At 37.6% G+C, this 66,125-nt stretch overlaps 3 pseudogenes; all 3 read right to left on the bottom strand.

Annotated features, from left to right (window-relative positions):
- Positions 1-34,195: 34,195 nt before the first annotated feature.
- Positions 34,196-45,063, bottom strand: LOC134477486 (olfactory receptor 8G50-like; annotated as a pseudogene).
- Positions 45,064-48,478: 3,415 nt separating this feature from the next.
- Positions 48,479-49,417, bottom strand: LOC100727872 (olfactory receptor 8G50-like; annotated as a pseudogene).
- Positions 49,418-57,093: 7,676 nt separating this feature from the next.
- Positions 57,094-58,014, bottom strand: LOC100728154 (olfactory receptor 8B3-like; annotated as a pseudogene).
- Between the last annotated feature and the right edge of the window lie 8,111 nt (positions 58,015-66,125).

Raw genomic sequence — 66,125 nt, 5'->3', positions numbered from 1 at the left:
CCATGTGAAAAACAGATACTTCACAGAAGTACAAATGACCAATAGCTAGATGAATATATATATTCAAGATTACAGTCCATTAGACAAATGCAAATTGAAGCAGCAAGGAGATTTCATCCTATTCTACAAGTAAGTCTGTCTTGCAGAAATCAAATAATTAGCACGGGTGATGATGTGGGAGGAAAAATAAAACTACATTACTGGTGGGAATATAATCTAAGACAATCTCTATTGAAATCTGCAAAGGAGATTTCTCAAAAATCTAAACTAAAAACTCAATCTGACCCAGCTATTTTTCTATCTTCTGCAAAGAGTTAAAGACCACCTATGACAGAGGTCCATGCATAGCCACAGTTCTAGAAGTACAATTCATAACACCTAATACTGGAAGCAGCTCATGTATCTACCAACAGATGAATAAAGAACATGTGGGGCTCCCGATAGGTGGGCTGGCACACACTACCAGCCTAGCCCAGCCTGTTTAGCTGCCGCGCCTGGCCACAGGTCTACAGAGGAGGAGCTGGGCAGATCTGGGGTGCCCTCACTGGCCTCTCTGCGTGTCTGGAGGACTCTGGATTTCTGCGCCCAGACTGCTGGAGTTCCCTCAGGCTTCCAGGTGCAGTGAAGGAGAGAGGTGGGTTTAAGGCTTCCACATCAGCCTCCCCATTCCCGGCTTCATTTGGAGACCTGCTGAGCTCCCGATAGGTGGGCTGGCCCACACTACCAGCCCAGCCCAGCCTGTTTAGCTGCCGCGCCTGGCCACAGGTCTGCAGAGGAGGAGCTGGGCAGATCTGGGGTGCCCTCACTGGCCTCTCTGCGTGTCTGGAGGACTCTGGATTTCTGCGCCCAGACTGCTGGAGTTCCCTCAGGCTTCCAGGTGCAGTGAAGGCGAGAGGTGGGTTTGAGGCTTCCACATTAGCCTCCCCATTCCAGGCTTCATTTGGAGACCTGCTGAGCTCCTGATAGGTGGGCTGGCCCACACAACCAGCCTAGCCCAGCCTGTTTAGCAGCCGCGCCTGGCCATAGGTCTGCAGAGGAGGAGCTGGGCAGATCTGGGGTGCCCTCACTGGCCTCTCTGCGTGTCTGGAGGACTCTGGATTTCTGCGCCCAGACTGCTGGAGTTCCCTCAGGCTTCCAGGTGCAGTGAAGGAGAGAGGTGGGTTTAAGGCTTCCACATCAGCCTCCCCATTCCCGGCTTCATTTGGAGACCTGCTGAGCTCCCGATAGGTGGGCTGGCCCACACTACCAGCCTAGCCCAGCCTGTTTAGCTGCCGCGCCTGGCCACAGGTCTGCAGAGGAGGAGCTGGGCAGATCTGGGGTGCCCTCACTGGCCTCTCTGCGTGTCTGGAGGACTCTGGATTTCTGCGCCCAGACTGCTGGAGTTCCCTCAGGCTTCCAGGTGCAGTGAAGGCGAGAGGTGGGTTTGAGGCTTCCACATTAGCCTCCCCATTCCAGGCTTCATTTGGAGACCTGCTGAGCTCCCGATAGGTGGGCTGGCCCACACAACCAGCCTAGCCCAGCCTGTTTAGCAGCCGCGCCTGGCCATAGGTCTGCAGAGGAGGAGCTGGGCAGATCTGGGGTGCCCTCACTGGCCTCTCTGCGTGTCTGGAGGACTCTGGATTTCTGCGCCCAGACTGCTGGAGTTCCCTCAGGCTTCCAGGTGCAGTGAAGGAGAGAGGTGGGTTTAAGGCTTCCACATCAGCCTCCCCATTCCCGGCTTCATTTGGAGACCTGCTGAGCTCCCGATAGGTGGGCTGGCCCACACTACCAGCCCAGCCCAGCCTGTTTAGCTGCCGCGCCTGGCCACAGGTCTGCAGAGGAGGAGCTGGGCAGATCTGGGGTGCCCTCACTGGCCTCTCTGCGTGTCTGGAGGACTCTGGATTTCTGCGCCCAGACTGCTGGAGTTCCCTCAGGCTTCCAGGTGCAGTGAAGGCGAGAGGTGGGTTTGAGGCTTCCACATTAGCCTCCCCATTCCAGGCTTCATTTGGAGACCTGCTGAGCTCCCGATAGGTGGGCTGGCCCACACTACCAGCCTAGCCCAGCCTGTTTAGCTGCCGCGCCTGGCCACAGGTCTGCAGAGGAGGAGCTGGGCAGATCTGGGGTGCCCTCACTGGCCTCTCTGCGTGTCTGGAGGACTGTGGATATCTCTGCAACCAGGGAGGGTCCACAGGTTCCTGAAGCACTGTGGCCTGTGGTGAGTACCCTAACCCGGCTGCGATTGAAGAACTGTGGAGCTTCCAAGGGGCAGGTGGGCGCACAGTGTCCCTGAGGCCCAGCTTGTCTGGAACTGCGGAGTTCTGAGCAGGCAGAGGAGGGCCACTGGTTCTGTAGGCCTAATGGCTTGGAGTAGCGCGGCGCCAGAGTCCCAGTAGCTCCAAACATAGAAGGGGATTTTCAACAGATCCTGAGGAAGCTTTCAAGTAACACTTGAAACACAGAAATATAGGAAAATGACAAAACGAAAGACCAAATTACAACCTCAAACCTCCAGCCCATCTCAAGAAACCCTAGGAGCGATGTATATAGAAGAAAATATATCCCATCCACCTCATATATCGGACACAATAGCCACTGAAATTGACAAGCAACTCCAGGAAGCTTTAAAGAAATTCAAACTCGAAATAATCTCCCAGATAAAAGAAGAAATGATAAAAGAAATGAAAGAGATTCTAAATATATCTAAAGAAAACACAGATAAAAAATTGGAGGAACTAAACAAAAAGATAGAATCCCTAGACGAGCAATATAAGAAACAAACAGAATACATAATGCAGATGCACAGAGATATACAGGAAATAAAAAACTCCACTGAAAGTTGTAAAAACCGCCTTAATGAAAGTGAAGATAGAATTTCAGACCTTGAAGACAGGATTGCAGCTAGTGAACAGGAAAGGAAAGATCTTTTGAAAATAACAAGGAACCAGGAAACAACAATTCAACAACTGCAAGACGATGCAAAGAAGAATAACATAAGAATGATAGGGATTAATGAAAGAGAGGGAGACAACATGAAGGATGTCAGGAGGATATTTAGAGAAGTAATAGCTGAAAATTTCCCAAGCATGAGATCAGAAACTGACATCAGGATCAGTGAAGCATATAGAACTCCAAACAGTCATAACCAAAATAAAACTACACCCAGACATATAATAGTCACCATCCCAGAAATCCAACACAAGAATAGATTATTAAAAGCTGTCAGAGAGAAAAGACAAATCACTTATAAAGGAAAACCTATCAGAATCACAGCAGACTTCTCAGCACAAACGATAAAGTCAAGAAGAGCATGGAGTGAAGTATTCCAGATCCTAAAGCAAAATGATTTCCAACCAAGACTGATATATCCTGCAAAACTATCATTCAAAATAGATGGTGCAATACGATACTTCCATGACAAAGAACAGCTGAAGAACTTCATGAACACCAAACCAACCCTGCAAAAAATATTGAAAGACAGTTTAGATACACAAAGGAAAAAACCACTAAGCAAAGCAAATAATTAAACAGAACTGAAAGATAAAGATGCAACAGCAGAGAGATAACATTCCTACAATTAACCAGCATTTAACAGTAATAACCATTAATGTAAATGGTCTCAATGCACCAATCAAAAGAAACAGACTAGCAGAATGGATCAAGAAACAAAATCCAACCATATGCTGTTTACAGGAAACCCATCTAACCCAGAAAGATACTCACAGACTGAAAGTCAAAGGATGGAAAACAATTCTTCATGCAGCAGGAATCCAAAAAAAGGCAGGAGTAGCCATTCTGTTTGCAGACAACGTGAACTTTAAACCAACAATGACCATAAAGGACAAAGAAGGTCACTACATACTCGTAAGGGGAAAACTCCAAGAGGAAGAGATAACTATCTTAAATATATACGCACCAAACTCCAGAGCACCCAGTTATATAAAACAATTATTAACAGAAATGAAAACTCAAATTATCAGTAACACAATTGTAACAGGAGACCTTAATACACCACTGACACCAAGGGACAGATCAACCAGACAGAAAATGAGCAAAGAAATAACAGAACTGAATCACACCTGTGAACAAATGGGTTTGATAGACATATACAGAATGTTCCACCCAACAACATCAGAATACACATTCTTCTCAGCAGTACATGGATCATTTTCTAAAATAGACCATATATTAGCTCACAGAACATATTTAAGCAAATGCAAAAGAGTTGAAATCATCCCTTGCATATTATCGGATCATAGCGCTCTGAAATTAGAAATTAATGACAAAGGATACTGCAAAAATTCCGCAAACACATGGAAACTAAATAACACACTCTTGAGTAATCAGTGGGTCACAGAAGAAATTAAAGAAGAAATTAAACAATACCTAAAAGAAAATGAAAATGCAGATACAACTTACCGGAATCTGTGGGATGCAATGAAAGCCGTTCTGAGAGGAAAATTTATTGCACTGAGTTCCCACATCAGGAAAACAGAACGAATACAAGTAAATAACTTGATGCTACACCTCAAACAGCTAGAAAAAGAAGAGCAAGTCAAGCCCAAAGCCAAAAGAAGAGAGGAAATTATAAGAATCAGAGCAGAAATCAATGCAATAGAGACTAAGAAAACAATCCAAAGAATCAACGAATCAAAGAGTTGGTTCTTTGAAAGAATAAGTAAAATCGATAAGCCCCTAGCCAACCTTATTAAAAAAAGGAAAGAAAAAGCTCAAATTCATGCAATAAGAAATGAAAAAGGAGAAATCACTACAGACCCAATAGAAATACAGAGGATCATCAACACCTATTTCGAAAACCTCTACTCTCAAAAGTTTGATAACACAGAAGAAATAGACAGATTCTTAGAAGCATATGAAGTACCAAAGCTAGATCAAGAGGATATAAAACTGTTGAATAACCCAATCTCTGCTAATGAAATTGAGAATGTAATTGGGTCCTTGCCCACCAAGAAGAGCCCAGGCCCAGATGGATTCACTGCAGAATTCTACAAGAAATATAAAGAAGACCTAATGCCGACACTCCTCAAACTATTCAATGAAATTGAAAGGGAAGCAATCCTTCCTAAGTCATTCCTGGAAGCAAATATTACTCTAGTACCAAAACCTGAGAAAGACCCAACTATAAAAGAGAACTATAGACCGATCTCCCTAATGAACACAGATGCAAAAATCCTCAATAAAATATTGGCAAATAGGATCCAGCAAATCATCAAGAAGATTATACACCATGACCAGGTGGGATTCATCCCAGGAATGCAAGGATGGTTCAACATACGCAAATCAATAAATGTAATCCACCATATCAATAAAGCCAAAAATAAGAATCACATGATCATCTCTATAGATGCAGAAAAAGCCTTCGATAAGGTCCAACACTTATTCATGATAAGAACTTTACAGAAAATTGGAATAAATGGTCTTTACCTCAATATAATAAAGGCCATTTATGACAAACCAACAGCCAGCATCATACTAAATGGCCAAAAATTGAAAGCCTTTACTTTAAAATTGGGTACAAGACAAGGATGTCCTTTATCACCACTCCTATTTAATATAGTACTGGAAGTACTAGCCAGAGCAATTAGGCAAGAAGGAGAAATAAAAGGGGTAAAGATAGGAAAAGAAGAAGTTAAATTATCATTGTTTGCAGATGACATGATACTCTACATAGAAGACCCCCTAAACTCCATTGAAATACTCTTAGATACAATAAATAAATTCAGTAATGTGGCTGGATACAAAATCAATACTCAGAAATCAATAGCATTCCTATACACGAACAACAAAATTACAGAGAGGGAAATAAGAGAAACTGGACTATTCACATTAGCAAGCAAAAAAATGAAATATTTAGGAATTACTCTTACGAAAGAAGTGAAAGACTTATACAGTGAAAATTATAATACACTGAAAAAAGAAATTGAAGATGATCTCAGAAAATGGAAAGACATCCCTTGCTCATGGATAGGAAGAACAAACATTGTGAAAATGGCCATTCTCCCAAAACTGTTATACAGATTCAATGCAATCCCAATAGAAATACCATCAACATACCTTATAGATCTAGAGAAATCACTCCTAAATTTCATCTGGAACCAGAAGAGACCTAGAATCGCAAAGGCAATTCTAAGCAGCAAAGACAAAGCAGGAGGCATCACAATCCCTGACTTGAAGTTATACTACAAAGCAACAGTAGTAAAATCAACATGGTATTGGAATCAAAACAGAGCTGAAGATCAGTGGAATAGATTAGAAGATACAACCACAACTACGAACACACTCAACCACCTTATTTTTGATAAAGGAGCCAAGCAGGTTCACTGGAAGAACGACAGTCTCTTTAATAAATGGTGCTGGAAAAACTGGCTCTCCATTTGCCGAAAACTAAAGCTAGACCCATGTCTATCACCATGTACTAAATTAAAATGTAAATGGGTCAAAGATCTGAATATTAAAACAGAAACACTAAATCTATTGGAAGACAAAATAGGTAGAAACCTTGGAGACATAGGAGTAGGTAAAGAATTCATGAACAGGACTCAAACCGCACGGGAAATACTTCCCAGAATCAATAACTGGGACCACTTCTTATTAAAAAGTTTCTGCATGTCAAAAGAAATCTCCAGCATAGTGAAAAGAAAACCCACAAACTGGGAAAAGATTTTAGTGAACTCTCTCTCAGACAAGGGCCTCTTGTCTAAAACATATAAAGAATTAAAGAAACTCAGACCTCCGAAATTCAAAGATCCAATCCAAAAATGGGATCTGAGATGAATATGCAACTCTCAGATGAAGAAATGCAAATGGCAAATAAATACATGAAAAAATGCTCATCATCATTGGTCATTAGAGAAATGCAAATTAAAACCACACTGAGATACCATCTCACTCCTGAAAGAATGGCCAGGATCAAGAAAACCGACAACAAATGCTGGAGAGGCTGTGGGGAAAAAGGAACTCTCCTGCACTGCTGGTGGGAGTGTAGACTGGTACAGCCTTTGTGGAGATCTGTCTGGAGATTTCTCAAAAAGTTGGGACTGGAAATCCCATTTATTCCAGCTATTCCACTTCTAGGCATATTCCCAGAAGAACTGAAAGCATCATACCACAGTGATATATGTGCACCTATGTTTATAGCAGCACAATTTGTAATCGCCAGATCTTGGAAACAACCCAAGTGCCCATCAACTGAGGAATGGATAAAAAGTTGTGGTATTTCTATACAATGGAGTATTATTCAGCTATAAAGAAGGATCACATTGAGATATTTATCAATAAATGGGCACAGCTTGAGACCATACTCATAAGTGAAATAAATCAATCTCGCATGTGTGAATACCGAATAGTTTCCCTAATGTAAGTAATGATTCAAATATATAAAAATATGTGGTAATCATGATTCCCCATTAGGTGGCCTTGAAGCCTTATAAAGTTTTCACTCATTAATTAGAAAGGCTTTATTCTGGGCTTCTTGATATGAAAATATTTGAAGCTAGAGTATATGAAGTTTTACCCAAATATTTCAAGGAAAAAGACACTATGGTAACTACTATTAAGTCAGGTTATAAGGTGGTGAAGTACTAGGTTATTGAAACAGTCATGCTGTGACCTGTATTGTTATATTGTTATGTCCTGTTTTATCTCAATCTCCTCCTTATTGTTTCAAAAAAATTATTTAGTCATTTCTTATGTTTGTCTTAATTAAAGAAAAAATTCAAAAAAATTAGGATATATAAATAGTAACTCTTCGATTTCCTATTAACTTGTTTTGAAGTCCTGTAGTACTCCCACGATCTTGTTTTGACTGATTAGACTCTGTTCCATTCTATATGATAGTATCAAGTTTGAAGACATAGGCAACTACTTTGAAGACAATAAGATTCACTAAGATACCCATTCTGGTTTGACTATTGTCTTCTTTGGAAGTCCTGTAATGTTTACAATGCCTAAGTTTTATTGGTCTTGTTCTCTACTGTTTTGTCCAACTTTATAATATCTAATAAGATAGACAATTCTTTTTAAGGAAACAAGGGACAACGTTGATAACCATTGTTGATAAACTTGTACTCTGTTCTACACCATGTGCTACGTCTATCCTTGGTATTGACTGACAGCTTTGTTTTGCCATATTTGACTGTATTCTTCCCCCCCCCCCAAGGAAAGTAATAAGCACTAAGGAGTAATAAAATCCAAGATGTGTAAATTTTGTTGTAAAAAAGAGAGGGGAAAAAAAAAAGAAAAGGAGCTCTAACGGATATAACAGCAAGTGTGTTTGGGGGTGTTAAATAGCTGACTTTATCAATGTTTTTGGAACATTGAACACAGCTGTTTGCAGTCTCCCTGTTTGAATGTCCACCTTGTGTTCTTTGATACTGTGATTTGAGGAACTATTTTCAAGAAAATAGTGTGTAATCTACTAGCAGGTAATTTCTTACTGTTATGGTTTTTTGTTTTGTTTTGTTTTGTTTTGTTTTGTTTTGTTTTGTAGTTCTGTATTGCGTGTACCCTTACGCCGCTTTGGTTTGTTTTGTGTTTTTCTCTTTTTCCTCTTAAATAAAAAAAAAAAAAAAAAAAAAAAAAAAAAAGAACATGTGGCACTTACACACAGTGGCATGCTACGCTCCAAGAAAGAAAGAGTTCTATTCTGTCAAATACGAGTCATTTAGAAAATGAATGCACTTTGTGACATAATGTTCATTGAAATACATCACACACACAAGCTCAAATGTAGCATGATGTCACTTATGCGAGAGATTCATAACATAAGTAAAGAGCAAAACTAAAATTGGGCAGTAAGATGTAGAAAGACAGGTATTTCTCAAGTGGAAAGTGCATCTGGGGTGGAAAGATCAAGAGCAGTGAGGAAAGGGCATGGGAAAAGAACTTGAGATGTGTTAGGTACACGTGTCTACTCTGCACCAAAATTGTACACATTATGTACTATGAATGTGTGCTCACTAAGAAAAGAAATGCATAACATCACACTTAAAATTGAAAACACTGTGGAATGGTGCTACAGTCCCGCATATAAGGAAATGCATCCCATGATGAAAAATAAAAATACAGCAATGTGAAAATGGCAAGAGTTTCCAAATTGATCTCTTCAATGATTCTATTAAAATCTCTCTTATTTAGAGTTATAGTCAGGTAACTGCCAACATCCCTAAAAAAACATAAGACAGCTAAAGCAATCAGAGCAATAATGAAAGATAAATCTCATGTTTGAGGGGTCATATTTCCTCATTTGAAAACATTACAGGAGTGACCAATATGCTGTGACACTATTAAATAGAGATATACAGATATCAGACCAGAAGTAAATTCACGTTTATGATAAACTGAATTCTTGGAAGGGATTTATGATAATGCAGAGAAAAAATAGTATTTTTTAAACAAATGGTTCTAGAACCATTAGATAGGTGCACATAAAAGAATTAATTTGGGACTTTTTCATACCATCCACAATAATTTCCTCAAAATGTGTCAGAGCACCAAAGAAAGAGCTACTGCTATAATAACAGCAGGAAAAAGTACCATGCCCTAACAGTTGGTGACCTTGAATTTCATAACTGTTTCTCAGATGAGATATCAAAACTAAAGTTACTATAGAAAAGATAATAAATTGTACACCATAACTTTTTCAATTAAGTTTTAAAGAGCACAGTCCCCAAAGTTAAAATACAGCATACACAATGCCAAACACATTTCAAGTCATATATATGAAAAACACTTGTATTGACTAGATTAAATTAAAAATGTAAACAATATGCCTATTTAAATATGATCAGAAAACCTGAATAAACGTCTCCATGTTTGAGATACATAAATTACCATTACACCTGATAATATGTTCATACAAAAACACTCTAGGGCTGTACTTGTTTGTTGGATAAAAAAACAATATTTAAATGTATAAAATAGATTAAAATATATGTAGACAATATATTACAACAAATTTAAGCATGATAACATCAGCAAATACATTTACTATGAGCATGGTAGATAGTGAAGCATTAATACAGAATTCCTACTTTTTAGAGGATTACCATCCAGAAACGATTAGGAGGCAGACAGTGAAAGGAGAGATAAAAACCATAGTGATGCAAATCCTACACAAAAGAAATGCTGCTGGGGTACCAGTGAGGAATGGGAGTCAATAAAACCTGTGGCAAAGCAGGAATATTTAATGTTTATTTTTAAATTTATTTTACAACATACATCATATGACATGCTTGTTCTACAAAAGTGTTAGTCTTTTTTTGTTTGTTTGTTTGTATGGATTGAATTTAAGTCCTTGCTCTTGCCAGGCAGAGTTTAGGATACTAGGCTAAATTCCAGGCTCTTCACATTCATTTTAACTCATGATATTCCTTTAATTTCTCTTTTCTATTATCTTACTGTATAATTCCTCTATAATAAAGTCCCTTAAGATTTCTCTAACAGCGAAATTCTGTTAATGAGATCGTTTTCTATCTGCATATAAACATGTTCCTTAAATTTACATGAAGCACATACTTAGTCCTGTAACTTACGAGCCATATGTGGCACGTACTTCACTCCATAACTAGGAGTCATTACCAGTTTTTCTATTGCACTAATCTGTAAACTCAGCACAATGCTCAACACGTTATTGTGCATATAGCAAGTCTCTATATTACATTTGACAAAAAAATTTGCAAGAAATTTACAGGTAAGTGAATGTGGATTCTAAATAACTGAAACCTTCACAAGTTCTGAGAAGAACCAGGTAAACAAAGAGGTGTTTGCTATACTTTCACACTGTAGAGGACAGAAAGATGAATCTGTACTCATCAGTGAACATGGTTCTTAGAATGAGAAGCAGCAGAGACAGATCAATTGCCATCTGCATTTAAGGAATCTAGAAATCAGAGTCAGTGACAGAAATCTAGACATAGCCATTCTGCTTTCCCAAGAGTTCAGTGCTCTTCATTTTTCTTTTTTACTCCTCTGAAAGGAAGAGAAAAAGAGAGGAACCGACAGTGTAAGGCCCTGATAGTCTCAAGATATGTTTGAGTCACTAATCTAACATTCGATGAAGCACATTCCCAAAGACATCCAGTGTTCTACAAAGGCTGGCTCAGAAAACAACTTTATACACTGGGTGCAAGAGTCTGGTTAGCAGCAAACAATGATAATGACCTCCCACCAAAATCTTATTCCACAACTATCAGCTCTGGGGAAAGAAACATTTATACTTTCCCTTATCCCCAGTGCTTCCCAAATGTTTAATATTGCCACGCATATGTGTAACTCCATGTTCTCGTTAAGACTCAGGGCTAACAGACAGTTGTGAGAAATATTGTTGGAGATCGAATGAGTTTCATGCTCAGAAATTTGAAAATACAAAATTTCAGCAAAAAGATTAGGACAGGCAGTACAGGAATATTTAAAGTGATTTCTCAGAATGAAAAAAATACCAAACCAGAGGAAGTCGCCAAAATATTTAAAATTTTAAATGTATTTTATCAATTCTAATTTTATTTAAATTAATACAATATACTTATGAAGCAATATTACTAGGAATATTTAAATTTGGGCATTGAATAAAGGAACATTACTAAGCTCTCAAATGATCCGCATTTAGATATTACCAAAGACCTGAGAACAGTACCTAAAAGGACTAAAGGAGAAAAAAGAGGATTCATTGCTTAGTATCAATAAAAAGGAAATGTTGAAGAATGAAAACATATATATCATAAAAATTATTTTCATATCAAACTGGTGAGTAAAATTTTTGCTCAATATTCATAAAATATTGTATAAGTTCTGGGAGAATATTTGCAATTCTGTGTTTTGGAACTGATTGCATTGAAATTTTTGTCAAATGTAATGTAGAGACTTGCTATATGCACAATATTGATTACATAGAAATTACTTGGTATGTGGCCATTTTAACAGTCTTAATTTTTCCAATCCAAGAAAATGGTAGGTCTGTCCATATCCTAGTGTCTTCTTCAATGCTTATTTGTTATATTCATTGCACTTTTTATATGTATATTTAAAATTATTCCTTAGTATTTTGTTTATGATTATGATCAATGAAGTTGCATTCTTGGTGTCTTTTTCAGTGAGCTCATTATTGCCATATGAAAAGTTATTCTTATATCCTGCTACTTTCCTGTATTTATGAGTTGTAAGTAACTTCTAGTGGAGTAAAATCTCTTGGATTTTCTGGGTGTAGAATCATATCATCTGTAAGCAGGATAATATGGCTTTCTCCATAGCTATTTTATGTATTCTGATTCTTTTTATTACCTGATCATTCCCAATAGAATTTCTGGTTATCATATTAAACATGATTGATAAGAGCAGACACATTTGTCTTGTTTCTGAATTTAGAGGAAATACTTTTAGTTTTTCACCAGTCAGTGTACTGGCTACAGTTTTGTCATACGTAGTCTTTATTGGGATGTAGTGTAAACTTTCCATACCTGCTTATTCAGGGATTCACCACAAGGAATGTGAAATTTTGTTGAAGACTTTTTTGCTGCATTTATTAAGATGGTCGTATGATATTTATGCTTGATTCTACTTGTGGACTATGTTATATTTGTTGATTTGTGTACAGTGAACTGCCTTGCAATGCTGAAATGAAATCAACATGATCATATGTAGGATATTTGCATTGTGTTTCTGAATTAAATCTGCAAGTCATTGTGATGGCATTTACATGATACCTGCATCTATGGTCACAGTTGTATGCGTCTGTAGTGTGTGAGTGTGTGTGTGAGTGTGAGTGTATGTGTGTGAGTGCACATATCCTAATACAGTTTCCATATTACGGTAATTCTGGCTTTATACAAAGATTTTGAAAGGGTTTTTCCACTTTTATGTAATGTTTTGAGGAGCACTGTACTAATTCATCTTTAAAATCTGGTAAATCTCAGCTATGAATCCACTCAGTCATAAGCTGTGCCACTGTTGAAAAGTTTTATTACTGCTTTAAATTCATTACTTATTATTTATCTACTTAGTTTGTTAACATATCCCAATTTAATTTCAGTATGTTTTATATGTCCATTTTTCTAGGTTTTCCATTGGATTGTCATATGACTTTTCAAAGCATTCCCTAATGAGTATTGAAATTTGAATTTGTACTTACGAGGCCTTTTTTATCTCTAATTTTGAGTGTTCCTGTATTTCTCATGATTATTTTACTAAAGTATTGTCAATTTGCTTGTTTGTTCAAAGAAAATTCTCAGTTTCACTTTCTATCACTCCATTAATGTGCTCAGTATGTTCACCTGACACATCATTAATTCTTATTAATTGTTTGAGTATATTACCTGCTTTTATTCCATACTACATTGTGAATTCTGTAAGTGTGGAGCATAGAACCTGTCGTGTACTAAATCTTGACAAAAATATGTTTGGAGAAGCTTAAATATAAGTTAGCACATTCAAACCAACTGAATAAAGCCTTCAGGCTTCCTGAGTTAAACCAAAAAAAGGCATAAAATGCCATAGTTTTACACTGCTGTGCCACAGAGATAATAAGACAACCCGTGCCCATGAGACAGTGTGCGTTTTTACAAAGATGATGAGAGAAACAGAAAAATAGCCATGTATGATTCTATTAACTGTAGAGAAAGCAGATAATTAATGATTCTAAGACATTAAAACTCACCCTTTGTGACATAACCCTCCTACTTCCAAGAGTTCAGTGTTGCATATTTTTCTTCTCTATTCTTCTAGAATGAAAAATGAAGATGTGAGCAGGTGACAGACGACTAATCCAGATCTAACTAATGTACATCTTTGACTAAGCTAATGTTCACTGTAAAGGTTTATTGAATGATGGATTTTACATTTTGGGTAAAGACAACAAGGGGATGAATAGGAACATACAATGACATTGACCTCCAAGGAGAGTCTTTCTCTCCATTTTCAGTTCTACAGAAAATTAACAATTACATTTTCTCCTTTTTCCCATTGGTTTTTCCAGTGTTTGGTGTTGGGATTCAGTATTCTTGGCTGATTATGAATAACAAGAAGAATGTGAGAGATGATGTTAGAGCTCTAGTGAATTTCAGGCCAATACACTCAAATAATCAAAAATTGAGTACGTTCTTAAAACATACACTAAAGAAATTATTTAATGTGACTGATTTCAAGAGAAATCAGTAGAAAAGAAAAAAGCTGTCAATGTCTATCATTGTACCAACATGATTAATGAAGCAGAGGTTTAATTTATTGGAAGCAAGAATGAGGATAAATGTGAAAGAATGAATTTTTCTGTCATTGAAATTTATTTGAAATTTAGAAAGTTTTAATGGACTTAAAAGTCACTTAAGAATAAGGAAGCATCAATAATGATAGTGATTTAAAAATAATAAAAATACTGAGGGGAATATCCCAAGAATGAGCCGAGTAGCATTAAAATATTATAGAACTAGAATTATACACACCTTCCAGGTGTACCTTATGATTTAGTATCACATACTTCCTTTTTTCATTAATACATTTAATTTTATTTCATTAAAACAGCGTTAAACATCACAGATGCAATACTATATTCAAATGCTAAACTCTAGAAATATAGCCATCCATATAAATATTGGAAATATGTAACTCCATAATTTAAAATTTAAAACTAGAAAATATTTAAATGTTGTAAAATACATAAGTAATCAGGAGTTATTCTCAGTATCCACTCTCCCTTCAATGCTCAGTAAAATAAGCAAGTCAATAAATATTAAAAATATTTTGAGTCTTACTTAGTTTAACCAAATGTCATCTGGATCACCACAGAATTGGTCAACCCCTCTTGCCTATGGGTCTGCGTATGTAGCTTTATCCTTGTCAAATGAATAGATTGCAGGTGAGGTCTCTTACTGCCATGCAGAGTTCTTCAAGTTAGGGAATATCCCTTTTCCTCCCGTGTAACTCTGACTAATTGCAAAGTGAGTGAGATGAATTATGCATCTTGAGCCATATTTTACAGTGAGCATAAGAAGACTTAGATTTCAAATTTCAAAGAAACATTGATATGAAGAGTCAGAGACCACCCCAAAACCATCTGGTTTAAGACAGTCTCTCTCTCTCTCTCTGTGTGTGTGTGTGTGTGTGTGTGTGTGTGTGTGTGTATCAGTGTACAAAGGAATTTTTTTGCAAGTTATCACTTACGATGTGAGAAATAGAAGATTTGAAAATGATGTTCTGCACACAGAAGAGCCAGAGAATCTAATAGGAGCTCAAGGAGTCTTGCAAGAGAACTGTGGCCTCTCCTGAGATTCTGTGTCAGAAGGTCAATGAGTCTGCACTAGGAACCTAAAGAACCTGCAGACAAATGTCCAAAGGTGATCTCAAAGACCAGAGCTCCCCACAACTGGGAGCACTACATTCTTCTTTTTCTTTTATTGTATCTAGACTGACAACGTAGAGGTTAGCTCTACCCAAATCCCATGTGAGTGTCCCTCCCACAGTAAGCGGTACTTCATATTAATGAGCCACACACACACCCTTAACTTTATTAATCAATGAGGTGGTTCTACTCAAGTCAATGGGACATCTCACAGTTAACTGTCACATGTCTCAACTTCGCTCTAGGGAAAATATTACTTTTAAAAATTAAAATAAGTAAAACACCCAAAAAAGTCCACACTCAAACACTCAATATCACAGTTAATTAATAATGAAGCACTAGAAATTTCGTCTACAAAAAAAAAAAAAAAAACAGATGTCACCCACTTTCTGACTTTTACTGAAACTTTTGGGCAATAAAGCAAGAAAAGAAAATTACAAACCATGCAGATTAAAAGGTAAAAAATATTTTTATTTGATTCTTTCAGTAAACGGCATATGCTTACATAAACAAAATCTGAAGGAATTTATAAAGAAGAATATTAGAGCTAAAGATTAGCAAGGTTTTAGAATGAAAGGTCTACATGTAAACTGAATTTTATTTTCATGCAATGAATAATAAAAATCTGTTACCAATAGTCTGCAAGGATGAAATTCTGAAGAATACAGTAAAGAAATGTATGAGATCACAGTTAAAATATGAAACTGTTGTAGAATAATTCTAAAGCGTTTCAGACACAGAAATGAATTGCTTGTAGAGGAATCAAAAGAGTCTGTGAAAAAGGCAATATTTTCACACCGACACACAAATTTAGTAACATCGTAATAGAAATCCTTCCTTTGTTATTAGTAGATGTTAACAGACATCCTAAAATCTCTGTAAAAATATAATAATTCTAGAGTAATCAAAGCAACATGAAAAGATAAATATCAACTTTGCACTGTTATATTTCCTTTTTTAAAAAAAATTACTACAAATTTACAGTGCCAAAATGATGTGATCCAGTTGTAAATATAGACTGACAGTCAGTGAAACAGAATTGACAGCCAGTTAAAGTCACATCTGTGATGAACTGAATCATTGTAACTGTTCTTTGACAGTTTAATGCAGAAACATTAATTTTCATAACAAAAAATATTGGATCATTAGGTAGATACAGGTAAATGAGTTAATATGGAACTCTTTCTCATACTAGGCATAAAAATTTTTCCCATGTGGATCATAGTGTCGCGAGTGTCTAGTGCACTCGGGACCCCGGGAAGAGGCACACACAAAGTCAGGACACGGGGGATGCAGAGCAGAGAAAACAGCAATTGCAACTGCATGCTGTGCTTTATTTTTAGGTTCTTATATAGTGAATCGGATCAACTCACAGTGCACAGACGATTATCTTGAAATAGCACATTTTGTGACAAGCTTTGTGACAAACTACAATGTTTATCTAAACTATCTAAGTTAAAAAAAACAAGCAAAACCAGTTCTTCTTGCCCCAATAACCCAGGAGGAACACCATTAACCCAAGAATGTTTTTAATTATGTTTGTTCTTTCTAGCCACCTGAAGATCGGCCACTTCCTTCTAGCTCTGTAAACACAGCCTAGTCACACATCATGAGAAAAGAGGGAAGAACATTTTCTTCTCTTGGGTCGGCTTTCCTACCCAGTCTCTGTTCTCATGCCGGGGCTGATGTTATCACAGACTATGAGGGGGCCAGACTCCTTAGGCGACACCACATCATAGGAATAAGTAAAAAAGCTAACACTCTAAAAAATAGAAAACAAAACACAGCCTAAGTATTTGCGATCTTGGATCTGATGATGGTTTCTTAGATAAGATATCAAAACAAGAAACTGCTATAGAAAATCACAACAAACTGTGTAAAATAAAAACACTTTTAAATAGTGTCCTTCAAATAACAATATCCAACAAATAAGAGATGATACATAGAAAGCAAAAAAAGTGTTTTCAGGTATGTTATTCAACAAAAAACCTGTACTCAGGAGACATTTAAAAAACTCTTACATCTTAGCAGTTTAAAGAATAGATATTCTAATTTAAAGTATGAGAAATTCTAAATAAACATTCTCATATTTGAGATGCATATGTTACTAATAACACCTGAAATAAAACATTAATCAGGAACATACTCTTGGTCTATGCATATGTACTGAATAAGAAACAATATTTCAATGCATGACACGTACTGAAGTATGCAGCTATATGCAAATATACTAACGCAAAGTTAGTGGTGATGAATCTTGTAAACCATTTCCTGTGTGCTTTCTGGATACTGGGTGAATAATACAAAATCCCTACTCTTTAGAAAGTTACAGACTAGAAGGGAACAAGGAGGCAGACAAGACAATGAGATAAATTCCATGGTGGCATGGCAGGCTATGAAGGAACAAAGCTGATACGGTGCTAATGCAGACTGGAGGTCAGGGGAAGCTTCTGCAGTGCAACAACATGATTTTTCTTTACATTGCAGCAAGTATCACACAGCATGGCTGTTCCACAAAGACACATGTCACAGACATTGAATATTTTAATGCATAATATTCCTGTAGAGTCTCTCCTTTTTTATTATTTTCTATGTATCTTATTGTATAAGATCCTATGTAATAAAATCCCCTCAGCTAAGATCTTTAATGGTGAAATTCCAGTTACTAGAACCATTTGGTATCTACTCATGAACATGTCCTTAAATTCACATGTGACACACACTTCATTCTGCATTCAATGAATATCTTACCAGCTTTTCTTCTACACTAATTTGTAAACTCAGTGCAGTGCTGGGCACAGTGCCTTACTGTTGGGAGCCGCGGCCGAGCCCGGTCGCCTTACTTGGCGGACGTGAGGCCTGTAGGAAAGAGCAAAGCCTGAGCTAGATTACCCCTCCCATCGAGTGTGCTAAGATGGCGCTTATTTCCTGCTTGGTAAACAACCCGCCCTGTAAGATCTCCTGCTTCACAACCCGCCCTGTAAGATAGTCTGCCTAGCAACAACTGATGTTAGCCAATCAGCCCGCATCACGCGCTTTGAACTGGTTGGCCACTGTAACCCTATAAAAGTGAGTGCCTCTCCCGCCAAGAAATATAGAAGAAGCAAAAGAAGCAGAAGAAGCACGCAAGGAGCCGCGGAGAGCGGACCGGTAGAGGCTTCGGGACAGACTGTAGGGAGAAGCACGCAAGGAGCCGCGGAGAGCGGACCGGTAGAGGCTTCGGGACAGACTGTAGGGAGAAGCACGCAAGGAGCCGCGGGGAGCGGACCAACAGAGGCTTCGGCCGGGAGGATTCCCGGGGCAGGCTGTACGGAGAAGGAAAATAAAAGAAAAGGTTGTCCACTGCCAGACTTTGTCGTGTGTCCTTCCTGCCGGCCGGGAGCGACACCGACATTTGGTGGCCCGTACGGGGAACTGATCACCCCCAAGACGTGGCAGTGGACAACGCTCCAACGCAGAGCTGCAAGACAGGTGAGTAGAGGATAAACCTGGGGCCTGGGTGGCGCGCACCTACAGGGTTTGTAGACTCCTCTCAGGCTCACGCGTAAGTGGCGGATTCCTTGGGCCTCACGCAGTGAGTAACATATTAAAAAATGGGAAACATGCTAGGTAACGGCACTAAGAGTGAGGGTGGTTGCGGGGAAAGCTCTCAAGAGCTTACAAAAGTACGCAGGGTATTTGCAGGGAGCTCCCGAGAGGGGTCCGTCAAGGGGAACAAAGATGCTAAGGAGGAGGACGGGGCTCAAGCCTCGGAGTCGTCTGACTCCGAGGACGAGGGAAGGTTGAATGGTGAGGAGGCCAAAGAGACCAGCTGTCAGGGGCCTAAGTCGCTTGATGGGGAGACGCAAGGCTCTTTCGCTGCGTTGCGCCGCGAATTGCGCTCCGCTCAGCTAGGCTTACGAAAAAGCAGAGAGCTTCTGAGCGCCCCCTGGCAGGGGAGGGAGACAGAACCTTCTGCTCCGCCCTGGAACTCGTTCCCCGAAGCGGTCCCTCGCCGCGAGACCACCGCATGGGAACTCCCCCCTCTTCCGTCAGTACAGGAAATAACGCACAGGCCGCCATTTTCTACCCAACCGCGGCCGCCATCTTATGATGCTCCACCGCCGGCGGGACGTTATTTCCACAGACAGCTGTGGCATGCGGGTCGTGTGTCTAATGAAGACCACCCGTTCCCAGGGATAGATAGCGGCCCCTATGGGATATATCCTGTACAGATGGCCATGGGTCAGGGACGTAATGTGTGGGAACCCTTTGAAATAAAGCAGATTAGAGAACTTAAAAATGCAGTTACAACCTTTGGGCCGACTGCGCCTTACACCATTGCCATGCTGGAGAACCTGTCTTCTGGGCCCCTCACCCCCGCGGACTGGACTCAGCTGGCAAAGGCGTGTCTGCCCTCGGGTAGTTACCTGGATTGGCGAGCCTGGTACGCCGAGTTCGCTGCCGAACAGGCGGAAAGAAACGCTAACCGAGGGAACCGGGGGTGGAATAGAGACATGCTTATGGGGGAAGGCCAACACGCTGATAATCAGACTCAGTTCCCTGGTGCAGTTTATGAGCAGATCACCACCCACATAAGAGCACATACATCCCTGCCAGGGCCTATGGCACAGGGGAATGCGGCTGCTGACACTGCCACTCACCCGTTATGGATTTTTACCTTACTAACACCAATCGAGCGAGCCCGTGCCTTCCATGATAAGTTTCATGTCAATGCCAGGACACTAGCAAACCATTTCCATGTTCCCAGAGCAGATGCACGAGATATCGTGCGACTATGTGACTCCTGTGCCACATACAAACCTGCCATACCGATGGGAGTAAACCCTCGAGGTTTGATCCCTGGTGATGTTTGGCAGATGGACATCACACATATACAGGAATTTGGGACTCTTAAATATGTTCATGTTTCCACAGATACCTGTTCTCACGTCATATTTGCAACAGCAGAAACAGGTGAAAAAGTGTCTAATGTGATCAATCATTGCCTGGCGGCTTGGGCCGCATGGGGCAAACCAAAAATATTAAAAACTGATAATGGACCAGCCTATATAGGCAAAGCCTTCAATGAGTTCTGCAAAATGATGGAGGTTCAATTAAAACATGGTATCCCATACAATCCCCAAGGTCAAGGAATCATTGAGAGGGCTCATAGAAGCCTCAAAGAAATTTTACAAAAACAAAAAGGGGGAGTAGGCCAAGGCCTGGCCCCAAAGGCACGATTATCCATGGCACTATTCACACACAATTTTTTAAATTTAAATAACGATAATTGCTCCCCAGCTATGGAGCACTGCAACCCTTCCCCCAACCATAAAGGGTGGGTTAAATGGAAAGATGTCCTAACAGGACAATGGATGGGCCCGGATCCGGTGGTTAGCTGGAACCGAGGCGCGGTTTGTGTTTTCCCACAGGAACCGGGACGAGAACCACTGTGGGTACCGGAGAGACTGACACGGGCAACAAAGCCCTCGATTGAAGATCAGACCTGCCCTACCGGAGATCCATCACAGACCAACCAACAAGATGAATAGAAATAGCGGTAGCCCAAAATGGACAAAAAGATCCTCAGGCATATGCATGGCTCGCTCGCCTAGCCTACGACCGAGTCTAGGGGCGGTGAGCTTCCCACACTCCTCCTCTAAAAAATTATGACATAGCTGGGTAGGAGAGTCAATGACGGGTAAGAGCGTACTCCCCCGGTGCGACTCAACCTAAGCCAGGCCCTACCCCATCCTGCACGTAAGCCGCTGGACTGTTAGATGCTGCCCAGGTCTAAATTTCTCTCCGAGGGCATTTCTTTACGGAGAGGAAATGAGTGCAAGCTTGTGTGCATCCAGGTTCCGTCCAGTTTGTGCCTGGCCCTAGAAAAAGGACGAGGGCCTCAGGGCCTTGGCAGACCATGGGACGGCCGACCAGGGTCTAAGCCAAGGACCTACGGTGGGCCTACGCATAGGGCATAAGCCTCTGCACCCAGTCCAGGAAGGGCTACGACGCGCACATTCATAAAAAATAAAAAAGGGGGAGATGTTGGGAGCCGCGGCCGAGCCCGGTCGCCTTACTTGGCAGACGTGAGGCCTGTAGGAAAGGCAAAGCCTGAGCTAGATTACCCCTCCCATCGAGTGTGCTAAGATGGCGCTTATTTCCTGCTTGGTAAACAACCCGCCCTGTAAGATCTCCTGCTTCACAACCCGCCCTGTAAGATAGTCTGCCTAGCAACAACTGATGTTAGCCAATCAGCCCGCATCGCGCGCTTTGAACTGGTTGGCCACTGTAACCCTATAAAAGTGAGTGCCTCTCCCGCCAAGAAATATAGAAGAAGCAAAAGAAGCAGAAGAAGCACGCAAGGAGCCGCGGAGAGCGGACCGGTAGAGGCTTCGGGACAGACTGTAGGGAGAAGCACGCAAGGAGCCGCGGAGAGCGGACCGGTAGAGGCTTCGGGACAGACTGTAGGGAGAAGCACGCAAGGAGCCGCGGAGAGCGGACCGGTAGAGGCTTCGGGACAGACTGTAGGGAGAAGCACGCAAGGAGCCGCGGAGAGCGGACCGGTAGAGGCTTCGGGACAGACTGTAGGGAGAAGCACGCAAGGAGCCGCGGAGAGCGGACCGGTAGAGGCTTCGGGACAGACTGTAGGGAGAAGCACGCAAGGAGCCGCGGGGAGCGGACCAACAGAGGCTTCGGCCGGGAGGATTCCCGGGGCAGGCTGTACGGAGAGAAAATAAAAGAAAAGGTTGTCCACTGCCAGACTTTGTCGTGTGTCCTTCCTGCCGGCCGGGAGCGACATCGACACCTTACATACAACACTTCTTAAAATTTCATTTGACAAAACTTTTGCAAGAAAATTACAGATAAATTACTATGTATTCAAAGTAACCAAAGAAGACATCACATACCCTGAGATGAAACAGATAAACAAGTAAATTTTTGCAGTAATTGTGTACTATAGGGGACAATGGTGATAAGAGAACCTGTCCCCATCAGAGAGTGAGACTCAGAACGAGAACCAACACAGACAGATCAGTTCTTGTCTCCATCTCTAATAACCCTGAGAAAGACACTGCAGGGAAAGAATCTAGGATTTTAGAAGGACAGAGACACAGACTTCCTAGAGAGTCCAATGCTCTGTATTTTTCTTATTTACTCCTCTGAAAGGACACACACACACACACACACACACACACACACACACACAGAGAGAGAGAGAGAGAGAGAGAGAGAGAGAGAGAGAGAGAGAGATACTGATAATGTAAACTTGTGACAGCCTCAACATATGTTTTAAGTCACTAATCTAACATCTGACAAAGCTGATGCCTGAAGTCTTGTAGCCTTCTACAAAGGGTGGTGGATATGAATGGATATGAATGGGTATGAATGGATATCAGCACTGGGGAAAGAAACAATTACAATTTACCTTATTCCCACTGCTTCTCAAGTGTTTAATATTGTCACACATGTGTAATTCTTTGTTGCTGTTAGATTCAATGTCAAGAGGAAGTTGTGGAGAAATATTGTCAGAGCTCTAATGAGTTTCATGCCCTGAAATTTAAAAATTCATAACTTCAGAAAAAACTTAAAACATGCAACTTAGGAAAAATTAGACAGATTTCTCAACAGGGAAAAGTACTACACCAGGGAAAACATTCAAAAGCACTACACCAGGGAAAACATTCAAAATCTTTAAAATTTCCAAGCCTGTATTTTCATTGAATTTACTAATTGTATTTAGATTAATATGATATACTCATAAAGCAGAACTTCAAACAAACATTCAATAAACTCTTAAATCAATCTCATTTATGTACTAACAAAGACAAGGGGAGAGTGTCCAAAATATCTAAGGAAGGAAGATGGGGATTGATTTTCTACTATAAATAAAAGAAACATCAAAGAACAAGAAAACCACGCATGCTCTAAAAACCATTGTCATACCAAATGGTGTATGAGTAAAAATATTTTATTCAGTATGCAAAAAAAGTTTTATAATTTTCAAGGGAATACATGCAATAAATGTTCTTGATATTTTGATAGCGATTATATTAAACTATAGATTGGATTGTATAGAGTAGCCATTTTAACAGTCATAATTCTTTCAAGCCATGAAAATATCAAGACTTTATTTTCTAGTGTCTTCTTTATCTTGCTTTGCAGTTTGTATTTTGCAATTTTCATTTTAAATATGTTTCATGCATTTATTTAGGTTTATTTCTAGTCATCTTAATATGTTTATTTTATTTTGGCTTTTTCAGGTAATTCATTACTGTTGTATTTTAAAAAGTTATTAAATTTTAAGTTGACATGTGCATTTCTAGTAGCTCTTAAAAGTTATTAGAATATTAGCTATTTCTTTTATACATTGCACATTTTATTTTAATGAAACTGTCATTATTCTTAGATAAAGCATTAAATCAAAATGTGAAAATCTAAAGATAAGAAGATAGAGATATTTAAGACTTAATACATTGGCAAACGTGAACAAAAACTACTAGTTACTTCTAGTACTCATTCGTTTTCCCTTTCTTTTTCAGAAAAATAACAGGATGTAGGAAAGTGTCTCACTTTTCTCACTGCTGAGACAAAATAGCCAACACCCACAGGTTAAGGAAGGAAAGGGTTATTTAGCTCATAGTGTGTAGAAGTTTCAGGCTATACTCAGTTGGCTCCACTGCAGAGAGGCACATGGCAGAGGGCAACATTTGATGGTGGTGTAAACAGTAAAAGCAACAAGAAAAGAGAGAAGAGAGAAAAATGTTTCTGTTCCTTATTTAGTGTGCAGACTACCTGGCCTAGGGAAGTGTAACACTCACCCCCTTATTCCCAGCATTGGATCATGAATCAGTCACAGACTATAGATTCATCAATCTCTGAAAAGCATGACCCCATGACTACATGAAGCTTTGCAGGGCACATCCAGACACAAACTATAACAAGAAAGAAAAAGATGGGAATTGAAACATATTTACATGTACCAGTTTCCCACAGTGAAGGTAATAATTATATACTCCATAGATGTACTAATAAAGGTAAATTAAAAGAGACTTTCAATATGACTGAAAAGAGGAGTGTCCACATTGGAGAAAATCAACAAAAAAAGGTAATAGAATGAAAAAGAGGAACATACGTCCCAATGTTTAAATCAATGTGAAATAAGAGACTTGTAGGTCAAACAGAACATAGACATAGAAGTTTCTAAAGTGGCAATCTAGCCCACAAGGCTACCTACATGCTTAGCAAGATTCAGCATAATGTGAAGCCTCTGAATGGATGTGCTGCAAATGTGTGACTAACAAGCTAATTAGGATGGATTAGAGATACAACACCTCTTGTCTCTTGTGCTTTCCTTTATAAAGAGGACCCGGAAACTTGGCGGCATATTTTGCCAGCACAGCAGTCTCTCCAGAGGTCTGTCAGCTTGTGTGTGTGTTAACTGAAACCCCTAAACACAACAAGATTAGGGATCCGTCCTGCAGTGAGTGAGAGAGATGCAGGTGTGTGGGATTTAAACAGTCTTGGAACTCCCCACTAGTGAGAGAACCCTGAAGCAGACTGAGCAGCCTTGGGCTGCCTCTGAGATGGTGTCAGAAGCAGGGAGTCATTAAAGCTGGGAACAAGGCAGTGTGGCAGCACAGCAGTGGTGGCCCCAGTGAGGATCAGCCATTGGAACAGCACAATCTCTCCTGCCATGAGAACAGTGAGATTGGCATTCCCTACTCTCTCCAGGCCAGAAGAAATCAAAATGGGACTGGCTACCTCTGCAGCAATGGCAGGAGCAGAAAGACAGCTCACAGAACTGCATCCCACTCCAGGCAGCATATAAGTAACAGGAGGGCACTGAGCAGTGCCAATGGACGTGGAGCAGTCTGGCATGACTTGGAGGAGCCAGCGGTACACACTGGGAGCACTTGCAGGCTGTTTTTGTCTGCAGGCGCCACAGCATCTGGGACAAAGATAGAAACAAGTATTTGTTTGGGCTTTTTCAGGTTAAGTCTTTGTCTGTATTTGTATTCTGATATATTCATCTTCTTTCACTTTCCTCAACTGTCTCTCTTGATTTTATGATATCCACATGTGAGTGAATATTATTTCTAAGTTTCTGCTCTGCTTTGATAATTGTTTGCTTTCGCCTTCATTCTCTCTCTCCTGTCCCTTTCTCCAGTTTATCAAACCCTGGGTGATCATTCTTTGTCCTCCACTCTACTAAGGGGAATTTCTTTATTTACAAGTTCCAGAAAAATGTTGAGTTTTCTTATAAAACTGTGGATTTTGCCCCTATGGTTAAAGGTAATAAATTAATAATTTTTCAGTCTTTACGATGTGCTAGATGCAATTATTATTGCTAATTGCATTATTTTACCCAAGATGCCACACCTGTGATCAAATGATAAAATTCTTAGACAGCAGTGGTAGAATGTGGCTGTGAGTTCAACCTACAGTAACCCAAACAATGATGAGAAGGAGAAAGATGAGAAGCAAAATAGTTTAGAACAAACCCAAATTCTTAGCTTCTTGGGAAGCTGAGGCAAGAGAATTGCAAAGCCAGCCTTGGGAGCTTACCACATCCTGTCTCAAAAAAGCAACAAATAAAAAGTGTGGGGAAGTGTATCTGAGGTGAAACACTTTCCTATCATGGACAACATGCTCAGTTCCTTCAGTAGATCTACCAAAGGAAAAAGAAGAAGAAAGGATGGCAGGTAGGAAATCGGGGAAGGGAAAGAGGAACTGTGGGAGGGAAGGAAGAAAGGAAGAAAGATGGAAGTAAAAATATAAGAAAAAAAGGAGAGAGGGAAAGGGAGAAAGAAAAATTCTGTTATGCATTAGGCATTGTGCATAAAAAGCTACAGAGGGGAGAGAAAAGCATGGTGCTTGTGTTGGTTACTTTGCTCACTGCTGAGACCAAAGAGTCCACAGCCACGAGTTAAAGGAGGAGGGGTGCATTTCACTGCATGGTTTTAGAGATTGCACTTCTTAGCACATTCCAAAGCAGGACAGGTTGGCAATCAGCCATCACAGGGAAGAAACAGTATTTGGCATGCAAAGCAGACAGAAAGCAGCAAGGATCAGCAGCACCAGCACCAGCAACAGCACCAGAAGTAGCAGCACCAGCGCCAGCAGCACCAGCAGCACCAGCAGCACCAGCAGCACCAGCAACTCCAGCACAAACACCAGCATCAGCAGAACCAGCACCAACACTAACACCATCAAGCCTGCCTTCCTTCTTTCCCTTGAATTCTATGTAGGCTGTAGGCCTACTGAGTGATGGCCCTCACACTGGGCTTGGAGATTTCCATGATCCACACTCTTAATGCCAACATCACGCCCTTAATTCCAGTATCATCCCCTTACTCCACATTCATACACAATAACCCAGACAACTTGCACACTCCCAACCCACGATCACATGAGTCTTTGGGGGACACTGAGATACAACTCATAGCAGTGCACTTTGAAGAAGTCCATTCATGTGTTCTGGATGCAAGGAAGTGTGACCCATCTTCTACACATCATACTAGAATAACAGGGAAGTACTGGAGTTGAGGAATAACAGAAGTTATTGTAGGAATCTATGTGAAAACTCTACTTCTGTTACATTCTCCCAGAGAAGGCTGAGGAGCTAAGCAAGACACAGATGACACCCAGAGATTCTGGGACTCACTGATGGGGACAATGACCTCTCAGGAGGATGTATTGTTTTCAAGAGAACCAAATGGAGCTTATTTGGATAAGAGAGAGAAATATTTATTTATTCATTGCAAGTCTCATTTGGCCCCTTCAAAAAAATTTTTTGAGAGCAAATTGTGCACTTTGGGCCAAAATGCACACCTGACATTAGAAAACACTTTGTCAAATTTAGATTTACCATGTGACTAAATAACCAATATAAATGTGATATCAAAATGATATCTTAATTGGAAATGCTATAATGTGGTTAGGGGAAACGGTATAATTTCTCTGGAATAATGTTAGCAAATCACCAAGATATAGAGGTGGGAGAATTACTCAAAAACTGAGGAGCAAAGTCCTTTACATAACAAAGTTATGTGCATATTTCAAAATGGGCCTAATATCCCCATACACTTTCTATTGTCACTATGTTACACTTCTTATTGACTCCTTGTGGGTAGGAAATGTATTATCATGCAACATATGCCTGGATATTCCCTAATGTCCCTCTACAAACTTATTAATAAGTAGAGGTTGTATCTTGAGATTTCACATTATTAGATTTATTGATTTAAGACATCACCTTATCAGAAATATTTGCCCATGAATTTAATTTTAAGAGCAAAGAATATAAAATGTTCAGAGTACGAAAGCATGGTGCCATGTATATTTATTTCCTGAATTAAAGTAAATGAATATGATCTAAAAAGATTCAAGTTCCAGACATTTGAAGTGTAAACAATCAGATGGGGAATTTTTAAGTTTTTAAAAGAAGATACAGATCACTCTGAACATCCTAGAGAGAGATGCTGTTCTCCATGTATTTAATCCTATGAATGCAATCTTACCTTGATATCTTATAAAAAACCAAGGGATAGCACTAACCTCATTACTTATTGACAATATTTCTGTGTTAACTGTATCTTTATATAATTCAAGCATTAAAATTTTTGTAAAAGCAAAATATTCTGGTATTGCTATAGGGTAATAAAACTCCCAACTTACTATATGTCCCTTACAAGTTCATGTTCTGTAAAATGAAAGAAGGAAATTTAGGAACAATGAAGGTTAAGTGTAGAATATATTTATTGAGAGAAAGAAAGTTTCTGTCAGAGAGAAAGAGGGATTCCAAGTGGGTGGCCAAATATTATGTGTTTTCTAGGGATTTTATAGATTAAAACCATGAGGTGAGGCGAGTCTAAGGAGGGGAAAACTGGGAACTCACAAAGCAGGGATTAGGTGGTACAGACATGGTCATTTAGTAAGATGAACTGCTCAGGAAACATTGACTAACCGGGGATGAATAGGGAAGTATGTCACGCAGCACACAGAGCAAGGACTCTTCCTACAGCAGGTCAGCATGGTGACTCCTGGCTCCCTCAGGGTGACAGAGAGCTGTTAGCCTGTCAGTCCTTAAAATGTGGGTGGATTTGCTTGATCTTTTGTCTTGAGGCTGGCCCACAGCAGGAGGTGTCTGTCTCTCCCACAGTTGCAAGACATCTGGTCTTCCACACTGGCTCTTTCTAAGACCCAGCCCTGTCTGACTGCCTATAGTATTTTCATCTAACTCAGTTGCCGATGACATTATTTACTCAGGAAACTTCTTTTTCCAAGGATCTTATTTAGGCGATTTTGATGTCTTTGTTTTTCAGAATGTAGATCATGGAAGGTTCAGCATAAACACAGGAGTAGTATAAAACATAGAGGACATTTCCCATTGGTCTATGGAGTTGAATAATGAGAGTTACAGGGAGGTAAATGCCAGAGAACTAAAGTTAGCAGCAGCTGAGATGTGGAAGCTACAGGTGCTGAAGGCCTTGGGTGGCCTGTGGTGAAGCAAAGCAGAGGAGGCTGGCTGTGATGAAGGTGTGGGAGGTTAGCACAGACAGGGCTGGGAGTAGACCATTGAACGCACTAACGCTCAGCAGTGCTGCTTCACTGAGAGAAGTACTGGGGGTGGGAAAAAGTCCCAGAAATAAGGGTTAACTGCATCAACCTTTTGTAGTGGCATTTTACAAAAACTCTCTCACCATGGAGGCTGTGTGTCATAGCATCAGCCACAACACTGCTGCACACTCCAACTGCCTTCCAGAGACAGACTTGAGAAGGCTTAGTAGCACTGTAAAGCAAGGGGCGACAGGTGGCAACACAGCAGGAAGACGCCATTGCAGCCAACATGTGACACTGATATTAACAAGCATCAAGGAATAAAGTTGAGCCATGCATTCAGGAAATTAGGTGATGATCCTTTGTGTCACAAATTTCACTAGCATTTTAGAGATAATGACAATGGAATGGCACAGGTCAATGAAGGACAGACTGCTGAGGACATGGTACATGGGGTGTGCAGGTGCCAACTGCCTCCTACCTGGGTGGTCATGCCCTGGTTCCCCACCACTCTGATGATACAGATTCCCAGAAAGAAGAGGGGAGGTTGGAGCTCTGGTTTCTCTGTTAACTCATCAAAGATAAAATTCAGTCACTGCTGAATGATTTACCTCTGCCATTTCTTCTAGGAGTTGTATATAAGATGTGCATTATATACTTTACTCAATATTCTGTTTTGATAAGTTCTATAATGTTCTGTACTTCATTTTATTTTGATATACGTAATTGAAAGAACAACTATTCTGAAGATAATGAGATATACTGTGATACCTATTACTGTTATCTCGGTAACCTCTGTGAATTTTGTATCAATTTCACTACACTGTCTCAGTTGGCTTGATTCCGTCTTGTTCTGTTGTATTTTACTATCTTCAAAATAAAAATTAATTTAAAAATAGATGTGCAGTACAATTTCTTTAAAGATATTTATTTCTCCATCAAATAATTAAGTGTGAACTCTATTTTTTCCTGCCAGGCAGTTCCAATTCTCTACCAGTTTTTCTTTGATGTTAGCTGACAAAGGCCTTGGGATCCCAACCATATGTGATGTGTCAATAAATAGCAGATAAAGTAATCTTACTTGTGTTTCATGCTATTTACATGGTTATTAGATGCACCCAATCCATGAACACCCAACGAAATCTTCTGATAATTTTCACTGATTATCCCCAGGCTCTATTTTCTAATCCTCTCAACTCTGCAGAGAAAAAGAAACATTTAATATTAAAATACTGACAGCATTCCAACAAATATTAGAAAAAATGCCCATAGCCACTATAATAGTTCATGATAAAAGCCTGAAAGAGTTTGTGTTAAGATAGTTAATAATGCAAAACAGTACCTTTCATTCCGTGTTACACTTGAGGGTCTAGCTATGTAAATCCTGCAAGAAATTATGCTCATCTGAAAAGAAGCAAGAGCACATTTTCAAAAGATTTTTTCCAAAGGAAAGTAACTTCTGCTTTTTTCCTTAGTTGTTCCATTTAGGTAGAAACAACACATAAAAGCTGTACCTATATGCTATTTAAACATTCATAACACCCCTCCACAAGCAATCAGCTTATCCGTCACCTCCCAAAGTGCCATTTTGGTCTTTTATGTCTTTAGCTTGTACACTTTTGCTTTTGTTTCTTGCAGTAATGATATTTAATAAGAGATCTACTGTTTCAAATTTTGAAGCACACTGTATTGCATTGTCCCCTGTAGAAATTGTACTGCTCTGTACAGAGTGTCTTAAAAATTATTTGCCTAACCTAACTAAAATTGTAAACCATGGAACAACTCCACCTTCTGACACCAGCTCCCAGCCACTGGTATCCATTCCACATCATCTGTGAGGTAATTGTTACAGGTAATCCCATGCAAGTGACATGCCACATCTGTCCCTCAGGATTGCCTTGGGTTCCTGCATGGTGCTTCAAATGGGAGAGATTCACCTTGGAGAGGAAAAATGTCAAAAGAATGAGAGCTATGAACCATAATAACATTGCTAATATATACCCAAAGTTTTGCTTCACTAGATAAACACAATTAATAAGGGATAATAATAGATCATCCTCAGTTGGTAAAGTATTTCATAAATGTTTTGTCTTGTTGAAATGACACCATTAGGTGTCATATGTGGAAACTAGAAAAAAATATCTTATATTGAAATGAGCTGAGGGAAAAACTAAAACTCATAAAATAGTACAGTCTTAGTTCTTTACCTCGTAGGATTTTTTTTAAATTTATTTATATTTTTAAAAAAGTGAAACAGAAAAGAAATAATACAAAATTTCAAAAAACAGTAACAAATCAATACTAGTTAATATATTGAGTATTGTTATCTTAGAAGTAGTCATTCAGGTTACAAAATTTAGTCATAAAAATGATCAAATAAGCAAACAGTGATTATATGTATGTAGGTATATGTATGTATGTATGTGTGTGTGTGCAAGATAAATAACTGTACTACTAATTCCCTGTTAGTTCATCAAAAAGATGTTTGCGCTGTCATTGTAAGATTTTACACATTTAATTTTGTCTTTAAAACGAATTCCATCAAAGATCTCAAATACCATATAGATAATCACTGTGAAATTTGTAGAGAACAGTAATGAATGCATAGGTAATAAAAAATCATCCAAAAAATATACAAGCCTGTGTACATTGACTGTACCGGAATAAGCTGAGCAGTTATAATCACGTTTGCTGAGAGCGTTCGAGATTACATAAATGACACTGAATACTTGCTCTTTGAATTTTTCCAAACCAGAAAGATCAAGAAGTCAGACCAGAGAGATGGGCTAGCTTCAGTGGTGCTGGTTCGGCAGGAACATAGCTACTATGATGCGAGAGCAGAATGAGGCTGATGAAGGTATTTGAAGAGAAAGAAAAAGAAAAATTTATCTTCTTTTTTCTCCCAATAGTTATCCCAGGACATTATTATCACACAAAATGACATTTGGTAGTCATGACAATGTTTAGTCATAATGACAGGGCAACAGAGACAGAAAAACAGTCATGAGCACCTTTATGATCTAGTCTTTTTGTTTGATTATGGATTATAAGAATAAGGGGTACTGTTGGTGCATTTCAGGGCAATATATAAATATACTCAAAATTTTAGAGCTTTGGATAAAGGAATCATCTAAAAAGATTTAACATAGTAAATGACTGTTTAAAATGATTTATCACAAGCGTAAAGATATAGAAAAGTAGCGGAAGCAACCAATTTTAATTTTTCAACATCTGTTAGCTCTTTTTTGTATGGTACAGTCCAACCTCTGTTTTGTAGTCTATTTAATGTCTATTTTCACATTCTAAGACTATTTCTCCTTACAGTTCTCAGAATGATTAGAAGGAGTACACACATTTATGTGTTAATAAATGCTTTTAAAAGGCTTTCTTACATACATAAGTCATAGAAAATGACAAAAAAATTACAGCCATCTATATGCATTTCCCCTTATTGTTGAAACTATTGTGAATATTGTTTAATACTAAGAGAAATAAGTATAAAGTTATATTTAAAAACTGATAAAACAGAAGAAAGCAATATAATTTCAATATCCACATACACATAGATGTGACATATTACACACACATATATATGTACGTATACACACATGTGTATGCAATGCAAATATATGCTAATAAATTAATAGTTATACATACACATAAATATTTTTTCAGGGTAATAAAATGGATGAGAAGATAAGAACAGGTTCTGATGTAGAACACAAATCTTTCTTCTAATTGCCCAAGAAAGAAATAGGCTCAGTGCCAGTCTTGTTTGTATAGGACAAGAGAAAGGTGACACAGTTTGAAAATGCTCATGTCACATATTTAAAGTCAAAGAGGAAAAATCAGGCATTCTTTTGTGATTTTTAGATAAGAAAGGGGGAATTTTAAATGCATCTGAGCCAATTTTAAGTTAAAGAAGAGTAAACCAGCAGGGCGTGATGGTAGACACCTGTGATCCCAGCACTTGGGAGGCTGAGGCAGTCTTACTGCAAATTCAAGATCAGACTGGGCAACACAGTGAGGTCATGGCCAGCCTGAACTGCATAGTGAGACTCTGTCTTAAAAAGACCAATAAAATAAAATAGAATAAATAGATCCATATTGTACCTCTGGGCCCAGTGTAACAGAGATACGAAGTCAAGAACATGATGCTATTTGGAGATGCCCTTGCTCATCTACTTAATGAAACTCTTCATGAGTGTTTAAAAGCTTAGAGGTAACAGAATGAACACAACCATTGCCTGCGATCTAGAAGTCACCTTAAAATAAAATGGAAATATCATGATGCAGAATATAAAGAGATATTATAGAGGGATGTGGAAAACCCTCTAAGTGTTGCTCCCACTGAAAAGTGGTTTGACAGCTGAGCACTTGACAGAGGTCAAAGCAGCCTTTTAAAGTTTAGTCTTGAGAAGGGCCAATGCCTCCCAAGAGGTTTACCTCAAATCTCCACCTGTTCTTTCCAAGAGTACAACCAGGATTGTAACTGGATAAAATGTAGAGAAGGAAAGTTATGATGAGAAATCCGCTTCTCCTTCTGTTAACAAAAGTAATGGTTTTTGAGAAAGGACAGTGAGTTTTTATATAGAAGAAGTGCTGGTCATTAAACAGCACACAATTTGTTGGCTTTAATTTTTCTGCCTAAATCAAGAATGCAGTAATGAAAGAACACTAGTTCTCAATCTGAGAATCTATAATGTTGCTTAGAATAAATAAAACAAAGCATTTCCTCTTTAAGAAAAGAGGAAGGTGCTGCACAACTGTCTTGATATAGAAGTGGTAGTGTCAACCCAGAACTGTGGAGCAAGGAATGCTGCATAAATATACAAATATATCTAACAAGACTATGTTTTCAGTATGTTTCAGTATGTTTCTATCACTTTATGTGTTAAAGCTGCCTTATGACTCATCATTGTACCAACTACCTGTTTATATTTTGCACATTCAAAAGTTAAAATTATACATTTCACAAATCACAATTTCAGAAGTGTTTGTCGGTACACTTAATTAAAAGATTAGGACACAAAAATTGAGAAGATAAGAAACGAATTAAATATTTATTTCCTAAATTATGATAATTATTGAATTAAAAGTTCCATATTTAGTACAAATAAATAATAATCAATCATATAGAAGCAATTAAAGACTTAACAAACTTATCAAAATGATGCAGGTCACACTGGGCAAAGGGATTCTGGGAAACCTCAATGGAATGCTCTCTTCTGTATGTCTGAACACATCAAGTCAGTGCTACCTTGTTTTGCCCAAATAAGTACCAGGCATAATCTCATGATTTGGGGGCACTCTCTGGATTTTTCCCTACTAAAACCACAGAAATAGTAAATTTTTTACTAAGCCTAAAACTCTTTTTCTTGAGAACATTGTTTTTTCAAAGTAATTCTCAAGGGAAATGTTCACATCCTTATGCTTCAGGCTGTAGATCAGGGGACTCAGCATTGGCACTACACTGGTATAAAACACCAAGGAAACTTTCCATTGGTCCACAGAGCTGCCTGATGAAAGTTGCAGGTATGTGAGTGATAGAGAACCAAAGAACACAGCAACAGCTGAGATGTGGGTGCTGCAAGTGTTGAAGGCTTTGGAGCTGCCTGCAGTGGAGTGCACAGGAATGATGCTGGCTATGAGGAAGATGTAGGGGTTAAGTATGGTGATAGTTGGGAAAATATTAAAAGCACTGAAGCAAAATATTATTACCTCACTGATAAAAGTACTGGAGCAGGAGAGCTCCAATAGTGGGAAAAGGTCACAGAAGTAATGGTTTATTACATTTGCCTTACGGAAATCAACCCTCAGTGTGCAGACTGTGTGAGCCGTGGCACCAAACCCATACTATACACCTCAGCTACCATCCAGCTGCAGACTTGAGGATACATGGTGAAACTGTAAAGCAGGGGGCTGCAGATGGCAAGATAGCAGTCATATGCCATTGCAGCCAACATGTGACAGTCTGAGATAGCAAAAACTATGAAAAAGTAGAGTTGAATCACATATTCGAGGTAGGAGATGATGTTCTTCTCTGTCACAAAGTTGACCAGTGGGAAATGCCAGTGGAACAGGGCAGGTCAATGCAGGACAGACTACTGAGGAGATAGTACATGGGGATTTACAGGGGAGAACTGAGCCCAATCATGGTGATCATGCCAAGGTTTCCCACCACTATGAACACGTATGTTGCTAGAAAGAGTAGGAAGAGAGGAATCTGGAGTTCTGGTTTCTCTGTTATCCCAGTAAGAAATGGTTTTCTTCTGTCATTTCCTTCTTAGAATCTGGGTAGGAAGAGAAGCCAAGCTTTTATGTTCATCTTAGTGTTCCAACAATTGAGTGAGAAGCAGAAGTCTATCTTTTTCATTTTTGTACTTACTGTCCTGTCAGATCTTCATTTATTTTACTTTCATAAACTTGAGATTCCAGAAACAAGAAACATATAAATGAATCAAAGTGAAATAAATCTAGAAAAATCAAATCAGCATTAAAAACAAATATAAAGTTTGAGGCATCACATTTCCTTATTTGAAAAATTACTACAAATTTACAATGACCAAATTGGTGTGATATTGTTATAAATATAGACACATAGATCAATTAATTAGAATTAACAGTGCCGAAGTAAACACACATTTAGGATGAACTGCATTGTTATGATGATTTTAGAACAATTCAATGAGGAAACATTAATTTTCATAACAAATAGTTACTTGACCACTAGGGAGGCACATATTGAAGAGTGAATTTGGAACTCTTTCTCAAATCATCCACAATAGTTTCCTCAAAATTAATCAAAAGACTTAAAGAGCTAACATTGTTAAAAAAAAATAACAGGAAACAAAGCAGAGACCTAAATGTTGGTGATCTTGGAGATGATGATAGTTTCTTAGATAGACACTAAAACCAGAAAGTTCTATAGGAAAAATAGTTAATTGTGCAATATGAGGGTTTTTTAAATTCTATTTTAAATAACACCATCCAGAAAATTAAAAGGTAGCATTTTAAAAACAACATAAACGTTTTAAAAACTCTTACATCTTAAAAGATTAAGAATGGATATCCTATTTTTTATTGTCAGCATATCTAAACAAATGTTCTCATGTTTGAGATATATAAATTACCAATAACACCTGAAGAACATTAGGAAGAACATATTCTCAGGTATTGTGCTGAGTACTGAATAAAAAAACTCCAATATTTAAATATGTATAAAAGTATATGGAATTATGCCTATACATGTAAATACACTGAAGCAAACTTAACAGTGACAGCATATGTTAACCATTTGCTGTGCGCATTTAGAATAGAGGAGTGAAGAACCTAAACCACTGTTCTTTAGAAAGTGACAGTATAGAAGGTAGCAAGAGACAGACCAGGCAATGAGATAAGCACCATGGTGAGACAGGTCCTGAATAAACAAAACTGTCACCTTGCTTGCGCAGAACCGGGTCAGTGAAGGACACTGAGGCACAGCTGAATTGTACTTCTCTTTGTGGTAAAATATGTATCACACATTAGGAGCACATTTGTGAGACGCTGAGTTTTAACTCATAACATCATTGTAATTTCTCTCTTTTTCTCCTGGATTATTGCATAAAATTCTATGTAATAAAATCACCTCAACTGAGATCTTTAACATTGAAATTCCACTTAAGAGAACCACCGTTTATCTGCACATGAAGTGTTCCTTAAGTGGACATGTGGCACATACTTAATCTTATATGTGATGAGCTTATCTCCTTTACTAATTTATAGCTCTGAATAGTGCTGAGCACAGTGTCTGGCATGGAATAATTCTCATATCTGTAAGTCACAGAAGTCAATACAGGCTCAAAGTGACTGCACAAAGACTTCATGCTGTCTGAGATGAAAAGTAAATAAAAAAGTCACAACATTTTTTAGTATAGGACACAGAGAGATGATAAGGACATGTGTCCTCCTTACAGAGTGTGGTTCTTAGAATAAGAACCCTTGGAGACAACTCTCTGCATCCCTGTTAACACTGGGAAAGACACTGCAGGTAAAGAATCTAGAATTACAACAGCCAAGGACAGGGATAAAAACTACCCCTTCCTTTCAGGGAGTTCAGTGTTCTGTATTTTTCTTATCTTCTCTTGTAAAAGGAAAGCAGACTTTGGTCATGTGAGGCACCTTCTGAGTCGCTAATCTTGACATCTGATGAAGCTGATGCCCAAGGCACTTTGGCCTTCTGCAGAGGGTGACTGCCATGACAATTTTGTTAACTGAGAATTACAGCCTTACTAGGAGCAAGCAAAGGTAATGACCTCCACTAGAATCTTATCTCACAAGTATCACCTCTAGGGAAAGAAACAATTAGAATTTTCTTTAATCCTTACTGGTTCTCAAGTGTTTAACATTTTCACATACATGTTTCAGGGTTCTTACTAAAATATGAATTAAAAATGCAATGTGAGAGATATTTTTGGAGATGAAATGAGTTTCATTCTCAGAAATGTAAAAGTCAATATTTCAGGAAATTTTTATGACATGAACCAAATGAATTACCTAAAGTAATTTCTTAAATGAGAAACATTCCAAATCAGGGAAAAGAACGAGCATCCTTAAAATTTAACTTTCATTTTAATTGATTATCTTTTTGTTGAGATTAATATGATTCACTTGACTTGTAAAATAGTTCTTTCCACAACATTGTAATTTGGGCCCTGAATTAAATCAGCTTTTCTTGAGTTCCAGAGTGAATCTCTCTTATATACCATTAAGGACTTCTGAGGAGTGCCCAGGAAGACTAAGGAGAAAGATGAAGTGTGCTTTCCTTCTAGAAAAAAGAAAGAAATATACATTGAAAATGTACATGATAGAAATCATTTTCATACTGAGCTAGTCCTCAGTAGGATTTTAATGTTTTTATTCATTAATTATTAAATGTATAATTTTTGAAATAATAGTCACAATAAATTATCTTAAGGTTGTTTTGTCTTAGTTTAAATTTTGTTAGACATGGAGATTTCATCTTCTTATAAAGTTATTTTGTAATTTGCTAAAGTCATTTTGTTAGTTGTATTATTAGAAATATGAACATTTACTGTAGCAATGGTGCACATTCATGAGTTTAACTGCAGTATTTTGTGACATCACATGTGGTTTTGATCCCTTCCCTCCACCACTCTGCACTCTTCCAGTCCCCCCCACTCAACCCTCTTCCTTACTGCTACTTCAAGTCACAATACTGTGTTTTACATTTTCACCTCATCTTTTTTTGTTCTGTTTTAAGTTTCAATATATGGCAAAAAAAATTGTAATATTGTTTTCCATTTACAAGGAGAGAGATAGTGATCTAGTTTCAATCTGCATGTGAAAATCCAGTTTTCTTAGCACAGTTGTTCAAAGCACTGACCTTTCTCCAGGTGACGCCTCACTTGAAAGTCAGTTGGGTTAAGATACAGGGATTTATTTGTTAGTCTTATGTTTCTACGAATGGTTCTAATTTTAGAATAATACCATAATTCCTTGCTGTTTTAGTTAGTATGGCTTTGTAGAGTGTTTTCAAGTTACTGTACAACTCCTATTGCTGAGAATTACTTTGTTATTCAAGTTACTTCATTCTTCTGTAAGGTTTCAGGAATATACTTCTAGTTTTGTAATTAGGACATCTATCATGGTTACTTTGAATATGTGTGCATTGCTTGTGTGTTATACCTATTTGAAAAATCTTAATTCTTCCAATTCATGAAAATATGAGCACACTGGTATTTTTTTCTTTTTTTTTAATATAAAGGAAAAACAAAACAAAACAATATAAGGGTACAAGTAATACAGAATTTTAAAAAAAACAGTATGAAACTACTAGATTAATAGATTACATATTGTCATCTTAGAAATAGTTGTTCAAGTTACAGTGTTAAAGCATACAAAGTGGACATTCAGTCAGTGAGACTGCAAACAGTTGTGTTCAGTGATCCAACAAAAACTCAATAATATGGTCATCTATCCTAACACACCTAAACATGCTTGCAGGTGTATCCTTTAGAGCATTTTTTCCTCTCTTTTTTACAACAAAATTTACACATTTTGAGTTTTGTTACTCCCATAGTTCTTATTACTTTTTTTGAAAGAGAATAAAACCAAATATGACAAAACAACGCAGCCAAAACAAAGGATAGACATAGCACATGATGTAAAAACAGAAAACAAGGTAATCAACAATGGTTGCCATAATGCCTTTGCTACCCTAAAAAGAGTTGTCTATATCATTAGGTATAATAAAATTGAACAAAACAGTCAGAGCAAGACCAATAAAACCTAAACATTGGAAACATTACAGGACTTCAAAAGAAGATAATAGTCAAACCAGAATGGGCATCATAGTCAATCTTGTTGCCTTCAAAGTAGTTGCCCAGGGGCTAGGGATCTAGCTCAGTGGGATTTGCGCCTGCCTTGCAAGCAATCAGTCGTTACTTCAATCCCCGGTAACTATAAAAAGGAAAAAGACAAAAAATAAATAAAAGATGAACTCAAAGTAGTTGCCTATACCCTCAAAATTAATACTATCAAACAGAATGTAACACAGTAAAATTAGTCAAAACAAGATAGTGGGAGTAATACAGGGCTTCAAATCAAGTTAATAGGAAATAAAAAAAAAGTTACTATAATATTTCCTGCACTTTAAATTTTTTTCCCCTAATTAAAAAGATAATAATAAATATTTTTTTTAAGAAAAAGGGGGAGATTGAGATAAAAGAGGACATAACAACCTAACAATACAGGTCAAAGCATAACAATTTCAGCAACCTAGTGCTTCATCACAAGTTAACCAGACTCAATAGTAGTTACTCAATAGTGTCTCTTTTCTTGAAATATTTGAATATAACTTTGTAAACTATAACATCACACATATCAAGACAGTGTGAAACCATTCAAGAGAATAAAAGTATTACAGGATATTTAGAACCAGCTAATGGAAAATGATCAGTGGTTTCTATATAATCTATTTGCCTATAAAAATTTTTGTTTATACTATCACATATAATAAAATCCAGTAAGATACAACATGACAAAACCAATGGAGACAGAAGAACAACAGTTTGGTGGGACTTCAAAACAAGATGATATTAAATCAGCACTAGCTATTGTGATGCCTTGTCTTCTTCAAAATAGCTGTTCATATCATCACAGGCCATAATATCAAACAGCCCAGAATAAAGTCATTTCAATTAATGAGTGACAACTTTATAAGGCTTCAAAGTCACATAATGGGAAATCATGATTACCACATACTTTTATATATTTGAATAATTTCTTACACTAGGGAAACTATTTGTGATTCATACATGTGTGTTTGATTTATTCACAGTGGTATTCACACTTGACAATGAATCCACTCAGTGCGAAGCTTTTTCATTCAGTATTTCAACTTATTATTGATTCATTTAGGTTTCTTATGACTTTTTTCTTAATTTCAATAAGGCATATATTACCAGAAATGTTTTCATTACTCTACAGTTTCCATTTTACTGTCATGTACCTTTTCAATGTATTCCACAATGTTATTTGAAATAAAGTAATAACGTTTCCTTTTCAGCCTCTAATTTTACTTCAGTGCTCCTTTATTCTTGAATAGTTCAGCTAGCTTTGTCAATTTGGTTTTTTTTTTTCAAAGAACCAACTCACTTTTCTTGATCATTTATATGGAATCTGTGCTCTCCATTTTGTATCTTTATGTTCTGATAATTATTATTTATTTTCTTTTGATTTTGGCATGGTGTTTGATTTTGTTTTTCTAAAACATGAGTTACATCATCAGGAAATTTATTTGAAATATATTTGTGTTTTAGGCATGCATTGATATAAACTTTCCTCTTAACATCACTTTTCCTATAGCTCAAGGTTTTTGTTATTTTGTGTCATGGTGTATTTATTTGACTTAATTTTTCAATTTCTCCTCTGATTTCTAAGGGATACATTGCTTGTTGAATAGTTTGTTGTTCAATTTCCAAGTGTTTTTATATGTGCTGATACTTGCTATTGATTTCTAGTATTATTATTTTGTAGTCTGAAGATGCCAGGCATTACTTCAAGAACTTTTAACTCACTAAATTTGCTTTGTAACCTTTGATGTAATCTATTTTTGGAAACTCTCCAAGTAGTGATGAAAGGAGAAGTACTCTCTACAGCTGTGGGATAGGATACACTCTAGCTGTCTGTTAGGTTCATTGTTCCCTCAGTATAATTTAACTGTATTTTCTTGGTGCTGTTGCTTTTCTCTGAACAATCTATCTAGTGGTGATAGTGAGTTAATGAACTTGTCCACCATTTTCTTTTGGTTGTAAATCACTTTTTAATGTCTAGTGGCATCCAATTTATGAAATTCAGCCATTTCTGATGTCCATATACTTGTAAGTTTTATGAGTTCTTGATATATTGTGTCTTTAATCAACATATACTGACACTCTTTGTCTCTAGAGTTTTGTCTTAAAGTCAGATTTTTCAGTATGAATTCCAGTTGGAAATAAACTCATTATACAAACAAACCAATACCCCAAACCACACTGACCAAAATCATACATATGGTAAACACAATCACATGAAAGTAAAGCAGCCAGATATTAGATATGAAACTCTCAACATATCAACTGCAGATAAATGTAAAACTAATAATATGTGATCGCCTCAAGCTAACTCTATATTAACAGATTCCAAAACTATCAAAATGAAGTACCAAAAAAAAGAATTTAAAAGATTATAAAAATGTAATGAGAATGTACTCTTCCTTGCTTTTAGATTCATTTTGCTTGAGATATCTTTTGTCATTCTTTCACTTTCATTTTGTTTATCTTTGTAGTTGAGGTAAGTTTCTTTAATGCAAGATGTTACTGGGTTTTTTTTTTTCTTAATCAACATAGTGTTCTGTGTTTTTAAATTGGGCAGTTAAAACAATTCATATTTAGAGTTACTATTGGGAGATGTTATTGGAAGTTATTTTCGGAATCATTTTATTGATTATCTTTGATGCATTTTATTTTTTTTTGTTCATTTCCCTTTCTTATTTACCTAAAAGTTTTGATGTTTGTAAAGATGTTTGATTCCTATTTATTATTTAAATACATTTTTTCTGTGGGTTCTATTCCTCACCATTTATAATGTTTTGATTGTCTTTTTTTCTGGGCGTATTAATTTCCTCAAATGTGTTATATAACACACATTTAGTAGTTTTGGGTTCCCTTAGGTTATGTTAATTTTTACAAGGCTTATTTATCCTTTAATTATGAAGAATATGCCTGCTGTATATTCTAGTGTTAATTAGTAAATATTTTTCCTCAAGATTCTATGTCATTCCAGTCACCAGAGTTTGTGACCAGAAGTCTGCTGTTAATCTGATTGGTTTGCCTTTACATGTTAGTTGGTGCATCTCTTTTAGATTTTGTAAAGTGTTCTCTTTTTTCTGTACTTTTAGAAATTTAACACAGTATCTCTTGAGCAGGCTCTTTTCTAGTCAGGTCAATTTTTAATTCTATATGTATCTTGTATATAAATTATTATATATCTCCAAATGTTTAGGAGATTCTGCTATTATTTCACTGAGTATATTTTCCACACATTTAGCATGTAGCTTTTTTCCCTCCAACATGTTAATTATATGGCTCATTGGTCTTTTGATGATGTCCCGGAGATCTGAAAGATTCACTTGAGTCTTTTTTATTGTTTTGATATTGATATCTGAGTGTATTATTGATATCTGAGTAGAATATTTTGTGAGAATTGTCTCCAAGTTCGTTATTCTTTATTTTGCTTGATGTAGTATATTATCAGCATTTCCAATTGAAGTTTTCATCTAACTTACTGAATTTTATATTTTTAAGGTCAATATTTGCCTTCTTTTAAGAATCTGCATTAAAATTCTCATTCATATTCTGCATTTTTTCTTTAATTCGCTCAATACTTACTTGTATTCTCTTACACCTCATTACATTTTTATAATCTTTTAAATTCTTTTTTTTGGTACTTCATTTTGATAGTTTTGGAATCTGTTAATATAGAGTTAGCTTGAGGCGATCACATATTATTAGTTTTACATTTATCTGCAGTTGATATGTTGAGAGTTTCATATCTAATATCTGGCTGCTTTACTTTCATGTGATTGTGTTTACCATATGTATGATTTTGGTCAGTGTGATTTGGGGTATTGGTTTGTTTGTATAATGAGTTTATTTCCAACTGGAGTCTGATGTAATCTCTTCATAACTTCATTGGTTGTGATTCATGGGATGGGCATAGAGCATACAATGTGGGGGTTGAGAGACCTATTGTCCTGAAACCGTTGGAAAAGTAAAGAAGTACATCTGGCCAGTGTGGTTCAGGTAGCAGTGTATGTGGAAGTCATTACTGGTGGTTATTTCTATTATGGAAATAAAATCTCCCTCCTAGCACAACTTAAGGCTCTCTACTGCTATGAATGCATAGATCTGAAAGATCTATGCATGCCTGCTCTAGTCATGCTCAGGGCAAACATCTCACCTTCTCTGGTTAGTGCTCAAAGTGGAGAGGTGAGGGCTGAAGTCATAGGATAGCTTCTGTGTGATTCACCTTCATATAAATCAGCTCTGTGCAGTCATTACAGATGAAACTTCAACCAAGGAAGTGGACCTGAAAAGACGTGCTGTTGTTGTTAGGCTTTTCTTCCCAGTTTCTTTTGTGGAAATATCTACTCATGAACCATCTTTCAGCTTCCCTGAACCTATTTGAAGATGGCTGAAAATCCAGGAACTTGTGTTCCTTCTTTTACTTAAGTACAAGTGTCTCCCAGGGTTTTAATGTATTGGAATTGCGACTAGAATTGGGCTTACATCTTCCTCTCTGAGCTTGGAGGGTATCTCAGAGATACAGCATCCACAAAATGTGTATGAAGTTCCGGATTCAATCTCTGGCACCAGGAGAAAAATAATTAAGAATGAAATAGTTTCTACAATTGCTAATGGCTAATTTTAAAGAAAAAATGATAAAGTGTGAAAATAAAATATGAAAAGGTAATATTAGAGAAAGGAATGAAAAATCAAAATAGTGAGAAGATAAAAAATACAATAAAATAATAATATATAGAGTTGAGAAAAAGGAGTCAAGTTTTCTCCTAGCTGAGGTGGTCAGAGACAGGTTTCTCTGAGTCTTCATGCCGTGAAGTTAAGGATCACTGAACTAAACACATCTTCTACCTTTCTCATCATAGCTCCAGCAGCTTACAAGAGAAGGTTGGTGTCAGATACTCCCTCAAGCCTTGTAGCTGGGAGTCAACACTGTAGAGTCGCTCCAGAACCCTAATATATGATTATTCTAGGCTTTCTGACACTGAGAACAATTCAGACTCTTGAACAGAATACTTCTCCAGATGCTTCCTGACTGTGGTCCTCAGAATGTGCTGAAAGAAGCAAGGAATGATGTCTCTAGAGTGAGTTCCTGTGCAGACTCCAGGTCCCTGCACATTAAAATTGTTGGTCTGAAGTGCACAGCCTACAGCCTTCAACACTATACTGTGACTCATTCTCTTATACCTTACTGCAGAATCTTCTTGATCCAACGAACATGCTCAGCAACACACGCTGAAATATTCTGTTTCTTTCCTGGTCTCTAATATTCACCATTGTGTTTTCTGCTCTGTCAGTCTCCAGGGTTTTCCCACAGGCAGTTACATTTTGCATCAGTTACACACAAGTTGCTTTGTTTCCTTTGTCTGAAGGAGCAAACCCATGTTTGCATGTATACCTTCTCATCTGGAGCCTGCCTCCTTCTCTGCCATTTAAGTTTTAAAGGATGAAACACGTAACATAATAACTCATAAACCCCCTGATTAAACCATAGAACTAGAAATATGTTACAAGATAAGGTGCAATTCTTGTTCTCAAATATTTAAAGTTTTGTGAGAGTGGGATCCCCTAATATTCATCATTAGTAAAAAGTACCAATGGAAACACAAATATTATATTTGTGATGAATGAAAGATGCACCTGATTAGAACTTGGAGTGGTGAGAAGTGCATAAAAATGAAATGTTTCTGTTTGTTATTGAGCATTTTATAGAACATGGGAAAGAATGATAATGACAAGAAGTTATTTCAGATAATGAAGCATAGAGAATTAAGATTATAAATATGTACCTAGAATTTTGAAGATATTATAAGGCCCATTCTGGATGCGTCCATCCAGAATGACAGGCATCTTGGAAGCAGCTCTTAACAGTTACTAAAATATCACATATTTCTTTTATACAAGCTTTATCTTAATCACATATAAAACTATTATTTTTAGATACAACACTAAATCTAAAAGTTGAAATCTAGACATGATAATAGCAATCGATGTCAATAGAATACTAGAACATGTAGAAGTAACAATTAGCTATTTATGAAATTCATTCATTTTCCCTTTCTTCCTCAGTAAAAATTGTCCTGTGTTTAAGTTTGATATATAAACATATAGGATCACCATGCAGTTTCTCAAATTATTTTGGAGTTAAATTTATCTATGTGACAAAAGTTCTTCTAAAAGAGACACAAATATAAGCATCTATTGTCAAGAGACACTTCAAGTCTCAATCCTTATATTTTTGGGTTATTTCCAACTGTTGGAGATGAAGAAAGAATCTAGAGTCCTTTCTTGAGAAAAAAAAACATTGAAGACACATATAGTGCAGTAGATCAACAATTTTAAAAAGGTATGTGTGTTGCAGTGTGTGTGTGTGTGTGTGTGTGTGCGCATGTTTGTGCATTTATACTCATGGTTTGTACAGCCAAAACTAATTCTAATGAATACAGAAGACAAAAATATCTAGTGTCTGTTATCCTGTTCATATCTGAGAAAGAGAAACTCTTTTCTGTTGCAAATTAATGCATAGTTGTGTCAGAAAAATGAAAGACAAATCCATGTGAAAACATTATTTAGTTTATCACAGTGCCTAGAGGTAAAATATATTTGATCTTTTGTGTTCAGTTATGGAAGCTTTTAATTACAAGTGCCCTTGTCTAATGGTATTATGAAAGTCTTATATATTTTTCCTTTTTAGTCTAGCATAGTAGCTCTGCTTCTTAAAATCTTCTTTTTTCTTCCAGTAGAGCTCCTCATGTATTTTTTAATCTATATGACATATACACTAATATTTTAATAATGTATCTTTCTGCAGTTATTTAAATATGAGAGATGTTTTACATATTTTACTTTAAATATTTTAAGCAAGTTTAGTGATACATAAATATTTTAAAAGGTTTACTTGTAGTCATTTCAGTCATCAGGTAACACAGAAATTTTCTATATGCTGCACATTTAATGCTTAGAATGAGTAAATAAATATTGCATATGTATAAACCTTGTAAAGCATAACTAAGAAATATTAATACACTATTCTGTGACATATGCATTATCAATTATAATTTTCACAAATATATATCCTGTATATTTTTATTCATGTTGAATGCACACATACAGATTTTTGTAGGATAATGAAATAGACAACGGAAATAAGAACTCATTCCCTAATATATAAAAAAACAAGAATTCTTCCAGTTTTTATTGAGCAGAAAGCTTCCTTTCTCTGCCTCTTAGTGGATGTTCTGGATTTACAGGGTAAGACAAAGACAACACATTTGATAAAAATGTAGCACAAAGTAAGAATTGTTATGCCAGTTGGATGAGACAGATTACTTTAAAATGCAACTCACTGTATTTGAAATTCTCATGTTGGATTAAAGACGAATAAATGGACTGGGGATGTGGCTCAATGGTACAACACTTTTAGTGACAGATTGAGACTCTCGGTTCCATATATAGATCACAAAAATTATGAGAAAGAGGGAAATCAGGAGGAGGAAAGGGAAGAAAGAGATGGAGAAATAGAACAAGAGGAAGAGGAAGAGGAAATGGAGGCGAAAGTAAAAGAAAAATGAAGAGGAGATAGGAAAGGTTAAAAAGATGATAAAGCATAAGGAAGGGGAGAAAGAAGAGGGGAAGAAGAAGCTGAGTGGGGAGGCTCAAGCCTGCATTTTCATCTAACTGGTAGTGCAAGAGAGGAGAATTCAAGTTCAAGGCAGGCATGGGCAACTTACCAAGAACCTGCAGCAAAAATAAAGTCAGTCAATAAACAGGACTGGAGAAGTAGCTGTGTAGTGGAGCATTTGCCTAGCATAGGAAACATGCTCAGTTTGATCCCCAGTGCTATAAAAAGGAAAAAGAAATACAGCAAAAGAAGAGTAGAAGGAAAAGAAGGAGAGGACAAAGGAGGAGAAAATAAGGAAAGGAGTGAGGTGTACAATAAGAAAGGAAAGGAGGAAGGAAGTAAAAAAGGGATGGGAGGGAGGCAACAGAAGATCAGAGAAGAAGGGAAGGAGGGAAAAAAGGAGAGAGCTAAGAAGGAGGGAGAGAGGAAAACCACTGTACTTAGCTGTACAGCAGATCACAACACACAACACAACGGAGAAAGGTGTAGAATGGTGCCCTGCTATTTGGAGATACTCTCCAGTGTGTCCTTAATTCAGCTCGCTGTGAATACTATGACTTATATCAGAAAGTAGACAAAGACCATACATCCCCTAGAAGTGAATTTAACACAAAGCAGAAACATTTCACATCCAAGAGTCTGAGAAGCTATTCTAGACATGGATTAGAAACATCTTTCTGATTCTGCTTTGCAGAAAGAGAAGTCATAGAAGCTAAGCAACACACAGATGCCACAGAGACACTGAGTCTGACTGATGGGAACAACAGCCTCTCGGGAGGAGGTGTTATCTTCAAGAAAAAGAACATTTATGACAAATACATTTATGAATGGGAAATCTCCTTTACCTCTTCAAAAAAGATATCCATTTTTTTCTAAAACAGTAATTTTGAGATAAAATGATGCTTTTCATCAGTTAGAAATTTTTGCCCAGCTTTAAATTTGGCATGTAATAAATAATGTCAATATAAAAATGTCACTTCTAAATTTGAAATGCTATGATGTGGATATCTGTGGAGTAAGAAAAATATTGAGAGACTTATCAGCAAGTAGAGGTGGTGGCAAAATCCCAAAACTATGGAAAGAAAAGTTACAAAATATGTGTCAAAATATGCTTAATATACCAATTTTTTTGTTATTGTGCATATCATCAACACTACTAGTAACTCTTCGTGATTAGGAGCCACCTTATCACCCATTGTCGGTCTGTGTTCCTCCTTATAGTTCTACACACTTGGTAAGATGCATAGGTCATACCTGAAGTATTCCAAACGGGTACATTTATGATGGATATAATAATTCCATAAATATTTGCCAAGAAATTTAGTGTGACATTTTATGTGTATAAGAGAACATGAACACCTGCTACCATACATATAACAAGAATTACGGTAAACAAGTTTGACCTGAAAAGACCCGTGTTCCCAATGTAAAAATGTAAACAACTGTTATGGAGGATGTTTAAAATCTCTAGAGGTGATACAGGCCATATATTTCAAATCTTGTGAATTCAGCCCTACCTCTGACATCTTTCTTCTAAATAACCATACAAAAGCGATAAGTATATGACTTATGGGCACAAATGGATAACCTTAGACTATTTCTGTATAATATTACAGAAAATATACTTTTGCTAAAGCACAATATTTATTTCCTAAGAAAGTTTTTCTCAAGAATCTTATTCAGGGCAACTTTTACATCCTTATTCCTCAGGCTGTAGATCAGAGGGTTTAGAAGGTGTACAATAATGATGTAAAACACAGAGGACACTTTCCCTTGGTCCATGCAACTGACTGATGAGGGCTGCATGTATATGAACGTGGCAGAACCAAAGAATACAGCAACAACTGCTAAGATGTGGGAGCTGCAGGTGCTGAAGGCTTTGGACCTGCCTGACGTGGAGCAAATGCGGAGGATGCTGGCTATAATGAAGATGTAGGAAGTAAAGATGGCCAGGGTAGGTATGAAGACATTAAAAGCACTGAAGCTCAGACCTACTACTTCATTGATGGAGGTATTCGAGCACTAGAACTCCAGAAGTTGGAAAAAGTCACAGAAGTAATGATTTATTGCATTTGCCTTGCAGCAAAGCACCCTCAGCAAGCAGACTGTGTGAGATGTGGCACCACCTAAATCCACACTGTACACCCCAACTACCACCCAACAGCAAACTCGAGGAGACATGGTGATATGGTAGAGCAAGGGATGATAGATGGCAACACAGTGGTCATATGCTAATGCAGCCAACATATGACACTCTGAAATTGCAAATGCACAGAAGAAGGAGAATTGAGTCATGCATTCAAGGAAGGAGATGATGTTCTTCACTGTCACAAAGTTCATCAGCATTTTGGGAGTGATGACAGTGGAATGGCAGGGGTCAATGAAGAACAGACTGCTGAGGCGATAGTACATGGGGGTGTGTAAGGGAGAACTGAGCCCATTCAGGGTGATCATGCCCAGGTTCCCCACCACTATGGTCACATAAGTTCCTAGAAAGAAGAGGAAGAGGGGCAGCTGGAGTTCTGGTTTCTCTTAGCCAGCGAGGATAAAGTCAGTCACGGTGGAGTGATTTACTTCTCCCATTTTCCTTTAGGAATTCTACTTACAATGAACAGCCAAATTTTGATGCTGGCATTTACTATCCCATGAAACAAGAAAGTGCAACCCTGTTCTTTTCAACCAGATACTTCCAGGTCTCTTCCAGCTTTCCTTCTTTGTTGATTGCCAATGACCTTGGAATCCCAGACACATGGGACATGTCAGTAATCACCATATAGTGTTCAGTTCTAGCTGTGCCTCATGCTGTCTGCATGGCTATTAGTTGTATTCCAGCCCACGAACATCCAAAGGACTGTTAGGATAACTTTGATGGAATGACCCTGTAGCCTTCCCTGCCTAAAGTGTAATCCCCTCTGTTCTGCAGAGAAAGTACAATTCATTGTTAAAGTGAATAACAGTGGAGTAGCATTCAAAATAAAAGCACACAATACTTAGTGTTGAAAGGCTGGAAGATTTTCTCTTATGTAACCAACAACACAAGATGTTCACTCCCTATCCTCTTTCTGCATTATAATTGAAGTCTTAGCTGTAAAAATCAGGCAAGGAATCATCTTCAGGAAAACTGAATTACAAATAAATTGCTTCTTGAGATTACTGCTAGATATATCTAGAAAAGTACAGTCATGCAGCATTTGTGCATCTGTAACTGGCTCATCTCATGTAGTACACTGCCCTCTGGATCCATTCGTTATTTCATATCTTTACGCTTCCTTTTGGGGAGAAAAATAGTTTTGAAAGTAAGAAGTGATGATCCAAAACTACTGTGAGATTGTTATACTATGCCCAGAATTTATGTTTCAATATGTTTTTGGTAGATTAAAGGAATAAAGAATGAAATAGTCCTTAGTTACACTGATTTTGGTCAAGGATTTGCTCAGTTTATCGAAGACCCTTATGGATATGCCGTAATGATAAGCCATGGGCTAACATAGTTAGGTGAACTGAGAGAACATCTGAAGACCAATGACTAAGTGAAAAATATTGAATTACTTTTCTGTAATAGTTTATATTTAGTCTTGTATTGAAAAATGGCATTTTGTGAATAACTTAGATTGTGCCAAAATAAAAAAAAAGGAAACATGCCGTTTACAGGAAAACTGTAGTTAATGTGTATGCAATGATACTTATCTATGAAAGTAATGCTTGTTTGTGCATGTGGACTGATATTAAAATCCAATTAACAGTTTAAGGAAAATAGTTTGCTGTGGGTGTTGAGAAGTGAGAGATAAATTATACAGAATCTATGCTTTCCAGAGTATTACAGTTTATAAGGGAAAGAGACACTGGACAGTGTGATGGATGCCATGCTTGGGAGGGTACACAGGAACACAGCTGCTCTGGTGCTAGTTTAGAAAGGAGGTAAATGAAGGTTTTTCAGAAAAGCTTGAGTCTGGAAGAATAAGAATGAACCAGCCTATTTTTCACAATATTCAAATTATGAAGCACTGAAATCAGGTTTTCATGTTCAGAAAATATGGATCCAGGAAAATACATCAGAACACCCAAATAATTTCAAAGTATTCATTAAAAGAGTGTCCAAAATAAGAAAATTTACAGGTGCATGAAATAAACTGCATCTAAGGGGTTGTGCCAAATTTGGATACCTGGAGGAGAGCAGGTTATATGTCTGCATGGTGGGTTATACATTAAAATTACCCAGGAAGTTGAAGATTTATAAAAAAACTAATTTACACCTACTTTCAACCTGACAAACTAAGACTGAATTTGCTGTGTGCTTTCTATGAGAGTGAAGCTAAATTTGGTGAGAGTGCATTCTGACACATTACCACAACCCCAGGACCATTAAAGTTACATGTGTCAAATTATGAAAAAGAATATTGTGTCACCAGCTATGTTACAGCAATGTGTAAGTAGTGCTTTTCAGGGGGTTCTAGGACATCCTGCACTGGTATTGTGAAACATCTTTGATGTTCTGAGGTTGAAAGACACAGTTCACATACTCTTTCTCTGCTCAGAAACCTCAGGCTGGATCACACATGAGTTTAGAATAACTGCTTTCTAAGGGAGAGAACTTTGGATGATGTTGTTGGTATGAATTCCAAACAGAGACTCCTGAGCACACTTTTTCTTAGTGGATCAAAAGGCAGATCCCAAGGTCTGAACAACTGATATACATACTGTGAATTAAAGGTGACAGGGCCTCTCACGTTTCCTTTATAACACCACCCAAGGGGTTGAGGATAACATGATGCCATCTTTATGAAGAGTTTGCAAATTGGAGTGATCATAAAAATAAAGAGATGGGTGCTACCTCAAGAGTTCTTCTCACTAGGGATTTTGTTTTTTCATCCTGTCTGTAACATTCTCATTAGCTCACTCATGTATAGTTGTCTGGGTGTTTTGAGCTGTTAGCAGCCATTTGGCTGAAGGAATTAAAGACTTAGCACACATGATTCTAGCAGGCTTTAATGACAGCAACTTCTTATACCAAAATTATTTCTGAAATATTTAAATCCATTTCTTTTATGTAAGCCTTGGAGAACTAGTTGATTGTATGCAATTATTAGTGGAAATTGTTCTTTGGAGTTTTCATGTTGTTTTATGGCATAACCTCACCTAAAGGACTGAGCATGAAAGGTGTTGACCTAGAAAGCTTTGTAAATGAGTTTAGTTGTAGGATTAAAGCCAAATACAGACTGTGTAACCATTCACCCCATTTGATAAAGTTGCCGATGAGTCATTTCCCATACAGATGCAGGTTGACACTTCTGAAACCACTGTACACATATTTTATGAATGAACAAAAACCAGTATGGGAAGTAGATAATGGAAACCAAGTTTCTTGAAATGGCAAATTTCAGGTCAGAAACAGGCCTCTTATAGTGAGCCATATAATACTGAGTACAGATGGCAAATATCAGTAGGAACTGGAGCTCAGCACAACCCATGAACACTTAAACATACGTGCACAATTGTGACATTGAGGGGATCAAGTTAAAGGGGCTAAATAACTAAAGAGATAGACTTCCATTGCCCAAAGCTGGAGTAATGGAAATGTGGTAAAAGCTATAACTGATTGGGGATTTCCCACTCACCTTAGAAACAAACGACTCATCCGGGTTTCTCAATTTTTGTGATTTGAAGGCTTTTTAAATATATTATTAAACGTGCATTTTCCCACCGTCCATCCTCCATAATGTGTCATATCCAGTCTCTTCTCTGTTATGTTCTTAGACTCAAAATAAGCTAGATTCTGAGACCCAAGACTCCTCTTCAAGGACTAAGCTACAAAAAGGAGACCTCAGTGCCTTAATTGAGCTCTCAGGAGGTCAGGAACTCTGAGAGAATTATAAAGTTGTGTTGTTTCTCTCAACTGCTTAGAAAATATTGACTTCATCATTAAGCAAAAGTAAGTTTCAGTCATAAACATCATAGATTTTAATTGTATGAGGATACATGTGCATGCTAAAACTTTAATTTTCCATGGTATATATTCAAATCAGTATAAGTCTAGTTGCATTGAATCTAAATTATTCTTAGTATCTATCACCACACATAAGTGATGTCTTTAACTCTTTTCTATTATTGAACTAAAGTCCGTTCCATTAGTATGCACAACAAACACTGGCATATACGTCCAAAGATCTGCTCTTTTCCTGTGGAGGCACTTGTTTCATTCTCATGGCTGGAAAGAGAGATTCAGTCATTCTGTTATCTTTGTTGTAACCTCAACAGTCACTCATCTGAAGTAGGCACAAGTATGTAACTTTAGGACACGAGATGATATCTAACACCTTCTACATACTAAGGAGTTGTGTGTAGAAATAAACTCTTCTTTCAAGGGAAAAATGTAGTTTTATTATACTATAAACAGCATATAAAGTAGTCAATACTAATGACATTTTGGCCAGTGATGGGCCAAGTATTCAAGGCCCCGTAAGATCATCTCACTAGGTCATGTTGCAGCCATCAGCTAGTGTAAGTGCTCTGTCTGACAGTCACACTTCTCAGAACGTGCCCCCTGATTAAGCAACATATAACACTGCTTCAGCCTTTTGGTTTCACTTGAAGCAAAAGGCTGTGCAAATTGTGAGGTTGTTCGGTTCCTAATTTCCCCTCACTTATACAGAACTGGTACTTACATAAATGCATTCTTACATGCCATTTAATTGCGTGAATTTCTGTAAAGATGTGGTACAATTTGTAAATCTTGTTTTATGGATAAAAAGGATAAAACTCAGTGAATGTTATACTTTTTTTCTCTACAACTAGTTTGGAGTTCAACAGGATCTAGGGAAATGTTTTGTATTATAATTTCAGTTTCTTTAATGGCTAAGGTATTATTCACATTATCTGTATCTTCCTGGATATATATTTTTGTCATTTGTGACTCACAAAATTTAGTTTCCTGTCACATATGCAATCATAAGTGTAGACCTTCCTTCTGTGGCTATAGTTCTAATGTCACATCTTCCTTAGAAGAGTCTGCATTGCTTTTTGAATCTGTCTTGTATACGATCCAAAGTGAAGATAAGTCAGTTGAGCACATAGTTTAGCCACCTTAACCTTGGTATGCTGTTTCAGTCCATGTCAGCCCACACAATTGCAACACGGTTACAAACCAAAGAGCATAGGCAAACTCCGTGTGACTGCTTTAACTCCAGATACTCTTAGGAAAATATGCTTCGTTTGTCATTCTTATCTTAATACAGGTGTGAGGACAAGAAATAAAAAGAACCAGGCACACAAATAAAAACACAGCATATTCTCACTAATTTGTCAAACCTTAAAGATTGAACATATACAAACGGTTAAAAGGTAGCTCTCAAGAATGGAGAGTAGGAGTGATATAAGCCAAACGGCCGCACCTGCGGTTACTTAGGATAAGTAAATTTAGACACCTACTGTACATGACAACAGTAGTTAATAACACTGTGTCACATACAGGAAATGTGCCAAGAGAGTAGATTTTGATTACATAAACAAAAACAGATAGCTATTTTAATTTGAGTGTAGTAACTATTTCACTAAGTATAACAGAGCACTATGGTTTGTATCACAAATGCATACAGCTATGAAATACTTGGTATAGAAATGAAATTTTTTCAAAGGAAAATAATCCTCCATAAAGCCACTATAATCAAGCAGTGTTAAATCCACATGCAGACAGAACAAAGAAAAGACAAAGTTCAAAATAGATCACTTATATTTTTTATTGTTTGAAAATATACTAATTATTTCTTCTCTCTTTTTTGCTAATGTGTTTATAATTTATGTTCCTTCAGTTATAGATGCCCTTCAGCAACTGAGAAGTGTAACATAAGTGCAGGTTGAAAATGCAGCCTCCATCAGGGGACTGAACTGAATCTAGAAACTTCACACTGAGCTTCCACCACTGCCCTTTAATAAAAGCTTTTATTATTAATTTTATTATTATTATTATTATTATTATCATTATTATTTATTTTACGACAAGTTGTCACTAGTTAACCCAGCTTGGCCTCCAATTTTCAATGCTCCTGCCTCAGTCTCCCAAAGTTCTGGGATTCCATGGATGTACTGCCACTCCCGGATTCTGTGGATAAATATTGATAAAGAGACTATCACCTCTTTCAAGTTACAAAAAAAAACCCAACTGTAAAACAAATTTCCTCGCCTTTGTCCTACCCAGAGGACCTCTACAGCCAGCCAGTTCATTTCGCACCAGACTACTGTCTGTATCCACCAGGGGGCGATAGAACACAGTTTGAAAGGCCCGGAAACGTGCTCTCAGCTCTTGTAGGAGCCGTCTTTTTAGAGGGTTACTGACTGAGTGCAGTGCACATAGAGTACATTGCCTGAGTACCTCTCTCTGTGCAGCTGGTACTGACTAAAAAGCTGAAAGCTGCCGCAGCTGCCTTCTTAGAGTAGGTATACACTGCAGAAAAGTAAGAAAATCCCAGGATGATTTGAAGAGCTAAAGGAGATTCTGTATGCTCTTTTCTTCTGAATCACAGCCTAAAAATGGAGCAGGCAAAAGCTAGAGCTTCCTGATCAGAACTCCTTTCCAACACCCAGGGTTCTCATGGAGACTTCACCCTCTGATTTGTTTTCAGTTTAGTAGGATAGGTCACAAGACACACATGCACTTTGGCCATCCATTCTTTTGCATTTGCGTGAGAAATCGAATGTCATAAATATAACTCTAACTAAAAATCGTTTCACATTAACAGAAATAACTCCTTTTAATTATGAATACCATGGCTATTTTAATACCTGCCCCTAATTAAATTGCTGTGTCCTAATACATTTCTGGCAGCTTTGAGAAAGCATATATAATACTAATGTGTTATGTTTTCAAGAAAATGCATGGACAACTTGATAGACCTCTGACAAATACAGATTTCTAATAATTTTGATATCATGCCAATGGATAGTTTCTAGATTTTGAAACTCAATTAAAGAAACTCTTGTCTCTAAGAACCGCTCACCTAAATCAAGCAGAACATGAGTCAATCAACCATGACACTCAAGGAACAGAGAGACACAGACAGACAGAGAGACAGAGAAAAACACAGAGATACTGAATATGTGTTTCTGTAACCTTTTGTTTCAACCTGAACCCACTGATTCAAATTCAAAAGATCAAATCTCAGAGTACTTTCTATTTCAAGGAAGCAAAGAGAGCGTTCCCTTCCCCTTGGGTGGGAGATTTATTCAAACTGGACCTAATGCACACCAAATCCTAAGAGAAGACTGAACAAATTTTGGATGTATGTGTTTATGTTCATTATGTCTTTCTCACTCCTAGCCACCTAAATTTCATCACTAGCTAAGTGCAGACAATTAAGACTTTGAGGTAGAAGACATTTATTTTGTCTCGCCACTACTGCAATTTTACGCTGAATACAGAGTCTGCATTTCTTATTATCTAAAGCAGGATGCACCTACATTTGGTGACCATGAAACCACATCATTTTGTGTTACATAAAACTCTAAAACAAAATCAAAGTGAAAATACAAAGAACTAGCCTCTGACCTGAAGGAGTTGAATTATGATTATAAAGTATGCTTGAAGAACCAAACAAATTCCACTATAGATAGCTGCTTAACATTTGTAGTAAGCTGCTTCCTAAAGAAGACAAAGTCCAACTTTACACTGTCATTCCTGGCTGGTGTCTAAAAGCTGCATGTAATGCAGTTGAACTTTGTCCTGTCTGCTCTCAATAGTTTACCTTCCTGCTCTAGGAACTATGGTTAGAGGAAAACCTTCAGCCTCTCTTTAACTCATACATTAGAGTATGAACAAAAATTAGAGTATCTGTGTTGTTGAAAAGCAAAGTACTCTCTGGAAACTGATGTTCCATGAACATTCAACAGAGATTTACCAAACTAAAATTATATTGCCAAACTAAAGTGTAAGAAAATAATTACCTACATGGTACAGTGGCATAGGAATTTCAGATATGAACTCATTTAAGTTTCACAATAACCGTTTCTAGATTTATTATCATGTACCACATTTCCACTTAAAACCTCAATAAGCAGGAGAATGGCAGACTAAGAAAATCACGTTAATCCTATTTAAAAAATAATTATGGTCTTCTTACTTGTATTACTTTGCTTTGTGAACTGATTTGTATGTATTTAATTTTCTAAAATTTAAAAACTTTGCATATTTTGGTTACTTGCCATTCTTGCCATAGCTTTATGTAACACCTGCACTTAATTCATATGACATATAGCAAAATGACTTCTATTTAAGTACTAACCCTTTCCTTCAAAGTCTTTTCCAGTGCAATATGGGCATCCTTGTTCCTCAAACTGTAGATTAAAGGATTCATCATTGGCTCCATAATGGTATAAAAAACAGAGGATATTTTATCTTGATCCAGAGCCTCAGCAGGAGAAGGCTTAAGGTACATGAATGCTGATGCTCCAAAGAAAAGAGAAACAGCAATGATGTGAGAGCTGCAGGTTTGGAAGGCTTTGGACCTGCCTTTTCTAGACTGGATACAAAAAATATTGGAGAGAATCAAAGTACAAGTAATGAAAATGATAAGACAGGTACCTGTAACATTGAAACCCACCACAATGAAAACCACTATCTCACTGATGGAGATGCTCAATCAGGACAGCCTCAGGAGAGGAGGGATGTCACACATGCAGTGATTGATGATATTGCTGCCACAGAACGTGAGTCTCAGCATACACCCTGTGTGGGCCATGGCACCCATAAAGCCCATTGCTTACACACCCACTGTCATCATTAAGCAGACCTGCTGGGACATGATGACCTTGTAAAGCAGGGGCTTACAGATGGCCACATACCAGTCATAAGCCATGGATGTCAAAATATAACACTCATCAATTACAAAGAAAGCAAAGAAAAAGAGCTGAGCAATGCACTCAGCATAAGGGATGATGTTTTTGATTTAGGAAACTCATCAGCATTCTAGGAGTTATGGCTGAAGAGTATCGATGAAGGAGAGGTGGAAGAGAAAGTAGTACATGGGAGTGTGCAGGTGAGGATTCAGACCTACGAGGTTCCGCAGCATGGAGATGACATAGATTCCCAAGAAGAGGAGGAAGAGAGGCAGCTGGAGCTCTGGCTGTTGTGTTAAACCCAGCAGGACAAACTCGATCACTGAAGAGCCATTGTGTGAAGCCATTCTTCCTTGGGCTATTTCTGTGAGAACAAGAGAAGAAGCACACAGTGATACTAAAATGAGACAACTCCAAACAAATCCATTGTAGTGCCAGCTGACTCAGGGAATAGGAGGGTGAGCTCAAGCCCATCCTTCCCTATGCCCTTGTTTTCTCCACTGTAGAACTACATAGAGGGAGTATGTAAAGCCCAATATTAGGTAGAATGTAGGAGGCGATTTCTGGAAGGAGGGATTTCAGGAAGCAGGAACAGTGCTGGCCCTAGACCACTTCTGCCTCCATGGTCCTTCTTCCACCCCAGACAGTGATGATCTCAGCAGACAGGAGATGAGGCATTTCAAGGGTTCACCAAACACCACAGATGAAGTCTGCAAGAGGAATAGTAGAAGATATAAAATTCAACACTCACCCTTTGGTATCATGGCTTCAGTGGATTGCTTCATTCTCCTTCTCTCTTCTCAGAGAGCTAAGTGGCTTTGATGAGTGTTACATGGTGCAAAATAAAGATGTTCTATTTGACATGATTGCTGTTGCTCGGGACATATTTTAACTGACAGAGCCAGAACACAGCCCTCAGTTCCCCAGGCTGTGAGAAGCCATGAGTTACTGATCATGATTTCTGGGGATGGATTTGCTTAAAACATTCTCTCTAGTGGAAAGCATGCAAAGTAGCACGTACCAATCACAAAAGAGCCACCTTCTAGCAAGACCAAAGGGGATTTTATGAGTGAAGAAAACCTAGGAACATGATTCTGTATTGGAAAACTTACATTTCCTAGTATTTTTCCAAAAAATCAGCCAAAAAATCACTCCTGTGATTTCCAAGAAATCACTCCTGTGCTGTGTTCACGAGCTAAGTAATGATTCAATATTGGAAGCTTTATGTTTCCTGTTTTTTTTTTGTTTTTTTGTTTTTTTTTTCCCTCAAGAGATCAGCTAAAAGCAATTACCTGTGCTGTATTTGCCAGCGAACTATTGATTAAATATTGGAAGACTTGTATTTCCTCCTATTTTTCTCAAGAGGTCAGTTAAAAGAAATTAGCTGTGCTGTATTGACCAGCTAACTAATGACAATGACATTGTCTTATCAAAGCTATACCACTTTACATATATGTTGATTAGCTCCCGAATAAGGACATCACCAAACACAAAAGAAACCTTGTCTTCTATTCATAATGGATTATCCTTATTAATTGTCACTAGCTGCGATATGACACAATTGTTTGTTTGCAACTGTGTCTTCTCTCCTGATATTTACACTTAATTTGAATCTAAGCAACATGGCACCAGGTGCTGTATATTTTCATTAGACTTTCTTTGTCTGCAAGAGCAACAATTGAGTGCCAAAAACTAAAACTTGACCCATGACTATCACCATGTACTAAATTAAAATATAAATGAATCAAAGATCAAAATATTAAAACAGAAAAACTAAATCTATTGGAGGACAAATTGAGTAAAAACCTTGAAGGCATAGGGGTAGGTAGAGAATTCATGAACAGGAATCAAATCACATGGGAAATACTTCCTAGAATCAATAACTGGGATCACCTCTTATTACAATGTTTCTGCATGTCTAAAGATATCTCTAGCATAGTGAAAATAAAACCCACAAACTGGGAAGCAATCTTAGTGAACTGTCCCTCAGACAAAGGACTTCTGTCTAAAACATATAAAGAATTAAAAAAAAATCAGACCTACAAAATTCAAGGATCCAATCCAAAACTGGGCATCAGAGATGAATACACACTTCTCAGATGATGAAGTACAAATGGCAAATAAATGAATGAAAAAAATGTTCATCATTTTTACTCATTAGAGAAATGCAAATTGAAACTGCACTTAGATTACATCTCACTCCTGAAAGACTGGCCAGGATTAAGAAAACTGCCAACAACAAATGCTGGAGAGGCTGTGGTAAAAAGGAACTCTCCTGCACTACTGGTGGGAGTGTAGAGTGGTGTAACCCTTGTGGAAGTCAGTTTGGAGATTTCTCAAAAATCTGGGATAGGAAATCCCATTTGTCCAGCTATTCCACTAACAGACATATTCCCAGAAGAACTGAAAACATCATATCACAGTGATATATGTGCACCCATGTTTATAGAACCACAATTTGTAATAGCCAGATCATGGAAAAAACCTAAGTGTCCATCAATTGATGAATGGATAAAAAAGTCATGGCATTTTTATACAATGGAGTACTCCTCAGCTATAAAGAATGATCACATTGAGTTATTTATAAATAAATGGACACAGCTTCAGACCATACTCATAAGTGAAATAAATCAAACTCACATGTAAAAATACTGAATAGTTTCCCTAGTGTAAGAAATGGTAAGAATACATAGCAGTATTTGATAAACATGATTCCCCATTATATTGCTTCGAAGCCTTATAATGTTCCATTGATTAGTTGCGATAGTTTTGTTCTGGGTTGTTTGATTTTATTGTCTGTGATGGTATGAACAGTTATTTTGAAGAAAATAGGACATTATAATAGCTAGTGCTGATTTAACATCAGCTTTATTTGAAGTCCGATCAAGCTTTTGTTCTTCCGTCTCCATCAAATTTATCATCTTGTATCTTATTGGATTTTATTAAATGTGATAGTATAAACAAAATTTTTATAGACAAGGAGATAATATAGAAACCATCTTTCATCTTCTGTTAGTTGGTTCTAAATGCCCTTTAATACATTCATTCTCTTGAATGGTTTTACAGTGTCTTGTTATGTTTGATGCTATAGTATATGAAGATATACTCAAATATCTTGAGGAATAGAGACTCTACGGTAACTATGGTTCTGTCAGAATGTCTTGTGGTGAAACACTATGTTGCTTAAATTGTCCTGTTCTGCCCTGTGTTGTTATGTCCTCTTTTATCTTAATCTCCTTTTTTTAAAATAAAAAAGCAATAAATGACACGTGGAGAGGTGCTAAGTGACGTTATAAAGGGGAATGAATGGAGACCATTTTCTCATATTTGTCTATAACATATATTATAAAGTACAAACTCCCTGCATTCTAATAGTGAAGGCTTATTGTGACAATACTTCTATTTTTAGGTAAAAAATATGGAACTGAAGAACTTAGTAAAACATGTAGCAGGCACTGCTACACTCTCGGAGGCAGTCTGAGTGCAGCCTGTGTCAGAATTACTGACCTCCTTATATGTTTTAGACAAGAAGAATTAAAGAAACTCAGACCTCCAAAATTCAAAGATCCAATCCAAAAATGGGCATCTGAGATGAATACGCAATTCTCAGATGAAGAAATGCAAATGGCAAATAAATACATGAAAAAATGCTCATCATCATTGGTCATTAGAGAAATGCAAATTAAAACCACACTGAGATACCATCTCACTCCTGAAAGAATGGCCAGGATCAAGAAAACCAACAACAAATGCTGGAGAGGCTGTGGGGAAAAAGGAACTCTCCTGCACTGCTGGTGGGAGTGTAGAGTGGTACAGCCTTTGTGGAGATCTGTCTGGAGATTTCTCAAAAAGTTGGGATTGGAAATCCCATTTATTCCAGCTATTCCACTTCTAGGCATATTCCCAGAAGAACTGAAAGCATCATACCACAGTGATATATGTGCACCTATGTTTATAGCAGCACAATTTGTAATCGCCAGATCTTGGAAACAACCCAAGTGTCCATCAACTGAGGAATGGATAAAAAAGTTGTGGTATTTCTATACAATGGAGTATTATTCAGCTATAAAGAAGGATCACATTGAGATATTTATCAATAAATGGGCGCAGCTTGAGACCATACTCATAAGTGAAATAAATCAATCTCGCATGTGTGAATACCGAATAGTTTCCCTAATGTAAGTAATGATTCAAATATATAAAAATATGTGGTAATCATGATTCCCCATTAGGTGGCCTTGAAGCCTTATAAAGTTTTCACTCATTAATTAGAAAGGCTTTATTCTGGGCTTCTTGATATGGAAATATTTGAAGCTAGAGTATATGAAGTTTTATCCAAATATTTCAAGGAAAAAGACAGACACTATGGTAACTACTATTAAGTCGGGTTATATGGTGGTGAAGTACTAGGTTGCTGAAACAGTCATGCTTTGACCTCTATTGTTATATTGTTATGTCCTGTTTTATCTCAATCTCCCCCTTATTCTTTTAAAAAATTATTTAGTCATTTCTTATGTTTGTCTTAATTAAAGAAAAAATTAAAAAAAAATTAGGATATATAAATAGTAACTCTTTTTGATTTCCTATTAACTTGTTTTGAAGTCCTGTAATACTCCCACGATCTTGTTTTGACTGATTAGACTCTGTTCCATTCTGTATGATAGTATCAAGTTTGAAGATATAGGCAACTACTTTGAAGGCAATAAGATTCACTAAGATACCCATTCTGGTTTGACTATTGTCTTCTTTGGAAGTCCTGTAATGTTTACAATACCTAAGTTTTATTGGTCTTGTTCTCTACTGTTTTGTCCAACTTTATAATATCTAATGAGATAGACAATTCTTTTTAAGGAAACAAGAGACAATGTTGATAACCATTGTTGATAACCTTGTACTCTGTTCTACACCATGTGCTATGTCTATCCTTGGTTTTGACTGACAGCTTTGTTTTGCCATATTTGACTGTATTCTCTCCCCCCAAAAAAGTAATAAGCACTAAGGAGTAATAAAATCCAAAATGTGTAAATTTTGTTGTAAAAAAGAGAGGGAAAAAAAAAGAAAAAAAAAAGAAAAAGAGCTCTAACGGATATAACAGCAAGTGTGTTTAGGGGTGTTAAATAGCTGACTATATCAATGTTTTTGGATCATTGAACACAGCTGTTTGCAGTCTCCCTGTTTGAATGTCCACCTTGTATTCTTTGATACTGTGATTTGAGTAACTATTTTCAAGATGATAATATGTAATCTATTAACAGGTGATTTCTTACTATTATGTTTTTTTTTGTAGTTCTGTATTACGTGTACCCTTACACCGCTTTGTTTTGTTTTGTGTTTTACTCTTTTTCCTCTTAAATAAAATAAAAAAAAAGAATTACTGACCTCCTTTAAAAAATAACTATACAGTATAAGTTTCCACATCATTAAAATCACAGGGAACTTGTGCATCCTCTAGGATAGGTCTAGTGTCTCTCACCACAGGACAGCAGCATAGACAAGTACCAGAGACGGGCTTGGATCAGTGCAGTGTAGGAAGACCACAAATGCCCAGCCCTGCCCCTGTGGGAGAATATTGGAAGCCACACAAGGCTTTTATTCATTATTTTGGAGAGAGTAGAAACTTCTGTGAATTAATATTGATGTGCTGAGTGGCTCTGAGAAACAGTTATATTCAGAGTGTCTCTCCAGGAGAGATTCAGGACAGTGTGTTACAAAGCAGATAGAAATAGGGAATAAAATAACCCAAGTTACTACCCTGTGTGCCGCTTCAGAGAAAACTCAGAATACATAAAAATATTAGTAAAAGTTATACATTCAGTTTCAAATAAGCATCTAATAAAGGATGCAACAGGAAAATATGTACATAATGCTAAGTGCGACTTGGGAAGAAGGAGAGAAGGATGGAAAAACATTCAAAGATCATTGATATATAACAAATAAGGTTGGTAAACTCCATGACAGAAGATAAAGGAAAAATAAAAAGCCAAGGAAAACAGTTTTGAAGACTTTAAATTATAGATTTGATACTTTAGCTAATAAAAAAAATCCTACAACCACTAAAATTAGTTCCAGTTTCTATTTTCAAATTTCCCCAGAATGCTAAAGGACCAAAAGTCCCTGAAGATAAATGTGAAACGTGTCCCCCAAGACCAAATTCCTCAGCCACAGCAATGGTGAAGACTCTGGGGATTAATACCTGTGTTTTCTATGAAATATAGAGTATTTTTACTTAGGTGACTCAAGAGCATGAAACGCTCTCTTGAAGGTCCCGTTATATCGAATCACATTGCAAGAGAAATTTATGTCAAGTCCCAATCCAGAGCTCAGGATGAAGGTCATTTTCATATCTGATCCTGCCAGTGTTCACAGGACAAATATGGAATGGACTTAGAAGGACCCCAAGCTGTCCTCACATTGCAAAACTCCCTCATATTCTTCCTTGTTTCCTTTGCAAGATAGTCCCATTGGCCTAATTCATTTATAACAAAACATGTCAACTAAGCATGATTCTCACCAACTGTACAAGAGCATCCTTTCTCATTCGGAATCTTTTTGGTCCGATGAATTTGACATTGTCAATGTCAGAGAGAATTTATCTTAAAAACTGTATTAGCAATATATTTTCGCAAGGGTGCAGAAAACAAAAACAGACACTTATAAGAAAATGAAATTTTGATCTGAAAGATTATGCACTAATCTATGACAGATACCCAGAAAGTCTAGATCATGTGTTTTTAAAATTGTAAGTATGTGTTTGAGATAAAAGGAGAAAATTCAAACTACAAATACCAGAGAATGAAAGGAAATAAAAAGTACAATTCCATATACCTTGCCTGGGGACTGGGATCCCAACCACCACTTGTAAACAGCTGATGAGTAAATCTAAGGAGGCTCCAGTGACTGCAACTTGAGAATAAGGGTCGGACCAGTGTCTGTCACTTACTGAATTATTTCACAGGTGTGTGGCTGTGGTAAGGTAGAAAGAGCAGTATGGTTTGGTCTTAATAAAGATGTCTGGGCTTCAGAAAAGCTAAAAGAACCAAGTAACCCCTAGCAAATGAACAAGAAGTGGGAGAGGAAGCAGGTGGAAAACGCAGGGAATTGAACCTCAGCCAAGTGTCAGATGACCTCAGCAGAAGCTACCTAAGCAGGCCTTGGTTTCTGGGTTTTGAAATTAATGAAAAACTTGCTTGTGTTGATATGAATGGACATTTAAAACACATGCTTTGGATTAAAGAATGAAGATGTAAAAGCACAGGCATGACATGCAAGCATTATACATTATGTAAAATTTTCAGCATATGGAACTAGACTGATTATTATTATGGACAGGCAGGAAGATCAGAATTTTAAAAGTGCACTCAGCCCTGCACACCAAATGACAGTGTCTGTCTCCAGCTCTGAGATGGGATAAGGGAAAGAGACAGGCAAGAGAGAAAGAGAAAATGAAAGGAAGAGAAGAAGAAACGATATGAAAGATCATATTACGAGCTTTTTTATTTTTCATACAGAGCCTCTCTGTGTTGTCCAGGTTGGTCCCAAACCCCTAGACCCATGATTCTCCTGCTTCAGGCTCCTCTGTAGCTGAAACTCTAAGTGTGTGCCATTGCATTTCTTCATGTAACGTTAGTATGCAATTTGTTTTCATTTCTAATCCCTAAATACTATGCTCCAAAAGATTAAAGATGGTTAACTAAAAGAAATTGGGGATCAGGATCACCCAGGATTTCAGAATAAAGCTGGACAGAAATGTAGACCTTAAATGTAAGGCAAAAATTAGCTCCCCCTTCACTTTTTTCCCCCAATCTCGGTAGATTTTAGACACTTCTGCTGAAGAGCAACTTGTGGTGATACACAGTAGGCAGTAATTACTATTAACAAATTGACACAAAAATAAATTGATGGCCTGTCCTAGGCCAACCTCACTTCCAGTGAGATCCACGGGTAATCTAAGGACAGATGAATTATCAGGCCTCCACCAGAGCTGACACTAGCAGAGTGTAGAGTTCTGGTGCAGCAAAGGAGGACAATACGGCAGCTGAGGATTGGACTTGGGCAATCTCCTTCTAGCTAGGTAGTCAAGTCAGTAGATACCCACCGGTTAACCATGATCTGTTCCTCTTTGCTTTTCCAGAAATGCAATGTCCCTCAATTCCTGAATCTTGACAGAAACAGTAGGTCACCTCCACTGCTTCCTGTAGCCACCAGCCCCGCCCCCTCCCCCAATCAAGCTGTGTACCTAACAAGAGACAAGGATATCATGCCTCCAGGTCTCAGCCTGTCATTGAAGTGTGACCACGGTGGTTCCCCTCATAGCTTAAATACACCTCTTGTCTGTTTTACTCTGTCATTATTCCCTGAACAGGAGACCAGTGATCCTGGATGAGGAGATGGATAACTGGTGCCCATTATGGGGCATCCTACCTGCTAGGGGAGGCCACATGGAGTGATCACTGCTGGAGAGCATAGA

This window comes from Cavia porcellus, unplaced genomic scaffold, assembly GCF_034190915.1.
Source record: "Cavia porcellus strain 051 isolate PalLab524CR breed Dunkin Hartley unplaced genomic scaffold, mCavPor4.1 scaffold_9, whole genome shotgun sequence".
Lineage (NCBI taxonomy): Eukaryota > Metazoa > Chordata > Mammalia > Rodentia > Caviidae > Cavia > Cavia porcellus.
This window is presented reverse-complemented; position numbering and strand designations above follow the sequence as displayed.